Source organism: Etheostoma cragini, chromosome 18 (genome assembly GCF_013103735.1).
Source record: "Etheostoma cragini isolate CJK2018 chromosome 18, CSU_Ecrag_1.0, whole genome shotgun sequence".
Taxonomy (NCBI): domain Eukaryota; kingdom Metazoa; phylum Chordata; class Actinopteri; order Perciformes; family Percidae; genus Etheostoma; species Etheostoma cragini.
This window is the reverse complement of record NC_048424.1, coordinates 7,095,323-7,157,252: the sequence shown is the minus strand read 5'-3', so window position 1 is coordinate 7,157,252 and position 61,930 is coordinate 7,095,323. Positions and strand designations below refer to the sequence as shown.

At 39.6% G+C, this 61,930-nt stretch overlaps 2 long non-coding RNA genes across 2 annotated transcripts; one reads left to right on the top strand and one right to left on the bottom strand.

Annotated features, from left to right (window-relative positions):
• The first annotated feature begins 21,371 nt into the window (after nt 1–21,371).
• On the top strand, nt 21,372–38,866 carry LOC117961925. Its single transcript, XR_004660514.1, has 2 exons — nt 21,372–21,837; nt 38,495–38,866. It is a non-coding gene; the product is annotated as an uncharacterized LOC117961925 (long non-coding RNA).
• On the bottom strand, nt 36,923–49,442 carry LOC117961926. The gene is made up of 4 exons (XR_004660515.1): nt 49,431–49,442; nt 41,626–41,628; nt 41,328–41,333; nt 36,923–37,100 (listed from the first exon to the last, which is right to left on the bottom strand). It is a non-coding gene; the product is annotated as an uncharacterized LOC117961926 (long non-coding RNA).
• Between the last annotated feature and the right edge of the window lie 12,488 nt (nt 49,443–61,930).

Here is a 61,930-nt window from a genome sequence, read left to right as displayed (position 1 = left end):
CTTTGAAGCGTTACTTTGCAGATTAAAATTATTAATATAAAATATGAATCAACTAAGAAATTCTGATGCATTATCATATATTTTGGTATCCAGATATTTAGTAAAGCCATTCAAATTAGCTCCACCTTTATCAGCTGCAACATTAGTGATGCTTACACAGTCATGCATCAGTTATTAAAAAGCAGGAATACAATGTAACATTTTGCGCAGAGTATGTAAAATGTACTTACTTATGTAAAAGTAACAATACCACACTATGGAAATACTCTATTACAGCCTACAGTACTTGAGTAAATTTCCAAAACTTTCCATCAGTACTAAACATTATCCAGTGAGGAAGTTTGTCATTTGTTATGTTAACACCTCTGTTAAACAATGTGAAAGAGCAAAAACTTTATAGAAAGTACTGTGTGATGACGAATAAAACCCTGATCCTTTTTATAGCATTATATCTCAGTCAGGGTACTCCAAACCCTCTGGTATCATGTTAGCAGCAACATCATAATGAGTGACCCAAAAACCACGACCATCACAAACTCTCTACTATAGGGTCCACTCTCCTCTCCTCCGGAAAGAGGACTGACCCCCCCAGAGAGCTGAAGTTTTTCCATTTTGGCTCAGCATCTTGAATTTTACTTTTCATTTTCCCCTCTGCTGTCCGTACAGTATTACCTGCTGCTGCCTTTTGGATATATTTTACCCCCTAACTCCAGCACAGTCTTCTCATAAACTAGCTTATGACGGTTATGAAGGGAATGGCACTTGTCTTAATCTTCCCTTTTATTTCATGCTTGATGAAAAGTTGTCAGAGTTATGCCTGTTTCCATGGAAGGCAGTAAAAAGCCCCGGGCACTTTATCAACCCAATATTAACTGTTAAACGCTCACGTATTAAATATCTGGGTGGGTTGAGTCTCGAATTATGCTTAAAAAGCAATAAATTATATTAGTATTTGCAAATGTACAATAACAATAACAATCCAAACGCTTAACATAATACTGAGAGGCCTTGATTTGTGAACTGTCCTAAGAACTTTTATGAGCAGGATAGGAGAAAGTCCATCTGGCCTGTATTTAATGTCAGCATTTCCCCCTCCATTAAAAGCTGTCCTATGTGTCCCTCTTGGCAACCCAGGACAGGGCAACCCATAAAACAAACCAGCCTTGCAGATTTCGCCAATATTTAATGCTTTGAATGACTAACTGTGTAAAACAAATTACCTCAGTGAGAGCAGAGGAGGAGGTTCCTGTCAGCAGTGGTTGAGGGATTAACGTGACTAAAAGCTGTGACGTCTCCGGTGCTTTGAGGCATTATCTGTGAAGTTGTTTGATTGGCTGATGGAGATTTCTCCACCTTTGGCATAATGGATCAGAGGAAAGGCCTTAAAGTCTGTGGCCCCTGCTCAAGGATAGGGGGGGGTAACAAAGCAAGTGCTTGCAAAACTGCAGCCAATAAATGCAGCGTGCAAAAAGATGGAGGCTTAGTTTGGTAATTCTGCTCCTTCCTCATTCGGGAGATGATGATCATGATAATGTCAGTAATTGTCATGATGATAATGATCATGTGAACATTTCGAAATATTATTGTGAATTCACTTTCAAGCAGTGGAAGTGAAGAGAAAGTGCTCATATACTTTACTTAAAGGGCAACACCACTTAAATCAAGAATTCTAATGTGTTATTATGATGGCAGAGTAAAATTTAGTAGCTAGGCTACTCTGTGTCTTTAGCTGCAGCTTGTTGCACGGTAGGCCTACGTCCCAGTGTTGGAATCCTTTTGAGTAAAACACAGCCACACTTTAAACTGTTTAGCTGTCAGCATTTTAACCATGCTAAAACCAACTATTAGCAATATTTTTATATTCTTAGTCTTAGTTAGCAATAACGCATATGAGTTTTGAAAATGGGTGTAGTTTCCCTTTAAATATATGTTGTATTGTAAATGTATTTAATCAAAAAAAAGACCACAATGTGTCATTAGATATTAAAGAAACATGCTAAGCTGAAATACTATGTTTTCTAACAATAATCTTAAAGCCAGTATTTTATCCTTTTGAAATTTCCATTCCGTGATGGAATGTCTGTTGTGCTTCGGCCTGTGTTTGTATTAACTGCCTATTTTGACAGCTGGGCCGAGTTGCCAGATATACCTGTAAAGACGCAAACCCAGCGCTACAACTGTAGCACAGCAATGTAAGCAGCCAACAAACAAATAGAATCAACAGAGACAGATTTATTCTACCTGCCCTTAAAATAAAAAGCTTGACATCTTTCTAAATGGTTTCGTAACTAGAGACAAGGATGATATTGGACAGTAAGATTCTCCCTTTCTTACAAACTGGCATGCAACCATAATGTGTAATCTACTGACTGTACAGTGTAGACAAGCTGTATAATGGGTCTGGATGTAATACTACCGACAATCTCCCCCCTGCTGAAATCGTTCCCCCGCTTCTGTTCAGCGGGCGTAGCGTTTGCCCCGTGTACAGACGACCGCAATGTCCCGGTCCCGGTCTTTTTAAAAGCCGTTGTTGTTACAGTTAGTCAATAAAAGGTCACGGTCAGCTGCGTACAAAGCTCCGCGAGAGCGCAGGCTTTTATAATCGACGACATAGAAACTTTGCTATACTGTGGAGTAATGTCTGGCTGCTAATAGCGAGACTAGCATCAACCTAACATTGACATTGTGTGACTTAGCGTTCTCAACACGTGGCAACTCCCGTGAACTTCAAAGGCTTGGAAAGATGGCTCAGGGGGGAGACGACTTTTCTCAGAGCACTTTCTTCCACATGTTTGGTGTGTCTCCGAGGTGGCTTGTGGCAAACTTTAAACAATACTTTTTATGGATATCTTTAAGAAATGGCTTTCTTCCTGCCGCTCTTCCATAGGCCAGATTTGTGCAGTATACGACTGATTGTTGTCCTATGGACAGAGTTTCCCACCTCAGCTGTAGATCTCTGCAGTTCATCCAGAGTGATCATGGGCCTCTTGGCTGCATCTCTGGTCAGTCTTCTCCTTGTATGAGCTGAAAGTTTAGAGGGACGGCCGGGTCTTCTTAGAGTTGCAGTTGTCTGATACTCCTTCCATTTCAGTATAATCACTTGCACAGTGCTCCGTGGGATGTTTAAAGCTTGGGAAATCTTTTTGCATCCAAATCGGGCTTTAAACTTCTCCACAACAGTATCTGGGACCTGCCTGGTGTGTTCCTTGTTCTTCACGATGCTCTCTGCGCTTTAAATAGATCTACGAATTATACGGAGACTTGGTGGATTCTATTTATCATCATTAGTCATTTAGGTCAACATTGGATCATTCAGAGATCCTCACTGAACTTCTGGAGAGAGTTTGCTGCACTGAAAGTAAAGGGGCTGAATAATTTTGGACACCAAATTTATCAGTTTTTTATTTGTTAAAAAAAGTTCGAAACATCCAATAAATTTCCTTCCACTTCATGATTGTTTCCCAATTGTTAATTCTTCACGAAAAATTACAGTTTTAAATCTTTATGTTTGAAGCCTGAAATGTGGAAAAAGGTCGAAAGTTCAAGGGGGCCGAATACTTTTGCAAGGCACTGTACATTGCAAAATGACCTGTACAGAAAACTGTGACCCAATCCAACAATTCAGGCTAAATGTTTTTTTTTAAGTTATAATGCATGTTTCCATTATGAGGGAGCCAACTTCTGTCATATGTCATGGATCCTACAATAGCAGTTAGCGTTTATTAGCATGGCGGCGTTAGCACAAGTCGGGAACACTTCAACGGCTAAGTAAGTAGTTTCTGTATATAATATCATGAATTTTTAAATGGCTGAAAATGTCTATCCCTACATTAGCCGGGATATAAATGAATGAAGCTCAACCCCTACCTGTTTAGGAAGAAATTAGTCGACTCTGTGTCCTTTGGGGCTCTAAGCTGTCTCCGAATTTCAAAGCATCTCCAGTATTTAGTTGTATTTGACCTCATCTCTGGTTATGCAACTGTTTAAAAAGATGGCAAGCTTTTTTTATTTTTATGGCAGGTAGACTGAATCCATCTCCGTTGATTCCGTAAGTTTGTTTGCTGTTTCCATGGCTGTTCTACAGCTATAGCGAGTTGGGTTTGCATTTTATTACAGGTAGACTGGCAACCCGGCACAGCTGTCAAAATAGGCAGTTGATTCCAACACACAGACCAAAACACAGACATAAATTCCGCCGAAAGGAGAAAATACTGGCTTTAGCATTGTTGTTAGAAAACAAAGTATTTTGGCTTAGCATATTTCCTAACACCTGACAACACATTAAATTCAGTAAATATATTACATATTGCACAGTAAAAGTACAGAAGTATTGTCAGCAAAATGTGCTCAAAATTACACATTATGCATCAGTACATTTCAATCCGGAAGGTAACGGAGTAAAAAGTAGTAGAGAAGAGAAATACTCCACAGTGAAGTATTTCATAGTGAAATACTTAATGTAGCCGTGATGTTTTTAGTTACGCTCCAGTTTTTGTACATTTCTAAATCACGCCCTAGCTTTATTTGCCAACAATTTTTCATCTCTCAGACATACAGTAAATTTATGTTGTATGGCATCAACTATAATCAGAGGTGTTAACTTTGGGCTAATGTGCATTCCATTACAAACCTAGAAAATGTGTTCATCATCAGTGGAGCATTTTATTTAGTCATTGTAACTCCATGAGTGAGTGTCCTTCAGAGGTATGTTTGTTCCATCAAGTGCTGATTTATGAGATCGGCTGGATGCTCTTTTTTTTTTTGGATTTTTAGCTCTGAATCATCAGCATGAGAGATGACTTCCTCCTGAGGCTAGCAAAATATTTTTACATGGTACGAAGCTTTAATTTGATAGCATGCCAAAATGTTTCCAACCACCCCCGTCATTTTAATCCAATTCATTGAAATAACCAGTATCAAGTCTTTTATTTATGGACTTTTATTCAAAACATAGCTTCTCCTTGAAGGAAAGTGTGCCTGAATTTGGTATGGAGAAGCCATTAAACAGTGCCAACAGAGTTTATGTTGGATGTACTGCAACAAAACAATCTGCAGAATATAAGTGATATTCTTCCTTAACATTCATATGAACCTTCAGTAAATACCTTCAGCGTGAAAATCCATGTGTTTTTCTGTACATTTATACTAAGGACTGTTCTGCAGCTGCACACGTACCAAACATGTTCACCAACGTTGAAAGCTGAGCCCCTCATACAGAAGCTGTCGCCACATTTCCAAAAAGCCACATTATTGAGTGCTTTTTTAACATGGTCGCAGTTTCCAAGCATCTTGGCTTTGCTTGCAAAACCCGGCCCTTGCCAGCAGTTGGGAGTGGAGGGAGAGAGAGAGGAAAAAAAAGACATCTCAAGTTAAATTTAAAGATGTGTTTCTCTTGGAAGCCAGGCTGCACTGCCATAAACCAAGGGAGACATTTTCATGCTCCACATTTTTCATGGTTTCTCTCTGAGTTTCCTCCCTTCCTTTCTCACTCCACCTTGGCTCCAGAGTTACCTACTGCTGCACTGGTTGCGGACCACAGCCAGCGGGGCACTGTGGGGTGGCCAGTTCCTCCCTCTCGGCCTGAACAGAAGCCCTCCCAACCCCCACCCCCACCCAAAAAAATGCTCTCCTGGTTGTCCTTGGATGGCTCTAACATTGGAGAATCCCTCAGAGAATCCACCACCTGGACAGCGCCACTTATAAGCTCTCTTTCACCACCCTGGAATAATACACTGCTTATACACTTGGAGCTGATGGCCAACAGTAATCAGTTATAAGCTAAACGTCCTGTGACCTACCGCCCTGTTTTTTAATGTGGCCATGAAGGAACCGTTTTATTGCAGACTGCAGACTATAGTCTTGAGCCAACGCTGTGTGGTGTAAGCTGTAATTTGTGAAGGGTGTAGAGGTTTGGTATTAATTAGGGATGTTAAATGGCAGCGGTCCGACCGCCTGCTTGTTTCCATACAGGCCAAATTCACTGAGTGATGCACACACTGGGAGGGGGATTATTGGCAAGCTTTGGCTGCCCGCTGAGATGCAAACACAAAGGAGAGGAAGTGAAAAGGCACTTTCATTTCACTTGACCTGTCATCAGCAGCAAATTTTCACTCTACTCTCTGAAATCGGGGTGAACTGCCTGCGGCTTTTAAACTATGTCCAAGCATCAGATAGAGTTTACGTTATGTGCAGTCAAATGAGAAAGTTGCTTGTATATTCAAACTCAGTGCTGGCTTTCAGTAGCATGAACTTGATGAGAATATCTTATTGGGTTAGATTGTAGGGTTTATGTACAAATTTCAAAGTGGGTAAAACAGTTTAAGATGATTCAACTTAGGACCTATGTGAGTTAACTGAACTATATAAGTAGTTTAATGTCATCTCAGTAGATGCAAAATTGTCTTTGAACATAAAAGTGTACAGGGGTGGGGACTAAATTCAACACTAACTATGTCTTACATTTTTTTATCATTGTGAAAACAAACAGTCACGACCTCTGTTAAAGACACACAGGAAGTTTTCATCAGTGATGTTATACAAAAAAGAAGTATCACTGGAGAGATTTAACTACTCTAACAATGCATGCTATGTTTAGAAACTTAATTTATGAAGTTTAGAGAACTTGGAGCAGTGCATTAATTCAACTCGTCATTTCTATTAAGAACAGCTTGTGTTTATACGTTTTGAATTTGTCCTTAAATAAAACTAAGATAAACCAAGAATTATCTACCTGCACTTCCGTCTGTCGTCAGACGTTAAGGTTATGTAGGCTCTCACCCTAAAAAAAATAAATCCGGTAAAAGACAAAACTTTCCAGTATACAGATTAAGATCAATGACATCTTCAAATATAAAAACAAACTACTGATACTGAGCTACTCCAATTGTAAGCATGTACAGTAAATTAGCCTATATTATAGAAAGTCGGTTCCCATCAAAATAAGGCTCTCTTGGGACATCAGATAAGAACATTACAGAAAAGAGAAACGTAGCTATTTACAAAGACACCTAAGTAAACAGAAGGGCTTATGATTATTTCCCAGTAAAGAAGTTTTGATCCTAAATCACTAAGAAATTATGGTGCACGTTGAGTTAACTTGAAACTAATAAAACATGTATTTGCAATTGCATTTGCATTAGGGTAGGTAATGGTAAAAATGAGTTGATTTTACTAAATTTCTAAAGTTTTACAGTGGCACGAAACAAACTGTTACAGTCAGGCAGAAAACTGACACATAATGCAACTGGTCACCTGCATGGCCTCTCTGAAGACATAGTTTTTTAAGTGTGCTGAGTATAGTCTGAGGTTTCCTCATTTCCCCTTTTTGGTGCTTATCATGGCTCGCAGATGCTGTTTTATGGAGAACAGCTCAAACGAAACACTACTCAGTGAATAACAAGATGAACTGAATGTCCGCTAAATCCTGCTGCCAAATGACTTTCCTCTTCATTCAATAAATTAAAAGTCACCTAAACATGTTCTCTCTTTATCAATTCAGATGTCATCATTTAAAGGGGAAACTGCTGACTTATGTTCCATAACTTTTTATTGAACCAGTGTCATGCAGCGCTTCAAGCGCTACATTTTACACTGAACTTCTGCAAAACACTTTATACAGAGTAACAAAAGAAGAAATGAGCAGCCGCCCAATCATGCAGACAGAAAGCAATTTTTATCTCTAAAATACTTTGAAAACCCACATTTAAGTCGTGATTGTTTCCTTTGGTGTGAGAGAGGCTACTGCAGTGGACCACCCCGGGGACCAATCACAATCAAGCATGTCACTTGGCTCATTGCTCATGTCCCTTTTATCTGATGGTGCCCCTTATTATTATTTGACTCTGTGTTGTAGCATTGGACCTGGTCACACTCCATCTTGTGTGTGTGTGTGTGTGTGTGTGTGTGTGTGGTGTCAACAGTCCTGAGAACACACACTTTAGACTGATACTGATGGATTATCAAGGAATTCTTCTTCACGACTCTGCTTGTTAAGGGGAGGAGAGGGCAAGAGCGGGAAAATAAATAAGACTTCACTTCGGTTTATCTTGTTCTTGTTCCAAAATAAACAGAGCTATGGCGGAGAGAGAGCTGCGGGCTTTCAGGGCTGCTGAGTATAATGCAGTCCCTTTGATCAAAACATTTTTGATCGAGAATGCCGTAACACGCTGGTCACCACAGCAACCAGAGAGGAGACACGCAAGTGAGAGTGAACAGGTGATTTATAGAAAGCACTGCTCAGTTTCACATCCTTCCCACTTCCTTTAAACTTATTTAGCAGACAGTTTTAGACGCGGGTGAGAGAGCATAATTGCTGTCCTTATTTGCATCAATGTGGTCAAAGAAAATCCATTTGTACGACATAACCTTAATGCACTTTAACAGAGAATATGATTTACCCTGCTTCAACAGGGGTCACATATAGTAAGCTTTCATGCAAGCCAGCGAGCACACTGTGACCTTCTTGTTCTGGTTTGTATGTATGTCTGTGTGCGTAATGTTTGCACATATTTAACTGTATGAACAAGAGTGTGAGTGCAAGCCCTGTAACCCATATGTGCAAGGGGTGAGAGTTCAGTTCCTGCAGGGTTTGTTTAGGAATATATGACACTGCACAGCTGGCCTAATCATCTGTGCATATCTGACTATAAAACTTTACTGAGCGACGCCAGAGCCAGCTGCCTTTATCAGTGGAAATGGAGTTATTCCCACTCCGGACGGATGGAGGCCTCAACCCCAGATCTGCTGCTTGTCTCCCAGTGGCCCTCATCAGGAATTGTCCAGCTTGTAGTGACATGTGTGCAAATGTAGAAAGAGTCATTTTAGTTTATCTGCACTCTATCAAACCAAAAAAAGGACTTATGAAAATACAATCTGAATTTTAAGTTACAATTTTATATTTTTAAGAATTTTAATATACAAGGGAGACAGCTGCTTGAAAAACAACAAAGATTTTAAGTAAAATATGTAGTGGGTTTTAAATGGAGCCACTGGTCATGTACTGAACGTGTGCACAAACAAATTACACTTTATACAAAATACACACATAGACACATGTATATACAGTCTGTTTTATGTTTAGTTGTTTTAACCTGAATTTTATGGTCTAAACCAGGGATGGCGGTTGCAAATTAGCCTCAGTTAGATGCTCTGTACTTCTGTTGCATTATATCTAATTTATGGAGCTCATCACATTTTTGAAATCTGGAAAATATGACTTCAATGAAAAAAGCTAATATGGCAAGAAACACCAGCTGTCAGATGATGTTTTAAACAAACTCCAAGATTAGCCAAACTGATTTGAAAGGGGAAACACATCCAAATAGTAAAATAATAACCCAAACTTTCAATCAAAAACATCCATCATTCATGCAACTTTGCATTATCATACTCTACTCTACTACTACATTGTGCATACACACAGCTTTCCTTAGGTGCTCCAAATAAAGTATTCTGGCTAAACTGACCTTGCTGTAGCAATGTCTCTGTATTGCTAAATGTCGGTGTCAGCAATTACATCTGTGAGTAAAATGTTACCATAACTATAACTAGGAGGTTCTCCTTGCCGTCTTCAGTAGTGACTGCTCTATCTTTTTTTTTATTGGATCTTTACCAGGACAGTAGTTTAGACTGGGCTGCATACTGCACATTAACAGCGGGGTTTAATGGTAACACATTTATATGTTTTTGAACTGAAGTATTTTTGAGAAGTTGAGGTAGACTTAATATACTAATTAGGTCAGTTTTTTAAAGAGGTAATCCAAACTTATGGCTTTGTTGTAGTTTTGAATCCATTGTTAGTAAGTTACGACTTATGTCTTTATCTTTGGATTTGTTTGGGTGACATTTGGTTTTCACTGATACCAACGTGTTCTAAATACAAACGTATGATGGTTAAAAAAACACCAAACAGTGAATCCATCAGGTAGAGAAAAACAAATAGAAACACTTCTGGAAATAGTCTGATCCCTGATGGTGTCATATGAGTAAGCAACAGAGTTCTCTTGAGGTTTTCACAGTACAGTAGACTGAGGTTTTCCTGACCATGCATAACTGCCCACCCCTCTACTTACCCCTTCCCTTCCTCTTCCTCCCTGCACTCCTCTGACACACATTTGACCTCAGGCTCACAACATCCATCAGGTGATCATTACAAAGCTGGAGGTCACGAACTGCACACTCCAATCGCCACACCTCTGCTTCTTCCTGCTGTGACCCTGTGCTGTATACATACCCTTTACTTCCTCTCAAACTCAAAAGTCATCTGCTTCATAATGTTTCCCTCGGCACAAGCTCATGGATTGAGATGTAAAGCGCTCCTGTCTGACTGCAGGAAACAGTCACAGGAAATGGAGATGCACTGTGTCACTCCAAGTGCCACTTATTTACTTGGGCGGATTTTTCTTTTTCTTTTTTTTTGCATGGGAATCCCCTTCCCTCCATCACTCTTGGGGTCCAAGAGTCAATGTCTGGGAGTTGGAGGAACAAGCCAGCAGACATGTAGCTTGTTGAGGCTACAGGGAGGGAACACCCCCCCCCCCCCCCCCCCCCCCCCCCCCCCCCCCCCCCCCCCCCCCCTTCACATCACCCCTCCTCTTTCCCCAAACAAAAGCCCATGTGGGGAATCCAATTAGTTAATCTCACTCTTGACACACTTCCACTTGTTTGCAGCAGAGACATGCCATTTCTTCACAGATCCTCTAATAACAAGCTGTCGAAGAGGAGAGAGAGACAGAGAAAGTCAGAGCTGCTCTAAGTGAGGCTATTGATTATGAGCCTTAAACAGACAGGGAGACATCTGGCTTCCATTACTGCCTGTGATGGGATGCAGGGCTTCTCGGCAGCCGGCAGCACAGGCCACACGACGTACAGACACATGCTACGCAGCCTGTAATTACTTCCAATGGGATGGTCTGGGGGAATAGGCCTGATACTATGTCATCTAAAGCTGAAACACGTTTATTGTAGATTTTCCATTATTCAAAAGAGTTGAATTTATCTTGACCTGTTCACATGGTGGAAGACTTCATTTGGGCTTTATGAAACGCGGCTTTGTACTGTAGGACCACAACTAAAACATAATCAAGGAACTATTCATCATATATTGTATACATATTATATTGTTTGGGATGGGAAATGTAAGAAAAAAATTAAAAAGGCCCACCACATTTCCCAGAGTCTAAGCTGATGTCTTCAAATATTTTCTTACTAAAAGTGCAAAACCTTTATTCAATTTATTGTCATAAAAAAAAACTAACTTAGTATTCACATTTGAGAAGCTAGAACCATTAATGAGCCATAAACCATTATACACTGTACCGTCCAGGTAAGATATCTGAGTTTACATACACAGCTGTAAAAAAAAAATTAAAATACACTATATTTACTAAAGTAAAATATTTAGCCAATATTTAATATTTGTTAGGGTTGGGTTACACTGGGGGACCTTTGACTCTTGACCTCAGTATTATTAGCTGATAATTACCATAGCTATTACCATAACCATGGGCCTGAGTCTGACTTTTGTAAATGGTATCTCTTGTTTATGGTAGGGCCATTTTTTTTTATTCATCACTATCATTGAATTGATTTAGTTTTATCTAATAACGTTTCACAATTGCTTTCCGTAAAAAGTTAAAAGCCAACTGCTCGATTAGAAGTGTGTTTAGCTCTCTCTTAGCTGTACACACAGTGAGAGCAGAAGAGTTATTTTAATATTCATGTAGCCTATATATAAAGTGCATATGATGTACAGTAGATGTTTAACCTTTAAGGAAAAAAAGCAGTACTGTAAATATCTTTATCTGGTCTTGTCACATTGCTCTTGAGGCCAGACAGTGAGGTGTATTTGTAGAGTGGAGAAAGATTTCCTTTTAACTGCTTATTAACCACTATTTTGCATGTGAACAAAGTGTCTGTATTCTCTTTAACCAGCAACACTCATAAGGTTCTCACGATCCTGTTCCCCACATCTTTCTACACAGACTGTATGTGTTTTGCAGACATCTCTATAACCACTTGGTAACTCTGACATTGTCTTCTGTGACCATGAAATATAATTTGCCACATTGTTCTTTAACATGCAAGGGTATTTCTCCCTCAGGGTCAATTACTCACATGGTCCCAATGATGTTTTTGCCAGAGAGAAGTAATGACAAGGAGTCTCCCTGCAATATCACTTATCACTAGATGGAGATTATTGACTTAACTGGTCTAAACATCAACAATGAGTGATTTAAGATCCCTTCCCAGCTCTGAGAGTTGTGTATTTTACTTAACCGGAGGTAGAGGCAGGAAAAATATCTTTATTTATTCTTCATTCAGACAGAGATTCAGGCTGTGAGCTGCACAATCATGTCGTGTCATCTCTACGGAACAAGACGAAAAGCTTGTGACTTTAATGTGCTTGTTTGGGGTTGTGGGGGTGTGTTGATGAGGTGGGAGCGGGTTGTGTCATGGTAGTGAGTAACACTAACAGCACTAAATCACCTTTAAAGTTAAACTAATCCGACAGTGCACACACAGAGACATAATGTATGTGTCTCTGTGCAGAAGATAAGTGTTTGTGTGTGTGTGTGTGTGTGTGTGTGTGTGTCTGTGTGTGTGTGATTTGAGGCCCATATTTGAGATGGTGGTCCTCGTTTGTAATGTGTATTTATTCAGAAATGTATCATTGTGAGCTTCAACAAGTGTGTATTTATTGCAGGACTTTTATTGTGGATTGCAATATATTCTACAGGTGTAACTTTAATGTGTTGTTGACTTACAGCTCTGCAGGTTTTGGCTGCACTGAGCTTCTCCAAAATGTATAAGACTGCGGGTTTTACTATGATGTCTCATCTTATCTATCAATTCTCCCATGAATACATGTTTCAAGTGCATGTGAGTGTGCACATACTTACACGTGTATGTGTGTTCACTCTGCGACATGACAGACACTAAAGCTAAACCACAAGGCAATAATTTACTAATGCACTCCTCGGCCGTGCTCCCTGGGCCTGTCTGCAGCTCCTGATGGATGCTGACGGCTCCAGAGATGGACTGCTGCTGATAGGGAGTGACCAGAAAGGAGCCTGATTAAAAGTAGTGGAGCACGGCGGAGGGTGATAACCCTGATCCATCGGTGATGAATCCACTTTGGACAGGCTGCTGTCTCATTAGGGTCTACCCTCAGCCAGGCACTGCGTGTCCAAATAAACTTTGAAACAATCCTGTATTTATCAGCAGGATTACGCTTGTTTTCCTTTCCACAATTTACCTTGTGTGGGCTCATATAGAGCATCCTCCCCCTCTGCTGGTCTCTATAAACTGAAGGTGTGATTCACCAGCCTTGACTTCACTGTGTTTATACAATTCTGGGTCTATCTGTTTGAATTAATGAGCCCAGCAGCACCATTAGACAACTATTTGCCTGACTAATCTGAAGCCAATATGAAATAGTGGGAAAAAGATGAAATAATCTGCCCTTTATTTGTGATAACATAAACAGTGGAGTTGTTTTAAAGGATGATAACATTAAATATTGGGCCTGCGGAGGGGGACAGAAAGAGGTAGTTTACATTCTCACTGGAGTAGTCTTGATAACAGGCCAGAGGGAATAAGAGCCCCTTTAAATGTGTGCATTAGTGTAATTTATTAGGCTTCCCTCTAAGCCCTGCTGTTCCTACAGCTCCTTTTTCCCAAACAAAAGACAGGCCAAGGCTCCAGAATGGATGGGAGGGAAAAATCATTCACAGTTGATAATCGTATAAAACAACGCCATATTTGCTGCCTAATAAGCACAAAAATGTTCAACCAACCTCCTTCCTCTCACCAGGATGAAGCGACTCGTCTGAGTAGACCTGTCTGATTTACACTCGGCGATTTGGAAATGTTTTGGTTTTTGAGTGGGTACAAGGAGAGTCAGGGAGGGTGGTGTGAGGCCAGAGATTTCATAATTCTTTGTGTATGTCTGGAAGTCATCCACACGTTCCGATTTTTAACCAATTTATGTCCAAACAGAATGACCCTGGGAATTAATGAGGTTCTGGCCGCGAGTTCCAGGACTCCGAGGTCAAGTAAATCATGCTTTAAGGCTCCAGTCCTCCCCACTCTGCTTCCTCACTCTCCCCGTCTCCACATCCTGCGATAACGGAAAGACAGGGGCCTGAAAAATACCACCTCATCGACACTTGTGTCTATCCAGTCAAACATATTTTAGAGTACGAGCGCCAACCGTCTGCAAAGCCTGCTTTTAGTGGAGACTAGCAGCTGATGAATGGGAGTGGGGCAAGAGCATTGGGACTAGAGGTCACTTTCTTCATTTTACATTTCACAGCAGATTGTTGATGTTATGCACATTTCTCTCTCCAGAGGTGACTTTTTTTGTATCTGGGCCTGTGTTTTATTGGGGCATTATGAAGAGTTTATACTTGATTTTGCTGTGCCATTTCCTTCTGAATGAATATGTGCTGGAGCACATTCACATGAGGGAAAAGTTGACATCATTAGACATAATACCATGAAACCTAATAGAGTAACACCTACGTAACGAATACTGCAAATCAATCAACTCTTTTTTTGCCAAAAAATAATTTGTCTGTTCATTCAATAGCTGTTAAAATATCATAATTTTTAACACGTGTTTAGTGTTTCATAGTTAAGAGGAAAAAGGGTGACAACATTGTCAAACAAGCATGAAACTGGAGCACAGTTCACCACTCATGGAACATTGTGGAGAAGGACTGCCAAGTTCTGCTGGGCTGTGTTTTGTGTCCTACTGTAACCAACAAGGCAACATTTATCACCTGAATTAATTCCCTCAGAAAATAAAGTCTGCAAAAGCAAATTTTTAAAGAGCCTTTAACGGGACATCTGACCAAAAGCTTCCACATCATATTTTTTGTGAATTTGATTATTTATTCCCTAAACTAAACTTTATTACAGATATTATGTATTTGTCTTGTTGCAGTACAGACGCTGATTGTTGATCAAAACATGAAGTTGACAAGCGTTAATAATAATACGAATTAAAGCTGCCTTTCTGCATCCACATAAGTCAATTTGTGTTTGTAATCCGTGCAGCTCAGTCAAAAAATGCAGGTTATGGATGCAATCTGATCCCCATAAACCCAACCATAAAGCAAAATAACCATAAATTCTGACCATACTACTGTATATCAGTATGGATGGAACTGGACGGTTGCCAGTTCAAAGCACTGTACTGACTCAGAAAGTCTGGCAGGGAGAGCGAATGACTAATGCTTTATCCTGCCTGCAGTGCTATCATCATGGTGCCCTTGAGCAAGGTACTTAACCTCTAACAGTCTAACAAAGCTGCTCAGTGAATAGCAGTACATGACATGAATTCATGCATGCATTCCACAAAGATTTCCTCCTGAAAACTTGTAACAGACATCCTATCTATTTGGTAAGTCAAATAGAAAATAAGAAAAAGGTTATGCAAGTAATCCAGTCTGAACTACAAAAAAGAACAGAGGTCAAGATATCCTGACTTTTAGCCACTAGTATGGGCCCCAAAAAGCTGCATCCTACATTTCCCATAATGCAACTCAACACAGTCTTCATTAGACTCTCTCTCCCTCATGAATGCCCACTTCTTTCAAGCCCCACAAGTCCAGTTTGTAACACAGGTTTTCTAAAAATGTAAATCTCAAGGGTTATGAACTTTGGAAAGTCATTATAAAACTGTTTTCACAGGCAAAGTAACCTGTGTGTAAACTGTGCATATAAAATCAACACCGCTTTAAAAGGATTCCATGTATCACTGATATGATTTCAGACGGAGCAGTAGAACTCCCCTCTCAAAAGTTTCACAATCTAAAGTTTATCCATACATTCCTTCATCTGGCCTATATTTTACCTTTTTTATCCTCCCAGTTAACTTAATAAATGAACAAGATTAGTACAAAAACTCTGAATAAATCTGGCCTGTCTGCAATTATCGTCATTACACATTTCAGGCTCTGTTAATACAAACGGAGCGGTGATGTCAGAAGTCCATGTCACACGAGCTGATGAGAAGCAGTCTCCACACTCTTGGCTGATGGCTCCAGACAAGCACCTTGATGGCTGTAATTACTGTCATGTTCCAAAAGAGATGAGAGACACCAGGGGCCGAATAAAACCTAAAACGGTTTTAATATGATGGATTTCTCCAACTTTGTTTAAAATTTCCTCAAGCTATCTGTCTGGAGTCTCGAGGAGATGATGACTGGAGCACTACAGTCGGTCCGTTCACCCCCTTCAGCGCACAAAAGCTTTATAGTTTAAATCAATACGGCTGGTCAGATTCAAGGTTTGCACACGGCTACAATGGCCGCCCGCTTGCACCAAGTGTAAGTAGACTGGTTTCAGTAAATGTCTGCTGCATGTGTTTACATTCTACCTAATGCACTCAGATGACACTGAATCTAAACACATTCACACAGAGACTCTCCACTGCTCAGCTTTACTGCCGCATTCCAAGTAGGTCCATCTTTATGAGTCCAGCTGTCTTTAAGCTGAACTTTCTCACTGCTCAGCATCTGAACATAAGCAGTCGTTCACTAAGTCAACAAAAATTTGAATTATGTTCACTTTTAAAAGGAAGTTTGATTGTTTGGGTATTTAGCTCTGATGGACCCTTAACTTATAATGCAGAAATACTCTGAAAGAGCAAAATGTGCTAAGTATCAAAAGTAAAAGTACCCAGTGCAGTAAAATGGCGTTACACTGTTAGATATTGTATTATTATATCAGTAATGCTGATCAACTCCTGTGTAGGTAACAGTTCAGGTTGTAGTTTGATAAAAAGTAAAATTATTATTATTAATTAATAACTCATTATTGCTCATTCAAAAGTATTCACTTTAACTAGTTATGTTACTATAAGTATGTATGTATTATTACAATTAGTTACATTGCTTTCGCAACTTTGCTCAGCACCATAAAAAAAGCCTTTAAACAGTTCCCGTCTCCACACCTACACGTCACATATTCTCTTTTTAACGTGCATCGTTTGACAAGTAGTGAGTTTACAGTTTGGAGATATTTACTGACCATCTGCAGCTAGCCTAACATTAGCCCCGGTGACTGGAAGCAGAGGCACTCCAGAACTCTCGCCATCACAGTGAAGCTGTAGGTTTAGGTAACACTTTACTTGAAGAATGTGTGTCATGTGTTCATGTGTCACGTGTTCATTCAACCCTAACCAAAACCATAACTTGTCATGGAAAAAACAGTTGACACTTATTAACAAAAGCGTGACGTCATAAACCTTTATAATAAACTTGTTTTTTAATGTTTATGATTTGTTCATGATTCTTCATACCACTCTAATGTAGATACCTTCACAGAAAGTGTTACCCAAGTTTCAACTCTGAACAAAATGGAAAGATTCTGAACGTAGGTTAACCAATGGCATTGGCTATCATTAACATGATCGCTAAGAGCGCACAACATGTAAATACAAAACTTTAGAGTTGCACAGAGTCCCATAAGTTCTTTTGGCTGAAGCTAACAGCCTTCCCCCTTCTACAGCCCCTGCACCAGGCTAATGCTAACACATCTCGGACCAACACTCTATCAAAAATACAGTAAGCGAACGAGCCAAACAGTTAACACAACAGAGTGTAACGGTGATTAGGAACTGTAATGTAATCATAGCATTTTTTATTGTAACCCTAAGAAAAAACTGAAAAAAAGTACACTTTACACATTGAGCTGGGCAGACACGTGCGTTTGCTCACATTACATCAGATCTGAGCAGAAACCCTACGTCAGTCGGTTCCGGCTACGACCGGGCTGTTATTGAACATATAACCTGTTACTAAGTAATGCAGACTGACCAACACTGTTGATAAACTTATTACGGGTTATGTAAGGTATCTAATTTAAAGTGCACAATTTTAAAGTGCTAATTTAAAGTTACACAGCTGGTTTTTAGTGTGTTCTCTTTATTTTCATTTTTCTGCACAAGCCATTACCCCTCCTTTATGATCCCTATCAGCTCTGTACTTGTTGTATCTAACAGTCACGTTCTGATGGGCTCCAGTTAAGTAAATGCGTCACAGCAGGAGCTGCCACATCCTCGCAGTGAACATGCCAGAAACTTAAAAATGAATGACTCCAGCAATCACTTGAGGTTTCACAGGCAGTTTCACCTTCCCTTGGTGCTGCAAGACTTAACACACCAGGGAGATAAAAATCTAATTTTTGCAAATGGGATTAAGGCACATACAATAACAAAAAGATGTATGAATGGGCTTACTGTATTAAACAAAAGATGTACCTGATATTCCCTGTGTGGTTTCTGCTCGACATACTGTATTTCTCCAATGGTGGGACAGCTTGGAGACGCTTTAAATGCAGTCTCCATTTAGTTCTGAAAGAAGATTAGTCATTTGTGAGCCAAACTACTCTTTAAAGTTGTCAAAAAGTCTCTATTTTGAGACAGGAGGGCGCACAATGGGTGAAATATTTTGAGGGGAATACAGTTGGTACTGGCATTCAGCATACGGTTGTGTGCATATATCGATGGCTAACCATACAACTTTAATTTGTGCATCAGATGTCTATCTAAATCGACTTTATTTTTATATTGATAGTCTCATATACTGTGTGGGTGGCTATATTCCTGAAATGGGAAAGACCTTGAAATTCCTCCAAGGTTTATGAATCAGAAAGAACCAAAAGAATCAACACTTGCTAAAATGTGTTGCTTATTAAGTTCTGCAGTCGTTTTTACTGTCCTTTTCCCACCAAAGTGATATCATTTTGCTACATTATTGTCAAGTCTAAACTAAAGGAAATGCACAGTAAAATAAACCTTTGAGTGGGCCTCCAACAGCCTCCTCGACCCTGCGTTAAACCTCATGTGTCTGCGTTATACAGAGTTGAGAGGGTAGTACTTTCTGTGCCTCCTCTGCTTAAGGTGAAGGGCAAAGGGTGTTATGAGTTGTTAGGTCTCACCACAGTTTCCTTTCTTAAGGAGCTCTGATGCTACAATAACACAAACGAGCCAAACATAAGGCAATACTAAACAAAGGCCACTTTCAACTTCTCCAGACCTTTTAAATTGGAACCCCAATGTCACATGCCTGAATCTCAATAGTTTTTTTAGGACTATATAATTTGAAAGTGATGTTATGTAAGTGACAAGCATAATCTCAGATGGATAAGCAGATAGAAAGAAAGACAGACAATGAACAGACCTCATCACGAACAAGAGAGAAAAGAGAGAAAAGACCCATCGGCCCTTCCTAAACCACAGGTATGATTTACAGAGAAAGGTTGGTCGCCTGTGTAAAATTAATAATAGGAAATGCAAGGGTAGTCCGGTGACTTGTCCAAGATATACTTTCCATGGCTCTCCAGCCCCCTGGAAAACCTGGGTGGCCTGCAACCGGGCTTCCTATGGTTTCTGATGTTAATGTCATTGCTTTTGCTGGTATGACAGGAGCTTCACCACAATCGCGGTTTGGGTCAGACAAAAGGGACAACCTGTGATAGCAGGATGCAGCTCCATAATCGGAGGTGTATCGGGGTATTTTGTCCCACGGTGGAGTTTGTTGCCACAATGAGGGAAGAAATGAAGAGAAGGATGACTTTTTTTGAATGCGATTGTTTTTAAGTACTTCACTTTTCCAGAAATCAGAAACCACACAGTGTATTATGGTTAGTGGATGTTTTGAATTACTTCAACTACTTAATGGTTCCTCCTTACCCAGCCCACAGAATTGTTTCATAGTGGTTTTAAAACTTTGCTTAAGTCATTGAGTTGGCTGTTGAGTAATCTGCTTTCCAAACCCACCCTTCACACTGAAGCACATAGGTTGTTCACTTTATTTTAATTCTACAGTGTATTGAATATGATGTAACATTAAGGGCACAAAAGCCTAATACTGTTATTAGGTAAAGACCCTCCTTACCTTTTGGGGAATATTGAAAAGAGATGCTGGATAGAAGTGGAGTTTTTAACCATAAAGTGAAGACCGCACAGAATATTCTCAACCTAAAAATGGGGGGTTTCATTTTCATTGAAATGGAAAATGTGGAAATCAGTGTGTGCATATATTTTTACGGGTTATAAATAAGTTTAAATTAAGCTCAGAATATACCTTGCCTTACATAAAGTGCAAGTCTTTGAAATCCATTAAAGTGTGTCTTTAAATCCTAACTGTCAAAGTTAGTGAGAACAGCCCTGCTAGTATTGGTCTAAGTGTTAACCCTGCTCAAGTTGGCACCATTTTGAGAAGCCTTCTTTTTTTTCTGAAATAACAGAGGATCTAAGGACCATTACTCTATATGAAGAGTATTGTAAAGAGGTAAGAGTCAGGTGGAACATTTTGTAAATCTTGTGTCACAAAAACCGCCGCGAGCAGGATGAATGCGTTTACTTCACCAACAGGATTTCCCTTCAGACTTGCTCACTGCGCCACTGATGAGGATAACAGAGGGGGCATTATTTTTGCTCAACAGCTCTGGAAGGTGATAAAGGGTTCCCAGACCCAGATCCTCTCACAGTTGCAGCGGTACATGCACATCCATTCACGTTGATGCAACATTTCATCTTCCCAACAACTGGATTTAACCCCTAAAACAGAGCCACGGCCAATCTGACTGGGGTCAGGAAAAAAAGGATTTCTAAACACACAGCTGCCCAGACACATCCCATGTCATTATACAAATGTCTTCATAATAACATCTTTTGGCAAACATACTGTGATTGATGAGTTTTTAATAGTATTGAATATCAAATTTGTCTGCATTTTCCATTTAGACTCTTCTTGTAACACAGTGGTCATCATTTTTTTCAAAATAAACACAGTGAAATGCGCACGGGTAGCTTTATATTGAGTGCACAATAGCCTACATCTTGATCACTTTTAATGAATTTCTATGCAGCTGTAATGGTTGTATGGTGTGTAGAGTACATAGTCTAATAAATGTCACAATTAGTTTAACTTCACTGAACTAACTTGCAATACTGGTGCTGCAATTGATGTGGCATTGGTGTATGCTGCTTGTCACCATTCAAATAGCCTAAAAATGTAAATAAATAACTACATTTCTTACAATTGAACTGGTTAAACTTAATTCAAAGCCATTTAAATTAGGATACATCACTTGCACAGCAGAACAGATAAACAGACAAAAAGGCAGATATGAGCAAAATAAAACAAAACACTTGGTGTAGTCTGAAGGGATGTCCTGTTTGGCCCATTACTTGCAACGTCCTACTGTGTATTTAGTTTCCAAATATTTAAGACTGAACAATTTAAAATGTTTTTTTTGTGCAAAATTGACAGACATTTTGCATTTCAGCCATTTCAAATCCATCCAAATGTCAAATATTTTATAGAAAAATGTAAAGCAATCAGGCGCACAGTTAACGGTCACAGCCCAGGAAAGTTACTTGATTGGCTGGGCTTCGGGGGTGAGCGCGGAGATAAGTTGGCTAGGCCTAATAACAGGTGTGTTAGGGACTGCCCATCAACCAAAACCACTTGTGTGCTGACTGAGGGAAAAAGGGTTGTGGAGGACTGGTCGTGCTGAGATTAACGTCAGTAGTTTACAGACTGTTTTGGTGTTACTTACTATCCGTTTTCTAGCTATGCTAGAAACAGTGCTAAAACTAAAGTAGCGCATTTTTGCTGAGTTTTGACGGGACACGGGTGAGCTAGCTGCAGTGCTAAGCTAGTGAGTTCATGTGAATTCGAATCCGTGGATCAACAATCGCAACCAAGGCAACAGGGACCAGTCGTCTCTCCGCCGTTGCTAAGGAGGAGCTGTTTCCCAGCAACCAGCCGTTTCCAGCCTCAAGTGACTGTGAGAAACATAGCTAGCTAGCTAACTGCAGTGAGTAACACACTTTCTATTGACACAACCATCGGTATTCATAAGCATTTTTGTTGTAGTTAAAGTGTGGCCCCGCAGTTATCACAATTGTAATAGTTTAATTCATTGATTCAGATAGTGACGTTTTTATATGTTTAATGTGTATTTACTATGGGTGTAAGGATATCTGAATATTTTAAACATGTGGATGTACATTAGCTAGCTGTTGTAGTTAGCTAGCTAGTGAAATCTGAAAGCATAGGTTACATTAACGTTACACTTAATGAACAGAGGTAACATGAAACTGTGCAAGTACTACAGAGAGAATTTCAATTTATTAGTAATTTTATTTATGTTGGCATAACGCAAGCCTACCTGTGAGAGTGATTGTGAATTGAGTATTTTCTTTTCCCTTTTGTGTTTTGTCTTTAAATAAGCCTGTTAGCCCATAGTTTGTTACTAACTTAGTATGTACAGCAGTGAAAACACAAACTCAAAATGTAGATAGATATTATTATTATTATTATTATTGTGGTTGGGTTGATAGTAATCAAATTGAGGGTGCAGTTTGTGAGGCCAGCAAGAGCAGGAACTGAGCCTCTTTCTGTTGTGTCAATATGGGCTGTGAAAGTCTGAACCTTTTCAAACTGTCTCAGTACCAGTGACAACAAGACAAACTCTATTGTCTCGTGGACTTGGTGATTAAAATGAATGATTCCTGTTTTGACTAGTAGTCCCGCTTTACTTGCTCTATCCACTAACAAGTGCCAATACTTTCATTGTGAGGAGCAGCTCTCAATCACTGTCGGGTGCACACAGATTTACAGTTGCCAAACTTCCCAATGTTTTATTCTTTTTTGGCTAACGGTCAAGATTATGTTCCTGTGTCAAAGTCACCTACAAAAGGCTTCTGGTGGTGCAGGTTAAACTTGTTAGCAGAATGCTGGAACCATAAGGAGCATGTTTGTATAACATTTGGGATTTTTGAGGTTACAACGTTGTACAACAAAACACATTTTTCACAAGACATCGCAGAGCTTCACCTTCTTGGTTTACATTAACAAGCAACTAAATGCGGTTCTTACCATGCAAGTATGGATTCAGGTAGGGTTAGGGTTTGATTATTTTGAAATGGATTTATTTATTGTCTTTCTTTCTCTGTCTGTGGTAATAGTCTAAATCCATCCATGTCATGTGTTGCAATTAGATATGTAATACCCTGTGGGCTGGGTGAAAGAGATGGAGTAGCCACTGTGTTGCATTATCCTGTTGAGCTAATGTCAGTAAAGGATGGATTAGAGTAAAAATATAACTACAGGTCTCGGGTCCGCTTTGGGTCTGAATTGTTTGCACAATGTGGTTAGGTCTGGCCTTAAAAGGATGGTACGGGCTGAGTTCAGGTGTCAGTTTTAGGTCTGCATAGAACACTTCTAGCCCCACACAGAACCTAATTAAGATTTTGTTAGCACATTTCAGCTTCTACAGAACATCACTTGAAAGAATTACGGCTCCATTCAAAATAAATCTGGAATCACTATTCTGAAGTTGTAGAAAGAACCAAGTTTACATTGTTTGATAGGTTTTTATTTAGTTATCTTCTATGCGGTAGACTAATTGCTTAAGTATTCCACCTATGGGTCCACATGTCACCTCTACGTGTCTATCTTTTTAAAACCATAATTTGCTTCCACAGTGCAAACTGAGTGACTACAGGCACAATTATGTAATCACACTGAATCTCTTTAGTGAACATTTAGACCAGTGCCCTGTCTACATTTCCAATTTAACGGTAGAAACTCCAGCACTGATTTACTAAACGTTCAATAAAGAGGCCTCTCCATCATTGCCATAACTTCCATGACTTGTTGAAGGGAGCTGCTCTCAATTACAGGGAAGGTGGTAGAACATAGCGCTTCCTTTATAGCTCTGAAATCGTTTCACAGGCTCTGGTAGCGCTGGCATAATTTAAAAAAGCTTGGTCCTGAGGTAGCCCATTAAAAATACTCATAAACATTAATTTTACCAGTGGGATGTGCGATTGTGTTACCCTCTTGGCAGAAATGTGTATGAAATATGTGGTTTTGCATTGGCTAAAATAGTTCCCAGCCCACGCTGCCTTTTGAAAAGTGTATAATCTAGAGACTGTGACTGTTTGTCAACTCAGTTAGAATGAATTGGATTCAACCCCACTCACCATGTGCCTTTTCATGATGGTGATGGTGGTCGTGTCAACATAAATGCGAATCTGAGGGAGGTTACCAAACCAGAGAAATGTGCTGATTGATTAGAGCAGCACATTTCATATATACTAAAGCCAAAACGTAAATAAAACTTGAGTGATGCGGGGCGGAAAGTTACTGCAACATCTCCAGTACAATGACCTGTTTGACTATGGTTTTCAAGCCTTATTGTTTTAGGGTAAGAACTTTCTTACAGGGAAAATGTATAGTGAAAATATCCTTCTGTCCCTCACGTTAATCCGATCTCCGATATTTTAAGCAAATACTGCAACGTGGCTGTACAATTACTTTTAAGTCAACTTGCAGAGATAGCAACTCTTATATACACATATGTCTTTGACTGTGTGAAAAACATTACTCTATCTGTCAGTAACAACTGCTTTTGCAACGTTTGTTCAACTGTAGGTGTCATCGACAGATTGGCTACGTCACTTTCTACTATTTGGTTATGGCAAAACGAAATATCCCCCTTTTCCATTAATTTGCTAAAATTGTTATGTCAGGCTAAACAAAAGAAGTAAAAATGCTACATTATCCACTTTTAATCTGACTGAATAAAAATTGAATTTAACGTTACTCAATATCAATAAACACATCAGACCATTGTGAGGATGCTTGGCTGGTTTATGGGTATTGCAGTTCTAATTTTGGAAACCACCAGCAATATGGGTTTACTCTAATAGTGCTCTAATAGCACCAATGTATTATGATACATTTGACGGACATTTTTAAAAACTGAAATGTTATGTTTTTAACATTTCACCGCAATGTTAAAATACACATCTTAATTTGAATTTCAGGTGCTGTGATCATGTGGAGAGCAGGTCAGTATTATGTGAGGAGTTGGATATATGAGCAGTTCTGTGGTAGAAGGGGCTCCGCTTTCTGGCACACACTAGCTGCACCCTATTGAAGCTCAGCCAGCAGCCTTCCCTACACCGGGTCAAATTTATAGGTAGATGTTTAGCTTGTCTCTGCCACTCTGTAGGGCAGAAAGAATAACATCATGCCTCAAGCCTGGTGATGTTTCCAGTCTGGCTGCACATCACAGACCTGCTGAAAGTAAACGGGGAATGTCAAAAACACTCTGTCACTCTCCTCTTCAAAGTTAGCGTGTGTTCTATGCTCTCATTTTATCATTAGGTTTGTGAACAGTTTGGTTTTAAGACCTGAGTTTTAAACTTGGTTGTACGGGCAACTTATCAGATCATCAAACCAGCAAAATTATTTCGATATACAGTATGTTTACAGAATCAACCTTTTAAATAACCTTTTTATAATTATTCATCTGTGACTTAGTGTTATAGTGCTTCCATTTTCTGGGTTATTTACCTTGATCTTTCTTTGTCAGTCTTTGGCAATGCTGATGATAATACAACAGGAAACAGTCACAATGTGTCATTGTCAGATTGAGGAAGTAAAGATGCTGTGGTATCAATATAGTTTTCTGAAGAAATTATGAGTTCCTAGTTAAATGACCTTAAAAATTATCCTGTCTATTTCCCAGAGTATTTAAACCAAGATTTTAAAACACTGACACATCATTACTAACTTCTCAGCATGTTATCACACCTCTAGTCATCCAGCAGATTTTTATTTTTTTTATGTTGTATGAATTTACATATAGTATAAAAATGGGGAAGTACTGTTTTTATTTTTCTGTTACATGAACCTTAGAACAATCTGCCTTCCAGCTGCTCCAGCAACTCAACCCCAGAATTAGTTTCACTTCTCTTTGGCTCAAGTTTTTCGTTTAAGTTGCAAAATACCTAGTGAGCTCGTTGGTAGAATCACTCTCTCCTAAACCACGTGTTACTCTTACTGCAGGACCTCAAATCACTGACACGGGGAGATCCGGCTAACTCACTTGCAAAGAACTTTAGTGTTACTGTACTTTAACTGAACCACTGTTTATTCTGAGTTCCACCACATAATTACAATTACCTGTAATACTTAAAGTGGAAGTCTTCAATTATCTGTAATGCATTAAGCGGAAATCTGTTTTTGCCAAGCACTTACTGGTACTGCTGTTGTATTTTTCCATTGCGCTTTCCAGAGTGAACTGTGTCCTGTTTTAACTCCACCTAATCCTAACCCAACACTTTTTCCTTAAATGCCTTGACACAACAAAGCGACTGTCGGCCCAAGTTGGGCTGGCGGTGAGCGACCGTGGCCCTAGTTTGTGCAGTGTGTCCCTCCCCGTTGCCACGCGTCAGCCTTTTTGAATTGGCGTTGCCCGTGGTTGGCTGTTCAGCTTGAAAACTAGAGTGAGGAAAGCAAGCAAACAAACAACTGTTAGATTACACACAAGGCATCTGATAATTAGAATACACATTAGAGCTGTCAAAACTGGCCAAATATGACGTTTGAATGTTTCTTCTAAAAAACACACAGGTTTGAATGATTGGAATAACTATTTTTGCACATTTTGTTCATAAGATGGCAAACGCACAACGAGATGTACTACTTGTGTAGTTATATTTAGTTTAAAACATGTCTTTAAAATGATCTCTACATACCTACACATTACAAAATAAACTTTAATATCGTATAATGTTGTTCTAGTTTTGCATTTTTCATTAGTTTTTATTTTGACTTTGTTTTCAAATTCAGTTTAGTTTTAATTAGTTTTTTTTATGCTTAGTTTTAGTTTAGTTTAGTTTTAGTCTTTTTTTCTTGTAATATGGGTTATTTGTCAAGGAAAAGAATCAAAAAGTTCAGAAAAAGAATTTTGTGAAAATAACTCAACAAAAACATACAATTTTAGAAATATGTATTCACAATGCATTCATTGATAACACCAGCAGGCTACATGAAATGTACCTATAATGAGCACAAATATGTAAACAGTATACAAAGGATGCTGAAGGAAGTGCAAAATGTTGAAGTGACGTGTGCCAGGACAGAGAGGACATACATGAACAGGTGTTTTGAATTTTGGTTTGAGTAAAGGGGCGAACATTTTTAAGTCAATCAACTCACACAGTTGTGTAGACATCATGGAATCAATACCGCACTATAGTGTTCCTGCAAATTTACTAAGCAGCAGCTAGCGGGTCGCTAGTGAAAGCACGCCTGTAGTGCTCTCTTCCTACTGTTGTGTCCATCATGCTGCCTGGCTCTGTACCCATACATCTATGCCCTTTACCGGGGTGAGCTTCTGTTTCGGGGAAAGAGGACTTTCTCCTTTACCTTGTTAAGGTAAGCTAGGTTAGCCTCATTGTGCACGCTTCACAAATGTACTTTCAAATTGGGGGGATTTTTCTTTACCATCCTTCACTGCGAGGCACTTAATTTATCTGACACAATCACGATCAAATAGGACACTGCCGCTTTCTTCCGACTTTTGGTACCGCCACGATGCCAGACGGCGGGCATGGACTATGTTGTGTTCACTTTGACATGGAATGTCGTCATTCATTACAGTTTTAGTTATTGTTTTTTAATGCCTTGTTTTTTCAGTTAATGACCATGTTTTTCCCCACCTATTGTTTTCGTTAATGGTTATAACCTTGTCCTATACTGTAATAGACCTCCCTCTCCCTGCACTCCCTGTCTGAACCGCTAAACAATTAGCCCCCTTGAAAGCAAGCTAGGTTACTAACCGGCCAGCCTCTTAATTTGTCAAACCTTCATGTTTCATTCACACGCTTTTGGGGGTGGCTGTGGCACAGAGGTAGAGTGTTCGGTTGGTGGTTTGATCCCTGGCCTCACAGTCCCATGTCGAAGTGTCCTTTGGCAAGACACTGAACCCTGAGTTGCCCCCGATACTGCGCCATTGGAGTGTAATTGCGTGTGATTGTTTTTCTGATGAGCAGGTGGCACCTTGTACGGCAGCCTCGGCCACAGTGTATGAATGTGTGTGAATGGTGAATGGTTCCTGTACTATGTAAAAGCACTTTGAGTAGTCATTAAGAATAAAAGAGCGCTATATAAGAACAGTCCATTTACATTTCTTGTCACATCATAGGAAAACACATTAGCATAGCCACATGAGTGACAACTTTGTTTGGCTAATTTTCTGTAACCTGTGTAGGATGAAAGCAGTTTTGGTGGCTATGGCTAGCTAACGAGCCAGCAGCGGGCTCACAGAAGTGAGAATTCTTTGCTGAGAGAACTGATAAAAGCTTGGGAGATGCACATCTCGTTAGCCATCTCCCAGTGTCCACTGTCTCTGGGTTTGTTTTCAAGTTTTTGGCCAAGACAAAAGGGGACGTGAGGCGTCACTGTTGGCCTTTGTCGCCCCTACTTCCAGGCCGTTGGCTTGGTGTGTCAGAGCCTTAAGAAAAAATTAGACCAGACTTAATACATACTTGAAGCATACCCCTGCCTTTAAACCTCCATTGCTTTGACAGTTATTGCGGCTTAGCATTAAACAATTGTTGCCATGGTTGTAAAATCCTTCCTTGTAGTGTTATAAATTGCTGTGATGTGTTGGTGTCTGATAAAACTTCAACCTCATGGATCTGTCCCCTAAACTGGGCTTCCTGGATTGTATTATATTATTTTATTATTATTGTAATTGTTGAAATAACACACCTCCACCAATGCAGCCACGCTGTTTTCAGTTTAAATTTGGTCATCTTAAGTTTTTTTTAACAGCAAAAAGACCAAACTGTGCTTTTAGTAGTAGCTATACACAATGGGTCTGGTATCTCATACCCTGGTTCATGATCTGTGATGAAAATGGGTGCCAGCATACTCAAAAGTAATCAAATATTACTTTTACGCTCTGACAAAGACAGCTAAGTTTGGTTCTTAACATGCTTTTAAATAAGCCAGCATATGAAGTTTGACTAATGCTTGGTCACTTGACACGTGTATCGCTGTATTTTAACTATAGATTGTGTTGCACAACCTTCTGCAATTTGTACTTTGGCAACAATAAGTAGATTGACAGATAGATTGTGTGTGTGTGTGTGTGAGAGATATTTGGGAACTGTCTACACAGTCCAAGCAGCACATTTGTCAATGTCATGGAGAATGTACTAATTTCTAGTACAGCTGTTTCTCTATATGATGTGTTGAAACACTCGATCAGAAGCCTTGGCCCGGACCAACTTGTGTCTTCAGCTCATAATAATGCCCCATTCACAAGTTAACCAGCATGTCTGGGCCTCCCATGGCAGCACTGGTCTGTATGAAGTTGCAGTAAACCTCAACTGCTCTAATTTGATAACTAGGCGAGAGAAAAAGGCCTAGAGAGTGTGTGTGTGTGTGTGGCACTGGATACAGTGGCGGCGGCAGTGGTAGGCAGGGGAGGGCTAGCTCGGCAAGAAACGCCATATGTTCCTGATTGACGGTGATTGAATCAAGTGCAGTAGCCGAGAGAGGGTTTTCTAGCCAGTGAGAAATGTGTGTGCACTGAGGCATTTGACAGAGGGACAGGGGTGATCTTATTGAAGCCTACATAGGCAGGACAAATCGATTAGTGAGGACCCATTACTCCAAAGAGTGTGTTGAAAGGCTCTTACATTTTCAACTGCATTATTGCTCTCCTGGAAAATGCGCTGCACACAGAAATTCATAAATCTCACCATGCATGACTTTGTATCAGCTATTTATTCTTAAAGAAGAGTCATTTTTATATTGGTAGTCATAAAAATATGGCTGAAAAAACAGCTTCTGGGATGCCTTGGAGGAGGCAACAAAATCTGATCCTCTCCCCGATGTCAAGGCTACAAAAAGATATCAAAGAGAAAGTTGGGTGAAAAAAAAACGTAACCTTCAAGTTTCCCAAAACGCTGGCCTGTGACATGATGGCCTCTAGTGGTACACTGGCGATTGACACAGACAGCTCAATCATTTCCTTATAGGCGTGTGCTGCCAGGTCCAGCTGGCTTTGACATTAACACCAGGCTCTGACTGACAGAGGCCCTGGCCTTGGGCTAGGCTCCCGGGGCCTCCACAGTACATTCAACTCTCCTTTTAGCCTGTTGATTTACTGTCCCCGGTGGCCGCTCGTTGATCCATTTCCCCTCTCAGTTTGCTCACAGGGCAACCCGAAAACCGTCCTCCAGCAATATATTTGCTTTATGATTTCCTGAGGAGCCAATGAAGAAAAAACAAGCCCCCGCTCACTGCACCTGTTCCAGTTAATGTGCAGCGGGCCGGTCGGCCTCCTCTGGTCTTGGTGACTGGGGAAAAGCAAAGAGCCGCGGTGTCACAAGCTCCATGTGGATCTTCCATTTCCCCCAACCGGCCCAGTCGGGACCAAGCAGTGTGGGGAACAGGGGGATAGATGGCGTATTATATGTGTGTCAGTTTAACACACGCAGGTCAAATGGGGCCCACATAGAGTCTTGCTGCGTGTGCATTATTAACATGTGTGTGGGTGTTTATGTAGCTCAGCGCCCAACATGGAGCTGACATTAATAAGGGAAAGTGATGGGAACTTGCTTACATCATTTTGGACGACATGCAGATGTGACTGAATAGAAGGTCTTAGCCATCTTCCATTTTGCACTATGATGTGACCACCATGGTATTTACATATTACAAAATAGAAAAAAATAACAATAAAATCGCCAGATTTTTACAATAAAAAAACCCTACCTTGTGATCCATGTTTAAAATGACAAGAAAGATGGAAATGTGTTTTGGAAAGCAGTAATGTGATGCAGGGTAGAGGGTGAGGACAGCATGGTGAGCGGCTATAAAGTCTAAGGCCTGCTGGGTACATTCAGAGATTTGAGGGCACCGTGACCATTATACAGCCCAGAGCAGGCTCTTATTTGACAACCAGTTCCTGTTTTTTCAGCCAGGCATGTTTCCTCAAGTGTTAATGGATGCTTAAGCTATTTCATGACCCTTCTTTGACCTTTTGTCTCTGTCTAAACTCATACATGTATATACAGTGGGAAGAACAAGTATAAGATACACTGGTGATTTTGCAGGTTTTCTTACTTGTAGAGGTCTGTAATTTTTTATAATCATAGGTACGCTTCAACTGTGAGAGACCGAATGTACAACAAAAATCCATAAAATCACATTGTATGATATTTAAATAATTAATTTGAATTTCATTGCATGACATACATATTTGTTGTATCAGAAAATCAGAACTTAATAGAAACCTTTCTTTGCAATTCCAGAGATCATACGTTTCCTGTATTTCCTTTTGGCCCACTCCTACATGCAGACCCACTCCAGATCCTTCAGGTTTTGGGGCTGTCGCTGGGCAGTATGGACTTTCAGCTTCCTCCAAAGATTTTCTATTGGGTTCAGGTCTGGAGACTGGCTAGGCCACTCCAGGACCTTGAGATGCTTCTTACGGAGCCACTCCTTAGTTGCTCTGGCTGTGTGTTTCGGGTCGTTGTCATGCTGGAAGACCCAGCCTTCACCCATCTTCAACGCTCTTACTGAGGGAAGGAGGTTATTGGCCAAGATCTCGCGATACATGACCCCATCCATCCTCCCCTCAACACAATGCAGTCGTCCTGTCCCCTTTGCTGAAAAGCATTCCCAAAGAATGATGTTATCACCTTCATAATTCCCGGTTGGGATGGTGTTCCTGGGGTTGTACTCATCCTTCTTCTTCCTCCAAACATGGCGAGTGGAGTATTTCTGTCCCATCAGACTACATGACCTTCTCCCATTCCTCCTCTGGATCATTCAGATGGTCATTGGGCCTGGACATGCGCTGGCTTGCACAATCCATGACGGCGTGGTGTGTTACTAATGGTTTTCTTTGAGAATGTGGTCCCAGCTCTGTACAGGTCATTGATCAAGTTCCGCCGTGTAGTTCTGGGCTGAGATCTTGCATGGAGCCCCAGACCGAGGGAGATTGACCGTCATATTGAACTTCTTCCATTTTCTAATAATTGCACCAGTTGTTGCCTTCTCCCCGAGCTGCTTGCCTATTGTCCTGTAGCCCATCCCAGCCTTATGCAGGTCTACAATCTTATCCCTCATGTCCTTCCAAAGCTCTCTGGTCTTAGCCCCTGTGGAGAGGTTGGAGTCTGTTTGAGTGTGTGGACAGGTGTCTTTAATACAGGTAACAAGTTCAAACAGGTCAGTACAGGTAATGAGTCGAGAACAGGAGAGCGTCTTAAAGAAAACTAACGGGTCTGTGAGAGATAGAATTCTTAGTGGTTGGTAGTTGATTCCATCTCTCACAGTTAAAGTGTACCGATGATAACAATTACAGACCTCTACATGATTTGTAAGTAGGAAAACCTGGAAAACCTGTAACAAATACTTGTTCTCCCCACTGTATATATCTATATACTGTCAGTAATCCAAAATCTAAATTTTAACAACGGGCAGTGAGTTTTTTTCCCCCAGCCTGATAATGTGATCCATTTTTTCACAGTCTGATATTTCCATTGATAAAAAAAACAAACGTCCGTTATATATATTTTAGAGTGAATGTTATTGTCGATGAATTGCCCAAAAATCCAAACTCATAATTCAGGCAAATTCCTTTTTAATTGTTAAAGGTCGGTTCCGATTTTGGGTCTGCCCTTTTTTTCCCCACCGCCATTATTAGCTGACAGCAAAAAAGATTTGGGTTGACAATTATGTGGCTTATTTCTGGGTAATTGCAGAGTGGGAACAGCCTAACTTCCTCACAGTAAGCCTCTGAACATGGTAGATCTCACCAATAGTCCATCTGAAAGCTGTCAACTGCCTCGCTGGCCCAGTTCTTCCTGTTTCCTTGGAAGTGGCCCAGTGGCTTTTAGGTCAAGAAGAGAGGTGAACAGAATTATGAGAGGAAGCATGCATGTGGCAGAGTCTGCTTTTCTCAGTCATGTGTGTTTAAGTAGTAACCTGACAGAGTAAATGTATTCCAGGGTGGTGCTTTTTTTCCCCATCTTAACTCAAGTTGTCTTCCTGATGGCAGATGCATTGGAGCTCACCCTTGCGTGTAGTTGGTGAGTGTGTGTGAGTCCTTGTGCTTTTCCTTATGTTGTTTTTTCCCCTTTTTTTTCTCCAGGCTTAAACAGTGTGTTAACCACCAGATCCCATCGCTATCAATCTTAATGGTGGTGGGTCAATGTAAACGCACACATGTGTAGGCTCTTTCTGCAAGCCACAGTTTAAGAATAATTCCGACCCAAAAACGAGAGAGGGAAAATATCTTGGCCCCATTACCGAAATAGGTGCTCAGAAAACACCCCAGCCGGCCCAGAGTGATAGCTACTTCCTCAACTTTTCCACTTCATTGATGGTTATGTGAGTTAAAACAACGAGCTTAATGGAGACTCCGGGGCCTCAGGGGACTAATCATAGCCACGTGACTTCCTCCGGGGCTTCCATGAAAATAACTCCATTACAATGGCCTGTGATATTAATATCGGCTTTGGGAAAGTCAGGCACGGGATCCTCAGGGAGGGCCTCGGTATGAGCAAACAAAGAGGAATGCACGGCATTCGAGGGAGCAAGGGAGGGAAAGCGAACAAGAGAAACCGAGCAAAAGACGGAGAGAGTGATAGCACGTTGCACTGTCATGATGTTTGCTTTCTCTTTTAGTGAGCTTCTTTATTTTATTTTTCAGAGCTGAAATCCTTTCCTCAAAACTGCTTCACATTCAAACACCTACTACCACTATCTCGTAACATAGACAGGTGGATCCATTTAATGGGGCTATACTCAATATTCAGAACAATATTATAAAAGTAAAGTAAGTTTGCTGGGAACTGACATCCTGAGATGAAGTGAATGAATGAAGTCGACCTTTTATTGGGGAAACTTTACCTTCCAGAGGGAAATACTTTTTAAATGTACTTTGTGACTGCTGTGGCTGATGTATTTTAATTGTTTTACATGCAAAATAAGTTGGCATATATGATGCGTTGGTACATTTTAACCTACATATCGAAGTAAGTTACATTAAGTATTTTGAGGCTTGTAACAACATTGATGTTTCAGAGTTTTAAAACTGACGAAATGGTACATTAATCTTTTTTTTTATTTTTTACTTAAACATAACACACACTTTTTAAAGAACTGTGACTCGATATAGTATATCTATAATTTAAAGGCATTGTTTCGAATAAATGGTTTAAATTAATAATTAAAAGTAATTGGAAATGTTCTGTATCTTTAATAAATCCACCCTAACATTAACAGCCATGTGAGTTACCTGTACCTGGCTTTTCAACTGTGACTGAATCACACATGTGAAGAGTGAGACAGTAATAGGGACATTTGACAGTCAGTCTAAGTGAGGAGACAGCGTGTACAGTATGTAAGTGAGAGATAGTCCCTGCAGATGAATTTTTTTTGGGCCCTGCCTCCACTTTACCAACTTCTCCCCCTGCCTGTAAACCTGCCATGCTGTCATTTTCCTGTGTCTACAGGCAGTAACCTGCCTCCAGCTGCATTCACAACAATTAAACCTCAATGATTGCAGCGAGAAGTCGGCCACCTCAGTGTTCCCTACCCACTGAAGACTCCCAGGCCTCCTCCGCTTCCTCCCTTTCAAACAGACACGTGCGTTATCAATTCCAACTAAACGGGACATCTTATAGAGCAGCTGAACTCTTGTATAAGCCATCCCTTGTAAAAGAAATACTCAAGTTCACTGGATCATAAGCCAGACACTTTTTTCTCCAGTTCCTCCTGTTGTGGGAGATTTATTGAATGAAATAACACTGGCTTCACTTTTACCCCCGCTCTTATAAAAAAAAATATATATATATATATATATATTGTTTTAACAGCACTTTTATATTCCTCCTACACTCCCGTTAGGGTCGTGATAAGGCCTTCATCTCTTTGAGGATTTGACATAATAAAAGATTTTAAACATTATCATAAACTATTTGTCCTGGACAGAGCGCTACGTTTTCTGCTGAAGTATGAAAATTATAAAAGCAGAAATACACTGTAGTATGTATGTACATTTATAAGTATTTTGCTGATACTGTAAGTAGCAAGAGGTCAAAGCAAGTCTTTTTTTTTTATTTAGAATTTAGATCTTTGTAAAATCAAAATCGGCTGTATGTGAGAGTTGTATACATCTTGAAATTTATTGATCTTAAAGAAGAGCATGTTGGCATCATGTTTAATGTCAACGTATGCCTTTTATTTTCTAAAGCACCTTGAATTCCCTTGCCTTGTAAATTGAATAGATTTGGGGTTTGGATTGTTGTTCAGAAAAAAACAGCCAAAGACATGAACGGGGGGAAAGAGGTGGAATGACATACAGCAAAGGGCCGCAGTTCTGAATCCAACATTGGTCCGTTGCATCGAGGAGTAAATCTCTATATATGGAGGACTCTGGGAAATTTTTAATTGGCATTTAACACTATTGATTGGAAAAAATGAGTCCAATTAATCAACATTGACAGTTATCATTAGTTTCAGCCCTAAAAAGCAACCATATCAAACCCATACAAGGTATTTTTGTGGGATACAGAAATCCTGACACCGGTTAAAAGAAAAGGTCAGACAAATAGTTTGCGTTAGTTAGAGAATAGTTAGTCTTTAGAATAAATGGTAATAACTAGAACTACAGTGAGTGGGGAATATATTTGCAAGAAGATTTAGGAATTTCCAGCAGCGTACTTACACCGCAAGTAGTGATATGGCTTTCACATCTTTCAAGTGAAATATTATATGGCAGTAGCCAAGCCAAAGAAAAGGTCCTCCTCCAGGGTCCAAATAATTATAAGAGTGCCATAACAGATCAAACATTATTTCCTTGACCTTGTCTCCAACTTGAGGAACAGCTCAGACTTTTTGGCTGAAAGCTCAGGCAGCAAAAAATCACTCTGCCTGCAGGAGCTCTCGCTACACGGACCTGACGTTTACACAGGATTAGAGATTCATTCAGCATTAAGTAAATGACCCTTTGCCGGCCAGGAGCAACACTTCTGGTTGTTTGGATTCTGTGGTGCAGAATTCACACAGGGATTAGTTTACATAAATCAGCTGTTTTGGCAAAGTCAGGATAGTACGAGCCAAAAGGATCCTTGCATATACGCGTTAGTCCGAGCTATCTGAAAAAAGGACTTTTTCCAATTACATGTTCTTTGGAGTGTCAGCTATGTCCATGCACTCACTTTTCATCCACATTTAGGATGTATGATATTGCATACTGCATATTTCAGAAAACAATGTGTTTTTCAGCTGCACAGATACACTGTGGTCTGCACACCACATCTGAGAAAACACTGCTTGTTGACTCACACCATCACATTCTAGTTGAATCTAAGGAAGTTTAAAAAAGGCGATGAAACTCAACATGATGATGTGAGGTTATATTTTCAGAGCATGATGCAACATTTTCCCTTTCAAGTTAAAACCAATAAACAACTGAATTTAAAAAGAAAATTAAACAAATGAAGGTGGCTGAGAGCACAGCCACAGGTCTTTTGATTTTTGTCGAGTCAGTTGCCTCAGGCTTTCCTGTCAGGTGTGACCTCATCAGCTCTATTGCTTGTAATGACTTAATTTCAGGAAATGCAGTCTGTTAAGAATGCTAAATCTTCCGTTCTTAGAAAGTATTTCTTAGAAAATGAGCCCTGTAATTCAGACTGGTGGACCCCACTTACTTGGTTTAAACAAGCCACCAATTTTTCCCATTTGGCTTAGCTTTAGCCATCTTCTAACATTATAAATACTGGGAACTTTTCTCCACAGAAAGTGAAGCATTACTACTTGGGCAGAGTGATTAGCTAAACACCTGAAAAGCACTGTTATTAACACTCTGCTCCTCACCTCAGGGCTTCTCATGTGCTGCGAGCAAATCGCTCCGCCCAAGTAGCAGATGTAGCAGTGCTTCGCCTTCTGTGGAGAATAGGTCCCAGTATGTATACGGTTAGAAGATGACTGTCCCCCTTGTGGTCTTGTTATTTTTACACACTGTGACTACACAAATCACAACATGTAAATAGGAAAATGTTGGCGGTATTTAGTCACTTATTGGGAGCAGTAGGCTAGATAGAGCCGGTTACCTCCAGGATCTGTGGTGAGCCAGGCTAGCGGTGGGTGTGTCAGACAAGGTTACAACATGCACCAAGATGAGAAGGGTATGAATGGAGTTATCTATCTCTTGGGGATACGGTGAATAAGCTGAAGTCTCAATAAGTCGGCCTGTTCCTTTTTAAGTTGCGTTAAGTTTCCTTCTCTCTATTGTTTTAACATAACGTTTATGTTTAGGCCACAGTCTGTCAGCAGAATAGCAACAGAAGGATGTATCATGCTGCCCACTGCAACACATAAGCTAAATGGAACCCAGATATTGCTCGATAGCGCTACTAGTGGCCAAAGATCCATTATATGTACTGACCAAATTGATTAATCAACTTGTTTCAGCTGTAAACGCCATTGCAATTCAAAAGCACTACCACTCGAACATAATGTAATTATGCTAAAAAAAGATTATAATTTCCTAAATAAAATAGATTTCAAGCCTATTTATATTTGTGTATGTAAATAATATATCATAAACACACTTTATATTTGGGATTTGTAGTAAAAGATTTTAAGCACAAACAAAAATTCCTTAAGCAATCCTTAAGCAGTAGTACTTTTGACATTACCATAAACTTAAACGAGGAACCATTATAAAGCTTTGCAGTGTACATTGTCACAATGTTCTGTTTTGCATATGGCTCCCACAACTCCATCATCACTTCAGCCACCTGTCAGCTGAGCACCATCAGTATCTGAACTTGGCTCACAAATAACCATGAGGGATACACTGGGGATGTGACAGATGCATGCTTTAATGTTGATGCTGATACATAGTTGTCCCATGCAGGCTCGCGCCCATTCAGTGGTGGTGTTATGGTGAGTGATTTAGGATGGGGGCTAAGGCCCGCTCTATTTCCTCCTTTTTTGAAATGAGAGCTTTTCTTTTGTGCCACCCTTTAGAGTTGGGATTTAATTGTCAGGAAGGGGATGGATTTATTTCCCCATAAATCACACAAGTTTTCTGTGATAGGACCCGGAGCATAATGTAATCTACACATGTGCACACATGTGCATTGTGAGGGTGTGGATGATGTTGCTGCTCTATTTCTCCTCACTCCATTCAGCAGAACTAATTCTCTAAGCATTTGCTTTCATTTTACATTATTATAACAGAAAATCTTGATAACGATGCCTGAAATTACTCTTACAGGTTCAAATGTATATTTATTTTTATAAATGTGATTTTTGTATCAAATGTTAAAACACAAAAACAAATTAAATGTTATCCCAAATCCCTTTCAGTTATACTAAGCATGAATCAAGTGCAATAACCATATCAAACTATGCTTTATCTTTATCTAAGTTTGGACAAAGAATTCATCTTATTGAGTGACTCACTCTTTCCTGTTATGAAAGAAGCATTCTGCACAAAGTGTACATATCCCAGTAATTACAGCAAGGAGAGCAAGAGAATTGATTGATGCTCCATATAAAACTGAACTGCGGATGTTTCGCCAGGTTTTTGGAATATCTTTTTTTCTTCAAATTGGTTTTCCTCCCTGACCTCACAGAGTTGCCACTCGGCATCATGAGCAAGCGTCTGCAGGGAGCCATAACTGCCACCAAAGGCCTTTTAAATCCTTGGATTTGATGGCTTGAGGATTCGGCAGGAGGATTCAAAAAGGGATGAAGAGAAAATTGCACATTCTAAAGAAAACTGAGCATTTGCATCCCTGTGTCAGGATGAAAGGGAGAAGAAATGGAAATGCATACTAATTCGTCATTGGCTTTTACTGCTCCTTGATGGTCCATAACTCACTCTGACCATGATTCCCTTTTCCCCTTCTTACTGCTGGATTCAAAATCCACTACGCCATGTTTTAATGACGTTATTGTAGGCAAATCTACACTGTCCAATAAAAACTTTACACTTTGAACTGTGATCCATAGTATGACTAATATTTGTATTATATCTTATGAATTACACAGTAATGGAATAATGTAGAAAAGAGCCCCAAAGTCATTGAAACAGAGGGAACGAGGGAATCACACACAGAGCGATGAAAAGACTCGACTTTGTGCTCAAACCTCAAAATGATGACTCTGGTCTTCTCAATTGTCCTGTTATTCTAATATTAACCCAATGCATTGGGTTTTTATCATGGTTTTAATAGCAATTCAATGAAGCTGACAGGCATGATATATGAGTTCTTTTTGTTACCTGTCTCGAGGTAACATCTAAGCACCACTGCCATATGGCAACTCGATTTTGGAAGCAATGCTTCAGTGGATTCCTGAAAGTTGTCTGGTTCTGTCATTGCTCATCCTACAGACAGGAGAGTGCATCTTCCCCTACCTCTATTCCTTGTGGACAGTATGGAATTGACTGATTAGACTGGCAGACCAGCAGGTAGATCCATAAATGCATACATACTTTATTTTCATACTCTACCAACAGGCTTCAATATTTATATTCTAAAACCTCAGCGAAAGGTTGAAGCATAAATCAACAAAAAACAACAATGGTAGCATTTACAACCACTTACGTAGAGATGAACTTCACTGGCATTATCCTTTGGAAACTGGAGCCATACATTTTATTACTATTAAATGTTTCTAAAGGGAGTTGACAAATAGTTGAATGGAGTTGATTTCCCCCCTCCTGCTCTTGGCACATCTGTAGGGAGGAAAATTCCCTGTCTTGAAAAGAAAGAAATGCACTCACATTAGTACTGCCAATCCATTCATCTTGATGCAGTTTGAGTGTAATTTAAGCCTTTTTAAAACGCTTGCTGAAAATACAATGTGCTTAAGGGCAGTTGCGAGCATTTTATGAGCACAATAAAATTGTCACTGCATATGGATTAGATGGATGTTGATATACGGGTATGACGTTTTTCATGTGCATGGGTGTTTACAGCGGAGTGTTAATATGTCTGCTGCTGAAAGACTGAAATTACAGATTTACAGATTTCAGCGGTACAGAAGCAACTTATTGTAACTTCCAAAATTGCACAGGATATCATAGCTAACTACGTTATCATTAGGATTTACATGTTAGATTACAAAAAGACATATTCAGGACTAAAATGTGGAAGCCAAAATACGACTAAAACACTTTAATTTAGAGTAAACATTAGTGACTCTGCCTTTCCCTTTATTGGATTTGGGCAGGAAAATGCACATGATCTTTTTTTTTGCGGGACATGAAAAAGCCTCAATATTTTAGCGTTATATTATGTATTTCTCCAGTGCATATCCAAGACCCTTTTTACATGGTTATTGTTAAAAGGAGTTTGCTAGAAAAAGACAGAATTTTCAGATGACAAGTGTTAATGAGCTATTTATAGCTAATAAAATCTGATAGCAAAAGTTGTCGCTTGAAAGTTGAAAAAATCAGCTGACGTTAGCTAGAATTGTGAAGCCTGCTTTTGATTGCTTGGTTGTGAGATCAAAAACGGATCTGTTGTTTCAAATACGACTATGAACTTTCAGTGCATAACTTGCCACCAATATCATTTTAAACTGCCACCGTGCTGCCTACGTTCAGATTTCTTTTTAGTTTGTAACATAACAATTGTATCTCAAGGCTGAAACTGGTCAACATCAGAACATTTGCATATGTATGTTTTCATAGCACAGTCCATCTGTCTTGTCAAATGTGTTTAACTAAATAACAGTTAAGCCAACAATGGCCCATTCTCCTTTCCTCTGCTAACATTTGGCAGGCCAAGCTGCCGTGGGAGGGAAAGTTATGACAATTTTAGTTATAAATGCCAAAAGTGATGTACTGTACCATATTTAAATTCAGGTATGCATTTAAGTATGCATCTCTATTCTGTTATTATTATTCAATCTTTCTTTTGTGAAGGAAAACAAATTTGCTTTAACCCGCAATTCCATGTGTGCGCCACTCTGACATAATTGGTCTAAATTACATCTAGTAGTGACTCTCCAACTCAAAAGAAATCCAGGTGTGTGACAATTGAATTCAGGTAGAAATGTATGGCTTATTTAGCCTCAATTGGCAGGAAACAATTGTCACACAAACTGTACTTGGTGTAAACTAATTTATTGCTTGTCTGAGAAAATGCATAATTACTAGAAAGTTCACTGAAAGGACAAGCTCTCACAATTAATAAAGACCAAAATATTAAGAATGTGGGACTAGCCTTAACATAGTCCTGCCGCCAGCCCTGTACTCGCCCAACCACAAGATGATTTTGTGGAGAAAGACTTTTCCTACCATCGCTTTGGGTCAGTGTGATTTACGCACATGTTTACTGATGTCTTTCAGATGGTCCCTCTCGCTGGTTATTGTCTTCCACTATTAGTTCCCAGATGAATCAGCAGTGGACAAATTGGGGGATGTCTCTGCGGATCTGCAATATTTATTGAGGTTACGCATCACTGTGGACCTCTCCATTGGCTTCCCAATGCAACAAGGAAAAAACAGATGGCTCGCGGTCATGGCATGTTTGGACATTGAAACACTTGGGTTTCATGGTGCTTTTTATGTTTTTCTGCACATTTGGTTTATATCTTGTTCTGCGATTATGGCAGGCTTCCTTTTGTCCTTCAGGATGTTAAATATATGTTGCCATAATGTTATTCTGAACTTTTGTAGGATTTCAGGATCCCCTCTGTTCTCTGAGACCCGAGTCATGATCTATTGAACCCTGCAAATTTGCTAATATCTAACATCCTCCCGATATACGATTTCTAAAAACATTGCTGTTTTGTGCTGGAGTTGCTTGCTGTCAGTTGTACTTGGTTTAACATTCCTCATACTATAGCAATTCACTGTTTTGGAGTTTATACTGCAGTTGTTTTTAGTTCCCCATTCTATTAGCCACTGCCAGCTGGTAATACTCTGCGTGTTTATTATAATAGGGTAAAAATAAATGAACCGCGGTGATTAAAGCAGATATGTAAATATTGTGTCATGTAATTCATGGAGCTGGAAGCCCCACTGATTACCTTTAAGTAAAGAATAATGAACTCCGCTCAAAGTTAACATGACAATGAAACTATTCTATTAATGCATCTGTGCACAGGTCTGCTTTGCAGCAATCTCTTTATAACTCACATACTATGCTGTGAGTTGCTCTTTTTTACGTAAGTTCCTACAATACCATTTTACAGTCTTCAATCATTAAAAAAAAAAATGAGCCTTAAGGGGACTTACAAGTTTAAGTGACTTTTTGGAAATTGCTCTAGTTCAATAGCTTGTCTGAGACAGTTTATTTCTCAACTTTTATCTATTTATTACCCTGTCAGTTGGACTCTAAGTAGATGACTCCATAAACCACTCGCTGCTGTTTTGGATACCGTCGACACACAACTACACTAGGATTCATCTTACCATGGCAAGCACTTAGAGCCGAGCAGATGGTGGATGTTTTATCCCCTTAACAGAAACGCCCTGATAGTAATTACTAACCTACAGCGTGACTGTCTTGGAAACGCAATAACATAGAGATGTGAAAGGAAAGCCCTCGAGATCTATTAAAAAGCATTGCATATCATTTTAAGGGTTGTCAGTAAGAATATTATTTCCATATCATTTTTAATTCCATGCTCTTTTTTTCAAATTCATGTTTCTCTGCCACATGCTAAATTGAGACAGTTTGAAGTAAAAACAAATGTAAGGGGACTGAAAGGAAACGCACTCTTATTGCCTGTCTTTTAAATGGCAGTACTGGAGTTTGGGTCAGATCTTGAAAACATATGGAAACCCCTTTTGAAGCGCAATGGGAGCCGCTGAGGCGGCTGCATAACTTCTCATTGTTTACCTTTCGACCCCCAACCTCCTTCCTCCAAATAAAAAGGTAAAATGTTAAACCTTACAGGGGTGCACATCGGCTCAGTTCATTATACCCGGCTAAGTGAAGACTTCCTAATTCACCTACCACCCCACAACCCCCCAGAGTGTCTTCTGTGTGGGTTTAAATGTTCCCAGTTACTTTCTGCCAATTAAATGCTGCAAATAGGCCTCAAAACTCAGATCATCAACAGGGTTATCTAAAAAACAGCCAGCAGTGTATAACATGTAATGCAAGTTTTTGATCAAAATGAATTGTATTTTTTAAAGTGAGTAACTGTTATTTCATTTATTATAGCTTCCTCTCTGGCTAAATTTAAACCAAACGCCGGTGCCATTATATTGTGTGGCCGGGAGATAACCCTCTGGAGAGAAACCCTACGGACGAGGAGCCTGGGTGTATTTATCTTCCAGTTTTTCACCTGTCTTCAGATACCGTTTCCTTTTTAAGTCGAGCAGTTGGGATTTACTGGGCTGCTTCCTTCCGGGACCCCGTGGAATACAACATTAAACTGCAGGGAGGAGAGAAAACCTGTAGCGCACTAAAATAAAGTTATGTCAAAACCATTCTGCTCTTCCTGTAGTGTTTCCTCAACCTTGCAAGTATCCTCCAAGGGCCCGAGGACATTACAAGCCTTTCAGTTTATATGAATAGGCACTAACAGACTTTTTCGCCATTTTGATATGTCTCAATTTTGCAGGCATATCCTGTGGTCCATCAGGCACAGCCTTACTTTCAATTTAGTGTCTCCCGGTGGACCCCTGTCTTCCTATTTCATGTGGAAATTGTATAGAGTTTTTATCCCTATGCACTTTCAGCTGCTTTAAAGCTGGGGATCTTTTTTTTCCACCAGGGAGATGTACAAGCTAGCATTTGAATGTTTGGCAAATCATTCACAAACAGCAAGGAGAGGACTTGGAGTGGATGTCCTGACATTGTCGGTCACCTCAGCCCGATCAGTCAAGGAATAAATAAATGATATATCACCGTTAAGCTGTAATTGAACAGAAGTCTGCAAAAGTTTTTGAAAGAGGAAGAAAAGCACCTGTGTTTTTATTTGGCAGGCTTGCCTTATACTACTCTGTAAAGTTTGGACACTGCCAGGGGAATCATTTCTCATGATCTTTAGAACAGGAGTGTGCCTTACTTCTCACAAATTTGGCCCAAAAGGATTCTATTCGGATTAAATGTTAGAAAATGATATCAATAAAAATAATTAATTTGATAGGGCAATTAGGGATAGTTATTTTATTTCATGGAAATTCCCTGCAATGGCCCTTTTTTTAAGGAAATTAATCCTCAGTTTACTTTGACATGTGTTAACCATAACAAATGTTTTAACTGTCGTATGTGTCATGTATTAGTGAACATTCACAGATTTCTAAAAGCCGGAATTAGTTCCAATATAATCTAGTCTTAAAGCTAAACTATAGCACAACTCTTTGTTATATACGTATGTTTTTATATATATGTATCTCAAAAATGGTCAGATAATAGTGAAAGAAAAAAAGCATTAAAGTTAAACATTTTCAGTTGCCTCTTTTTATGATGACTTCTTAAATTAAAATAAGACTGTGAAATAAATTCAACCACTAACTGAGTGCTGTGGTTAAAGAATGTGATGAAAGAGACTGAAACCACTGCAATTAGTTTTCCACCCATAATTAGTAATATTTAATCAATATGCACCATAACATTGCACCACATTGCTTTTCACATGTAATTACAAGGAGCATAGGGTCTGTATTAGCTGAGTTGCACAATAAGATAGCATAAGAAAAAAGTTTTCCTTGTTAGTTTTGTAACCCGCCACTTTCTGTTAAATGATCTCACCTCATTTATGTCAGACTGTAAAGGCAGTAACAAGTCTTTAGTTTAAGAACTTCAGGCCGGCATCCAGTTTCTACCCAGTTGTAGTAATCATATCTGCCACAGCTGCCACTTTATCAGAGATCTTGAGGACAAATAGATTCCTGGAGGTAAACAGGCCGCTGTGGCAGCTTTTGCTGAGTGATGATTCTGCCCACTGTGGTATAAAGGAAATCTATTCAAAGACTGTTTTCATTTGAGAAAGATCACAAAAAGGCAAAAAAGGAAACATTAGGCATTTACTTGATTCATCTTAAAATAAGCTTTTTTTTTTTCAGGGTATGCTAAACAGTACTGTTACTGAAATGTATGTCCTTGTATTGCCTGTGATGTCTTAATAAGACAGACCTACACGCTACCAAAGACATACAGAATTAGTCCAACAGCTTTTAGAGATGACCTCACATCATCTTATTACATACCATTGGTGTTTCCCTGCACATCTATGTCAGATCCTTTTCAGCAATTAGCCTTGAACTAGGAAAGACGATCAGCTCCAGTTTCCCGATGTTGCTTCCCTCGTCATCTTGGAGTACTTTGAATCTTTCCCCCTGCGTCCTAATTAAGACCTTAATGCTATCTCCCACGGGGATCTTGATGCCCCGCTCCTACCCACCACATTCCCTCTGAGGCCATCAAAACTGTTATAATAGTCAGCTTTGCACAGGTGCAAATTGCTTACATTTAGTCTACATTTGCCCTCAGTCACGGCCGCTCATCAAAGCCTAACTCTACCTGACTCAAGCATTTGCTCACAAGTGGCAAATTTCCTTGGCTGTTATTTGATAGTTTATTCCATGCATCAGAGAATTGAAAACTTTATGAGCACTCTGCTGCTACTGTGATCAAGACCACCATTCTGATTAGTTCCATTTTCAAGCTTTGTTTTTCTCTCAAAATGGAGCACAGTTGTCTTCATGAACCTCCACACTTTCACATAGTTGTAATTCATTCAGATCAGATACATCAATACATCCACATACTTATTCTGTTAAACCTCTTATTGACCTTCTAACTATTGAGCTGGATTGGTGCCACATAATGTGCATAAGCTACCCAGGGCAATTACAAAGACCTGGGATTGAAAGAGAGCTGTCATTAGGATTTGCTTTCACATACCATCCTGCCGGGTTTGGCTGCAGGCCAGGCTGGCAAATGGGGCCGGCTCAGCGAGGAGAGTTGGGGGCCAGGCCAAGGGCCGTGGGGGATAATTAGACAGTTTTATCCCAGCTTGTTGATATAAATGTGCCCGGCTTAGCCCCCTACGCCTTGCTTCATGGTAATGATCATGTCTAACAGGTGGCAGGCAAACGGACGGGGGCATGAAATGGATACCTCGCTTCCTGGCCACGTCTCCTTTTTTGTTTTGTTTTGTTTCCCGGTCCAATCGGAGCTGTGTTCTCCTCCATTGTGGTTGCTTTCGGTATTGTTGATGCGGGGGAGTGTTGGGGATTTGTCACCATCTCATCTCATTCTAGCTAATCTCAATCTCCCATGGGACCCTCGCACTGAGGGCCAGCCTCGCTGAGGGTAAAACAAAACACATCAGTGTGTTTAACTCAAGTGGGTTTTAGAGTTTGATGCAAAAGAAAGTTGACACTCCTCTTAGATAGAGAAGTGTTGTTGAAAATGTTTGAATTTTTTCTTCCTGATGTAGTCTTTAAAACAGTCTGGTCTTGTATTCTACTTTATGACTGACGTGCATGAGTATACCTTTTGTCCAATAGAGAAAACATATTTATGGAAGCATGGAAACAAGTTCCTTCTACTCCTTTCCTCCATTTCACCTCCATTCAGGATCTCCAAGATGTGTTTTGGAGTTACAAGCTTCTGGATTGAGTCATATCTGACATCAGGGGCTGAGCAAAGCTTTGCACATCCAAATCTCTTGTATCCTGTGCAGGCAGGGGGGAGGGGGGCGTATGAGGTGAGGTATGCATGTGAAGAGCCATTAGAGACCACTCATATCCAGGCTCCTGATTCACTGTCATATAATGGACCATTTGGGGCAAAAAGAAGCAGAAAAAATGATGCATGTATTTAAATTTACTACCTTCCGAGAAATGTGTTGAATAGATCCAGGCCAGTAGACGATGCCCCCTCTTTCTCTGACAAATCCATTTTTAAATTGGAAGGCGTGTTGAGCAGAAATGTGTGATTATCTAGATTTTTGTTTGGATAGCTGATTTGTCAAGGGTTTGTCCTGTGACCAAGGAGAGTATACAGTAAAACATCCACAAAGCTCTCAGAGCTGTGGTTTGTGGCGGGTTATGTCCAACTGATTGTGGAGGCGAGGCTCCAGATTTAGGCGCTTGATCCTTTCTGGCCAGGCTGCAACCGTGGATTTTGTTATAATTTTCAACTTCCAAGTTGTTTTTAAAGCTTTACTTATCCTTAACCCTAATCTAACTCTCATCGGAAGGCTTAAAACCTAACCCTAGCTTTAAATAGAGCTACAAAAAACACATTTTATGATTGCAAATTTTCAAAGATAAATATATTTTTTTCTTCTTTGTGGTTTGGAGCTGCAAATTGAAAACCGATCTAGGGTGTTTTGTGGAGGAGTTGGGCTTTTGCTGGGTTGCTTAACTTGACGTCCTTGGACCATTGGGTCACTCTGTCTGTTGGTGGTCAGGCTTCGGTATTTTTCTAAGTATTACCACACGCTCAAATGTACGAATTGAGTGATGGATGGATGTAGGGACCTGGTGAAAAACAGCCAGAGGAGGAGGAGGACAGGACAGCACGGTGGAGACATCAACTGCTGGAGACGTCATCTCCTACTGGCAACATTCACAGGTCTTAATTCCACACCTTCTATTCTATATTTGTTTGATTGCCCGCCACAGCTGACAGCAGGTCATCTGCTTCTTTCGAGACAGGGGTTGTGACAGAGGCTCTCATTAGTAGCCAGCGATTCTGTTCAGTATTTTTAGTGTCATGCTGTAGACGTTTACAGAACATTTCTCTCACCTCATTGCATGTCCAAAAGATTTTTTCTTCTCACTCATCTCCTTTCTGAAAGGATCTTGGCTTATTTTGTCAGTGGCGGAACTGGTTCACCGGCTTCAGGTCACAGCGGTGGGAACAGCTGCTGTGAAGCTCCATTGCACTGCACATTGAGCGTCCTATCTAACATTTGTGTTTTGAAGCATTTAGCTTAAGTGATGCAAACGGACCCTGGAAGGCGTTTTTTTTGGTATAATATGTAATGAAGCAAATAACTAGTAGTTTTATATTATACTTTCTTTTTAAAAAGCCTCAGACTACTTATATCCTAGCTGTATTGGTCTGTTTTGGGCTGCATTAAAAACCATTTAATGCTGACCTTTTAAGGGAACAGAGAGCTGAAGAGAGGAAGCTTTCAAGGCTTATTAGCAGACCATCTCAGAGAGGTTTATTAAAATCCTTTTGATAAATGGAATGATATACAATCCTGAGAATAAAAATGCCAGGAATAAATGCTAGGCGTTTGCAAATGTACCAGTACAGAAAAAACAACTATTGTGAATGACTAGCACCAGCATGGTGTTACCTGGCTGGCTAGCTTGTTAGCAGTTAGCTCACTAGCTACAGTAGGTCACCAACTATCCCACTGAGTTGTCCCTATGATGTTTTAATGTCGCTGTGCCACTTTCTGGTGGGACCAGGCCTTAGGCTACATTTTATGATTGCCCCCTGCTGGAGTACATCATCAGTATGATACAGGTTGAATTGTTGTTGTTTTACATACAATCAAACGGTAGGTAACTTTACTGTAAGTACAATTTAAATACAAAGGGACTCTGTAGTGGTGACCAAGTGTTTCCAGACCCTGGCCCTCATTTATCAACCTAACGTAGAAACCAGCGCAAATATGAGCGCAGAAATCCTCTTACAACAGGCTTCATGTTGGATTCGTGAAACATTCGTATCGCACCGGTCAGACGAAGAATGATCGTACGTTGATAAATGCAGCGGCTGGAAACAATTGGTGTTGCCATATGAAATCAGACTCCAGCTGAAGTTAATTTAATTTATACTTCCTTTGCACTGTCATTGTCTGATTCTACTGGCAAGAAATTTTTTAGCAGACTTCTCTACCGACACACACACACCAAACAGTACTTCTTTCTTTATGTGGGCCCTTCAGTCACCACATTCGCTAACTATGCACTAACCATTTTCACATTGTAAAATTGTCATGACCCTACAGCAATTTTGATCAATCGATCGATTAATAGTTAGTCACTTTAAAGGAAAAGTGTTTCATACCCTGCTTCCCAAATTGTGAGGATTTACTGCTTTCTTGTATTTTGTATCGTTGCATATTGTATATCTTCGTGTTTTGGGCTGTTGGTTGGACGAAAACAAGCAATTTGAAGAGTTTAGATCTTTGGATCTGGGATTAGCATTTTTCAACATTTCCTGACATTCTATTGACTAAACTATGAAGCGATTATTCATAAAAACAATAATCATCAATTTAAGCGATAATAAATGATTTTTGCTGTAGCCCCAATTTACACTCAGAGTATGAAAGGAACGCCACATCGACTCTGGATCGTATTCTCCAAATATAAATATGCAAAGGAATATGGGATTGTAAACCATCCAAAACAATATCTGCAATCCAAAACTATTGTCGTTATAGAATATGACATAGAGCTAAAATGTGAAAAAATGCTAAGGCCAAAAATGTCTGTTTCAATGTGACTGTATTGTACGACAATCTCTTTTTTGACTAAACTCACAGTTGAGGCACTCTGCTCTGATGTTAACTGTAGAACAACCTTAATACCTTAAAACCTTGCTTTATACCAAATGACCTCACTGTGCAAAATGTCCTCAATCTAAAATGATATTCCAAATCTCAAGACAGGTTCTTAAGTCAAGTCTTTCAACTCAGAATGATGAAGCTGATAAAGTCTCAAGGCCCCATCAATGCAGCTGCCGTCCTAAGTGATACGTCTCCCCATGTGTTAATTTAAATCCGTGCTGTGCAGTTGACTCACGTGTTCTTAAAATACAGCACTGTTCCAATAAGCATGGAAAGGTCCTTGTGGAGAGGCTCTATTATTACAGCCATTATTATACTTCATCACAATCCAAAGGCCAAACTGGAGATGTTGTTTCATCCACTAACAGAGAGAGAATCACTGTTCCTTTGGCCAAAAAGAGGTTAACAAAGACAGGAAGATTAAATAATACATTCATCATGTTCTGAGAGACCGGGGGCCAAGTTCATGTCAAATCCATAACAAGCAAAGTATCCTCGACCCAGCTCATTTCCCCACACACACGTCACACTCTGCTGGAAATCTGCGTAGAGGATGTATTGATCTTACTGGTGCTTCCTTTCTCACAAGCGCACAAACAGAGCTGTCGTATCACAGGCAGAGCTGCAAAACAACCCCCCCCCCCACCTCCCAGCCCCATAAAACAAAATAATAAACTCACCGCTTGCCAAAATAATCCAAGTACCTTTGTGTGCTAACGCTTTTGTGAGTGCGTGCAGCCTGCACTAATGCACTTATTAGTTATTTGCTTCCTTTCACAAATAGCCTGTGTGTGTCTGTGCAGTACACGTTGGAGGTGAGAGATTTCTGATAATGATTTGACATCTTATCTTCTTTTGTAAGTTTGTAACAACCAGGAGATCTTTTCTGCATGTGAAGTTTTTTTTTCTCCAATTAGAATAGTATTATTAAAGATACATTAAATTAAATAATGAATAAACAACATGGTATTTGTAGTTTTGTTTCCTTATAATTATACTTCTTTTATTCCTATGTTATTATTGGGTTATTTCCATGAGGGAAGAAGTCGTAATTTTTACCTAAATTAAAGGTACCAATACAAAAGTAAAAATACTCATTAAATATTCAAAAATTAAGGTCTATTGTTGTAAAGTTTGCTGTGTAACAAAGCATTGTTTTTATTTACGTGGCTTTGCAAACTGCTAACTAACTCCTGACAGTAATTATGATAAATTTAGTGTAGTTAAAAAGTGCAATATAGTTATTATGAGTAGCGATTAATCCTCTGATAATCTCAATTAATACATGAATTGTTTGTTCTATAAAATGTCAGCAAATGTTAGATAATGTTGTTACTAATTTCTTAAACCCAACAACAAATAAAAGCAGCAGACTCTCACTTTTGAGAAGTTGAAGTAGGTTATGTTAAGTAAAAAAATGATCAAAGTAGTTGCTGATTAATTTTCTCTTTTCTTTTAATCAATTAATGAACTAATCTACTGAAACAGTAAAATATTTCCCTTTAGCACAATACTATTCTTTTGTAGCATTACGTATACCGCACTTACAATTGATGACTTTAAACATTCCTTCATTATCAATTTCTTCTGTAAAATCCTTTGAATCATCATAATGTCTTACTGAAGCTTCACAGTTAGACAAATGAGGAAACTATTAGCCTGTATGAATTATGTATCATGGTACAAGCATCCAGTTGATTAATTGACATCTCTGACGCACCACTGCTGTTCCAGTTACTGACACTGCAAGTGATTTTAGACGAGCAGAAGCGCCATTGTCTAGCAAATGCACGTATGCTGTGTATTCACTGTAGATTTTGCTCCATCGTTACATATCGTGTTTCCCTTAAAACCCTCACGCTGCCTCTGATGATCTTGATTGACTGTCCTCAAACAGGAAAAAAGCATGCTGTTTATAGCATCGCTCTTGATTATTACCTTGTTTGTCCAGCCTCTAATTGCAGGCCAGATGTCAACATAATTTGCTATAATGTACTGTACTGTACTGTGCTGTAGGGTCATCAACAAGGAGACACAGGAAGTCTGACACATTATGTCAGAGCAGAGTGCATTAAGTCATGTTATCAACTGTGAATTCATCAAACAACAAATCAAGATTTTGTTAAGTGAAACTGTGTAATCATCGTCATACACTTTCCTCCTCTTTGTAATTATTATCATCATTTAAGAAACAACGATATGGTAGAAGCCATCAACAAAGTCACAAGGACATCAGTATATTAACTGTCTCTAACACACACTGTTTATATCTCCCTTCTGAAATCCATAATACATTTGATGAGAAAAACTGACTCCTAGTGGAGCAACAAAGCAACTGCATGTGTGAATGGGTCAAATACAGTGTATTGGACTGGAAAGTACAGCACGCACATATACTGTAGTAGTAGTATTTGGTATCAATATAATGTGGTGGAAATGTGGTATATTGTCTCAACCAATGCACTGAAGTACAATTCTGAGGCAGTCTTGCGTGTTTACCACTCAGTACTTCTACAACACTATATACGGGGGATATATTGTACTTCTTACTCCCCCACCACAGCTTTATTGTAGTTGCTTTTAAAATCATACTGTCTTTCAAAAATTATACTTCTAAAGTTGTACTGTATGTGTTGTTTCAGCTTGAACCCAGCAGTATAGAAACATTAAAAATCCTACTTACACATGAATGCATCAGTGACAATAATCCAATAAAGTATTAATAAAGGGGGAATTCCCTTTACTTTTGGTCTGTATAGTAGATCCATCTGTCAATGCATCAATACTTTGACTTAATTCAAAGTTTAAATGCAGGACTTGAAACTACAGTGCTACTAACTAATTACTACTTTCTGAATACTATCCCTGCCACTACATGTCTATTACATATACTCTACACAGTTCTGTCCCTCCTCTTTCTCCTCACGTACTGTATGAAATGTACTGCAACAGTACATTTCATACATTACATGTTGCTTGACTAACTGCAGATTGCATTAAATAGTTTGCCTGTTGGATGTTATAGATCAGTAAAAGCTTAAGGCACGTACAAAATGCAAGAGCCTCCATGTGGGCTTTTTTTTTTTTTTTCAAAAAAAAAAAAAGCAGAGCGCTCCTGAAACAGGACTCCGGAGTGATGGAGAGGAAAAGAGAGAGATTAAAAGGGTAAAAGGAAAAAAAAAAAGAGAGTGAAAGATTATGCTGACTGGCTGACTTCTCTCTCTCTCCCTCTCTCTCTCTCTCTCTCTCTCTCTCTCTCTCTCTCTCTCTCTCTCTCTGTATGTGTGTACAAGGTCTAAAGACACCTGACTGCAGCGCTGGCTGGTTCCTTTTAAACTTTGCTGCATCAAAAAAAACTTTCAGGTGTCGGGTGAATTTAACATCCCCTGTGCACTTAAACATGGTTACCATTTAGAGGAGTCTTTAAGGAATTTAAGAATTTTCTTTTTTTTCTGCATTCCTCAAAAAGCAAATGCAAGTTCTTTTGTTTTCCAACAGTATTATTTTGACAGTTTAACAGCAGCCAGCTTCGGCTGCGAATCAACCTTTTCACCTCTTCTTTCTCAGCTCATCCAAATGTGCTAGAAACCATCGCCAAGCCAAAGCCCCCTGGCTCTGCAGAAGGTCGAGGCAGCTGTGTGTGGCCCTCTTTCCTTGCTCCGTCCACCAACTGGTTAATTATCCTGGCAGGCAGGGGATTATGGGAAAAGAGGGTCGGGTTAGCTTTTGGTTGTAATTCCACACAGCTAGTTTTGATCTGAACTTTGACTGACAAGTCAATTCACAGCCAAATTGGAATTAAATATAAATCAGGCAATTTTTAAGACTGTGACTGTATTTATATTGGTGTTAATGACCACAAATTACCTGTTATATTATTATTATTATTAATAATAATAATAATAATAATAATAATAATAATAATAATAATGAAAATGGAAGACAAAAATGGAGAACTGTGCTTAACATACCTCTGTAGCCAAATCCTCATCTCTCCCATAGGCTATTTGCTAGAAGCTACATTAGCCACTACTTGCATGTACAGCTGAGCTGTTGGCAGTTAAAGTTGCATTGTGGGTGGTGTGGGTGCCAGGTTTTGAAGGAGAATGTGTGAACTAAAAATGAAGATAGCTCTGGCTTAGCTACATAGATTGTGATCCTTTGTCCATCATGAGTCTGGCAGTGTTATACAAGTGCAATAATAAATCAGTGGATTTACTCTCTTAAATAATATAACTTTGATCTTGATGTTAAAATAACAAAGCCACTGTGATTTGCGATAAATTTAGCACATTTTTTCTCTAGGTTGCTTCATGCCTAACAACACCTCATAGCTATTCTAAATTCCTGCAAGCCAGGGCCTCGAGTGGCTTGTTGCTTAAATGAAAACGGAGTAGTGAGTTATTTTCTGTCCTAATGAGCCCTTATAAAGAAAACAGGACCCATATAGCATGGATGACAACCACCCCTTCTTCTCACACACACACACACACACACACACACACACACACACAAACACACACTTCTGCTGCGGTAGAATCCCATCGGCTATCCAGTTACGGCCCGCGTTGCCAGGGGTATGCATTAGTGGCGTAGGAGAGCTGTGAACAGGGAGTATCAGATGCTGTAATATGGAAATTCCTCTGTAATGCAGAGGCTGCGGGATTGTGCGATTACTTAATTCATTTAGCTGAGTAAATGTTACTGATCTGCTCAACTACAGAGGGGGTGGGGGTTTGTGGGTGGCAGTTGATCTGTCTTAGACAGGGAGAAATGGTAGTACCGTTTGTGTGAGAGCATGTACTGTAATGGCATGCATGTGTGGTTATGGGTGCGTGTGTGTTACGGGTAGATGGGAGTAACGTGGCCTCAATAACAACAGGCCGGGTTTAAGGCTCCAGTTTCACGCGTCCAGGGAACAAACCATTAAGAAAGAGCGGTGAGCCCACCAAGCCCACATCTCCAGTACCCACATGACCTATCCCAGATGATGATTTGTGGCTCCTGACACTTTAATTCATTGGAAAACACTAGTCAGGACCCAGGAGTTAAGTGAGACCATTAACACTATGCAGAAGTAATGCTTTCCAGTGCGGTGCCAGCCCTGCCACCCAGTGTGATCAAGCATGGAGACCCAGTTATTTCACAGTGGGTTAATATTTCCTGGAAGTTTTACACTGAGCGTGCTAACAACATATATAAATCTATAGTATTTATAGGTGAATTTATCAACCTTAAATAATCAAATTATGATACCTCGTTCTTACATTAGGTTATTCTCTTTGGGAATTTAGGCAAGGCAGCTTTATTTGTCTAGCACATTTCAGCAACAGGGCAATTCAAAGTGCTTTACACAAAATCAGTTTAAAAAAACAACGAAAAACAGATAGAACACAAGTATAAACAGTTAAAAATAAAAACATTAAGACAGATAAAACCCTAACATAAAAATTGCTGAAATAAATTGCTGACCACGCTATGTACTGTATTTGCTATTGGAAAGGACTATTTAAGTAGACCGTAACACATCGGCAAGCAAGTTGGCAAACAAAAGGTTTACATAACTGTACAGTAGATGTCAGTGAGATGTTTTTTGACACTTGTGGTTTGAGAACAAGCACTGGTGGGGTTGTTAAATAACGTAAACAAGACAGCAAAAGTCAATAGATTCAAATTCTGTTTGATCTGACACACTGTATGTAATATTTGGCTTGGATGAACAGTAGGTTTTACATTTGTTGCGCAGTGTGAATTCCAAAATGTTTATTAATATGTATACATCAAAATGCATTTGAAACTTTTTTGGTAACGCACAAGAAATGTAATGTGGAAAATGTAGCAGTGGCATCATGAATTAGATGTAGAGGGAAGCAGAGAATACAACTCCGTGTATGGGAATTCAACTCATTCTTTTCTTCTGATTATCCTAAAGTGAGTAATGAAGATGTGATCTTCCACTCCACTTAATGTCCAAATTTTTAATACATTATAAAGTGGAAGATGCATTTTATCAGCTGTTGTATCCACTGAATCCATCATTTCCCTAAAGGCGTTTGCTCTAAAAAGAAAGAGAAAAAAAAGAAATAGATTTCACTGTCCTCTAATCCATTTTATGGAGAGCGATGTCAGCTGAGCTGTAAATGACTCAAAACACAGCTGCTGCGGAATGGAAAACAGGGAGCCAAATTCAACTCGAGCAAAATGGAAAAAGGTGGAGTCGAAAAGCTGTAAAAACTATCTGACAGATTCGATACGCTCTGCAATGTGGGACAGAATTATTAATTTGGGAACTGGGCCTGTTAAATCTATCATTCCATTATTCTAACAGGAATCCAAAGGACATTTGCAGCCTCCAGTTCAGCGGCCAGTGAGCCCGATCTGTTGTTTTAGAGGTAAAAAGTCGGTTTATCTTCCAATGTGAAGACGAGGAGTGTTACCGTACTGTACAGCTTGTGTCCAACTACAAACTTTGCAGTGCCACCCCATGGACACACTTGTGATTTTATAAAAAGCATTATACACATTATCTCCGTTTTGTCAAGCTTTACCAACAGCTACCAAATACTTTGATCTGAGACTGCATTCTGGGCCTTCTTTTGCACTACAGAGTTAGGTGAGATCACTCTTGGCATTTAACTTTTTCCTGCCACTTCTCCTTTTTTTCCTCATTATTATTGTCACTTTTAACTGAGCAGTCCAGTCCCATTAGCCTTTTTTCTCCTCTTAAAAACAGCAGTTGGAAGGCTGCATAGAGGACCCAGAGGAGCACCATGGTTCAATTTATTCATCTATAAAATCATGGACAATTTGCTTCTTTCGCACCAATCAAAGAGAGGAGAGAGGACTGTTGTAGGATCCCAGATATTCCACAGACACTGTGTTTAACCATATGATTAGCCACTGACTACTGGAGTCAAATTCCTTGTGTGTGTCAACATATTTTGACAATAAAGATGTTTCTCACTCTTTGTTATTCCTAGAAGCGCGAGTATAAACCACTTCAGTCCCTATTGCATTTATCTGCCTCTCAAATTCAGCTCCAAATACCGATGTAGTGCACAATTTCCTTTTTTAAACATCTGCTGCCGTTTGAAAATTATGAAACACTGTAAGTTTAATTATTGCCCTGAAGACTTGCGATGGATTAAATGTAGAGTTTAGGTGTCAGATATGATAGTTTACAGAACAGCAATCTAACTAATCACTGAAATATGTGTGTTTTTTGGCAAAACTGACTGTAACTTTACTGTAAACGTACAGCCGTATTAGCAATAAATAACATAGATGATAATTGATAACCAACAACATGCATTCACTCAACATAGCATACTGTATATGTAACAGGTGTTACTCAGGACAAACCATGTCGCTAATCTGACTGAAATCAAGACGAGCAAGCAACAAGCTCATTTCTCTAATAAGGACCAGAGCTATCAATATGTTGACTGATAGAAAAATAAGTATTAGATGCATTCATTTGCATTCATTAAATTAATGTATTCCAAAATCATCAGGTTATAAGCCTCACTTAAACGTGCCTCCGGAACAGATGCAGTCCCAAATTATGTTCTTTATTCTCTATACAATATTTTCTATTTTCTATTAATTGTAATCCTCTTTTTATTTTTGGGGGGGCTTTATTTGAGAGAAAAGCAGAAGACATGAAAGGGTAGAGAGAGGGGGAATGACATGCAGCAAAGGTAAAGGTGCAGTAAGCATTGAGCCTTAGTACTTGGGGGGCAAGGTTAACCAGATGAGCTATCCAGGGGCCCCAAAATTGGAATCCTTACAATAATCCCTTTTTATATGCTTTAATTACCTCTCTTTATAGTTGTTTTCTGCGTTAGGCTGTAGTATTAAACTGCGCTGCTACTACCAGTAATCATGGGACTCACCAAATCAACCAGGACCGATATCTAAAGGATTATAATTCCAAGTGTGTTTACCTCTGACTTCCCTCCATGGTCATATTGTAGTCCTCTGGGTCTGGCTATATGTACTGTTATTGGACCGGTTTAAGATAATGGTCTTCTAAGAGCTCTTGAAATACAAAAAAAAATCTTTCTCAACAGCATTTGATAAATTCTGGAAAATGAGAAGCAATTTAAAATATTGTTTAATAGAATGTGTTATGAATCTAACACAAGTCTGTCCGTAAAACTCTTCAAAGCATTTTTTTTTGTCGGCCTAAACTCCTGAATCTGGCGGCTCTTGTGCCAAAGTTTTCCAGGCACAAGACCTGTTAGTCTTTGCCTTCAGTCTAGACTTTAAAAGAGTCTCAGAGCGTCTTGCCTGTTTGTTGTGGTTCAGGCTGAGAGGTCGTGGGGTCTCACGGCAATGCCAGCCGGAATCACAGAGGGGCACGGGAGCCTTGGAGGTCCTGGTTTTTACAGCGCAGCAGTTCACAATGTACACACCGGCCCCCGCTCTGCCACGACTGGAGTTTGTCACTAGCAGATTTATATTCCTCTCTATTAAAGCTCGTTTACAAGCCCACTGAGATTCCTGGAGATGTAAAGAGGGAGAGCGAGGGAGTGGGTAATGCATAAGGAGAGGCATGAAGTGAAAGAATAAAGCAAGTGAGACACCAGAAACGACGCATGGTTTTAATGGCACTGTGAGAGTTGGGGAAAGTGTGTGTCAATGCTAGTTCACCAAAATGTTGAGTCTGAGCCTTACAGATCCATTTAGTGGCAGACCAATCACTGTGGACCTAAATCACTGATGTTTAAAGGAGTATACCTTTTGAATGTACATGTTATTCCTCCTGTCAAATTGAAGAACACACCATGAAGTTAGGAGGATCAGTCAGCATCTTTAAAGTCTTTTTAAGACCTTAACGTAACTAAAAACAACATTATAAATACAGCTTTAGTGCTAGGACATATTAAAAACCGTAGACGTCACCTTTTAACCAGGCCAAACAGGTCTGATCACTACTTCAAACCCAAAATGAGGAACTGTCCAACTGACTGCCTAAAAGGTCTTTGCATCCACTCGTTCCAAGCGCCCAGACTATTTATTTATTTTTAATTAGGAAAGCATTTACATAAATATTTTAACTAAATATAAATATTAGGGATTGACCAATACTGTTTTTTCATAGCTGATACCGATACTGATTGTTAGTAGTTAATGAAACTAAAATTTGAAGCGATATGCATTTACAGCGAGAATTCAAATCTTTAAATCAAAATCAAGAATACAACCAAGAGGGGTATTGGAAGGGTGGGGGAGGGTAATCTTGTTTCTGTTTTCTAAAAAAGAAAAACTGAAGGTAAATGTACTATTTGATGTAACCTGTATTGTGCAATTCCTGATATAAAGAATACATTTTGGAATGTTGCAAACTCCAACACAAAACCTTGTTTAATGGTTTAAGCGGGTTTTTAATAAATGAGAATCTTTCAACATAATACCCAATAAAAGATAGTCAGAGATAGTCAGTGGTGAGTAAAACCGAAGCAAAGGGACATAAACATAGCTGTAGCGGAGCCAAAGTAGACCACTTTATAATTCTACAATTTTATCAGTTATCGGGCAATTAAAACGCAGATGCAGATAATCTGAAAACTGCCAAAAAGAGGCCCAATAATCGGTCTACCCATAATAAATATTGATGAACAACATATACTTAACTTCATTTTCATTTTTGAAGAGAAACAGCAGTCGGTCGGAGGACCCCACTGACATGGAAAGAGTAAAGTTGGCAGAGTTGGTACAATAATGCAACAGTATGTTTTCCAAAATCTTTACTGAAATAAATCAACACTTCTGTTACACAAGACCCAGAAAATGTGGTTTTGAGTTACAAAAAGCTGGTATTTATTTTAACCCATCTATTTAAAACCTTTCTGTGATTGAGAAAGTCAAATGAATCGCTGTCTATCTTTCAGATTTTCCTCGCCTCAAACTCAAAATACTTTTTGGCACCAGCTGACTATGGTCTGCTACCAACTAGAACGGACGCACTGCACTTGTTGCACCCACTATAGTATGTTATCAGTAGGCGCTACTCAGCCATGCACAGCTAAACCCACTACAAGGCTGTGGTTGCAGCCTATTTCATGTCCCGCTGCACTGAGCTTGTTCAGGGGTTATCAGCTGTATTTATTAAATCATCTTGTCCTGTTTGATGATTGCTCTCATTGTTTTAGAACTGCCAGAAAAACACATCTCACTTGTGAAGGTCAAAGTGCAAAAAAACTAGATTGTTTAGTGAAAGCAGGATGAGGTGAAATCGGCAGATGTAAATATTATTCATCAAAGCTCTGAATGCTTTCCATGTTTTGTTCCCCTACGCAATGTCCAGATCCAGTATGACAGCAAAACAATCTATATATATATAATGTTTTTCTTTTGTTTTTTAATGGGTGTCTGACTTTCCGGAATAGTTGAATGTTAAGAGTTGTTATATTCAAATTTAATTTAATCTATGTCATCTTCTGTGGTATCCTGAACCCAGAAGTATCCACATCCATCCACATTTCAATGAAAGCAGTGAACTGATCATGAAATTGCCCTGGGAGCTTTCATAATACAGTTTTCCATCCTGTCCAAATATTTCTCAGTGGTGCTATACATCTCTGTCATTACAGACTGAAGGGGAGGAAAAGCTACTTTCTACCATGTCAGAACTGCAGTGAATGCTCTCTTTTATATTACTAGACTCACTGTTTTGCTTCATTTAATACTTTAACCTTGTTATCTCATGTGGAATGGGCCAAATATTTGGCGCGGTCAACAATAGTTCTGTCCCACGTGTAGCATTTATAAGCAGTAGTACGACTACGATTGTGTGTGTGTGTGTGTGTGTGTGTGCGCTATATTCCAGCAGAATCCTATGCACTATGTTCCATAATGAAAATAATAATTTATCATAAAATAATTTACTCCTGCACACTGTGCACTCTTCATTGCATTATTGCCTCAGCCTGTCTATATTGTTTCTGTTTATGTGTGTATGTATTGTGTGCTTTTGTTGTTTGTTTTGTATGAGTAAGCACATTGTGAGCAATGAGTGGATGATCACAGACTGGTGTATGTCAAAGTTTAGTCAGGGAAATTAAAACACAATTAAATTGAATAAAACACAGAAAATTCAGTGAAAGTAGTGAACTGATATCACATTAATTTTACTCGCAAAGAGCAAGTTTTTTTTGTGCAATGTGGTTTATGGAAACCAAAATTTCGGATATAGAAACTTTTAAAACGGGTCAAATTTGACCCGAGGACAATAGGAGAGTTAAGAAATGTTCAAATGATATGAATTCATATTCCTGGCATTACAGAACCTGAAGAAACAAAGACCACAAGGTTCTGTGCTGTAGTGCTTCTTGTGTACACAAGAGGGCGCTGTGTCCCTTTCTAACCTGACGGGATGTAGTCTCAGGCCTGTTTTGGCTTTCTCTGTGCAGAAGATTAAATGAACGGTGTATAAATTCACAATGCATCACCGCCGCCTATGTGAAGGGAGGAACAAGTAAACACGAGCTGCATGCATATGGAGAGGCAGATTGAGCATATGGAGGGCAGGTGACTTAGCATCTCTTCCTCCACTCCTGTCATTCCCTTGTTCTCTCTGTCCTTTCTTCCTAGACACCTGCATTATGACAAAAATCTGCATGCAGCAACTTCCGATGATATGGACTGTTTACCAGCTTGTAAAAACTAAAAAACATTAAAAAAAGGGCAGGTTATGTAGGAGTTGCATGTCGTGCGATGTGAGACTGCATGCTGAATCATGGCAGCTAACGATAGATGCTCATTTGCAGCAGCAGCGTCGGTCAAGAGTAGAACAGTGCAAGATAAAGGTGAATCAAAAGTCTCGCAGAGGTGTTGTGAAAGTTCAACTGCCTGTTTTGCAAAGCAAAAGAGGCAGGCATATGGCTGTCTTGTCCTCCCACCTCGACCCTCCTGAGAAATGGTGTTTGTCAGAGTAATAAAGCTGTCCCATAACCCCATAACCTCTGTAATATTCATGATCCAAAGTTTGTGCCTCACAAGACAGCTTGATAAGTGTTAGACCTGAGTCTGTTCCCAGGCTCAACCATAACAACTACATTGTCTGCTGGGTTACCATGGGTCGAGCTAGTCCAGACTCCCAACAACCCACGCCGCCTTGTTAAAACACACTCCTCATTGGGTCAGCCCAGGCGCTCACTGCATGCTGTCCTGCACTGTTTACCGATGACACAGGCTGGACGGAGCCCATAATAGGCAATGGCTCATCTCAACATTACGAGTTGTTTATGAACAAGGTGAAAAATGACATTTTTATTGCCCGTCCCTCTGTCTTGCCGTGCCCCGGCCTTCTCTTGTCATATCAATGGAGCATTTCTGGGAGAAAGTAAGTCAACAAGGAGACTGGGAGAGGAAAATCGTACACATGATAGAGAGGGGGGGGACATCCATACAATGACAGCTTTAATGTAGTATCTCATAAACATGCATTAATCAGAGCAGATGGCTGGTAGAACTGCTGTGGCATACAAATAAAGAGAGATGAGAGTGGAAGATACAGAGAGACTGGTGGACTGATGATTCACACTTTG